The sequence below is a fragment of the Malania oleifera genome, chromosome 10, assembly GCF_029873635.1.
Source record: "Malania oleifera isolate guangnan ecotype guangnan chromosome 10, ASM2987363v1, whole genome shotgun sequence".
Lineage (NCBI taxonomy): Eukaryota > Viridiplantae > Streptophyta > Magnoliopsida > Santalales > Ximeniaceae > Malania > Malania oleifera.
In genome coordinates, this window is record NC_080426.1 from 28,174,657 (window position 1) to 28,227,180 (window position 52,524).

The 52,524-nt window shown below is 37.6% G+C and overlaps 1 protein-coding gene across 1 annotated transcript; it reads left to right on the forward strand.

The window, feature by feature from the left end:
- The first annotated feature begins 2,096 nt into the window (after positions 1–2,096).
- LOC131166340 (serrate RNA effector molecule-like) lies at positions 2,097–49,734 on the forward strand. The gene is made up of 12 exons (XM_058124801.1): positions 2,097–2,648; positions 14,872–14,972; positions 29,779–29,836; positions 34,453–34,527; positions 35,488–35,562; positions 35,655–35,702; positions 35,895–35,963; positions 36,046–36,843; positions 36,929–36,977; positions 47,756–48,036; positions 48,175–48,357; positions 49,307–49,734. The coding sequence occupies exons 1-12, from the start codon at positions 2,236–2,238 to the stop codon at positions 49,365–49,367; spliced, it is 2,211 nt and encodes a 736-aa protein (XP_057980784.1). The 5' UTR covers positions 2,097–2,235; the 3' UTR covers positions 49,368–49,734.
- Positions 49,735–52,524: the final 2,790 nt, after the last annotated feature.

The window sequence follows — 52,524 nt, forward strand, 5'->3', positions numbered from 1 at the left end:
CGAGTGCACTAGTAGCTTCTGATGTGGCAGTAGCCGAATATCGTACTAAGGCAAGGGAACCTACTTATATGGGCAGGTAGATTTCTTTATCTTTAGGGTCTTTGCTAGTAAATTATTATTGAATTGTGTGAGTACGAGATCAAATTAACACTCGAGGGCTTATCGAGTAAGGTGAGTGTCCTGGTATGCTTTATTAGTGACCTTAAGGTTACCTAAATATCAGAGCATAGGGGCACTACTTGTATGGTCGGGTAATCATCTCTATCCTTGAGTAATCTCGTAGGTTAAATCTTTTGCATGTGATTGATTAGGTTCATAGAATGATTTTAGAAATTATGTTAATGATTTTCAAATGTTAAATAATATGTTATTATATAGACTCATGTTGGTCACACACTGTTTTAATATATTATTTCTTTCCTTACTAAGATGTGTCTCACCCGAATATGATTATTTATCTTTTTCAAGATTTCCTCGGGATCAAGCTTTAAGAGTTCAAGGTTTTTATAGTATTATTGGGAAATAAAAAAAAAAAAATATATATTTCTATATTAATTTTGGGGAATGTAAATATTTATGTTTTATGTCTTTATGTTTAAAGTCAGTTATGAAATGAATGATTGTGAAGATACTGGAATGTGTGGAGAGGTATGTATTTATGGTAATGCAGGTGTTGGATGGATAGTAAAGATGTTATATAGGGATAGTAAACTCTCGTATTATTGATTATGGTTTTTTATATTATATAGAGATTAAGTTTATGTTTTCCGCTGTGTATATCATGGATTATAGATTATTATAGATTTTATCAGGTATAACGCACCGAACCCAGGTTTAAGAGTTCGAGGCGTTACAAAAGAGGTTAGGCTATCTTGGGTGTTGTCTTAAAGGTGCGATCAATTTAATGTTACGTTGCTTGGAGGAGATTATTCTATGAATTTGAATACGAAACTTGTTTTAGTCATCTGTGGGGCATTAACGCATTACCTTTTAAAGCAAGCACTAGTTATAAAAGGCACAACATTAACGAGTAATATAATATCTACTTCACTGCAGAGACCTATTTGGTAGTATACATTTATGTAATTTATCCAATCACTAAACCTAACTTGATTCTTATTGCAATTATGTTTCCACACTATAAATTATTGACTTGCTAGCCCAACACATTCATTTTTCCTTATTCTTTTAAGCTACAAACCACAACAAAAAAGATTAATTTATTAATTATTTTCGCATTATATCATTCTCACACATGATAAATTATCATGTTAAGAACAACCATAGACACACATCCTAATTCACTAGTAGGATTGTGATTAGATTCTTTAGTCCATTATCAAATATATATATTGCAATAAAAACATTTATAAAACATTCGTCAACCTTTTACTTTCCCTACCTAGTTAGGTTAACTGCCATTATCTTTGATAGTCGCTCACTGTCACATTTCCTCAAATTTGTTTACATCTTATCGTTTGATTTTGATGTATACTATGTATTTTATCACATATTACACACAAAGAGGATACTATATTAAGGCTTCACAATAATCTCCTTGTGTATTGTTATCCAATATCACCTTTGCACATATTTGCAACCTGTTAGTGCATTCACGTCTTACATATTATTAGGTGAGACATTGCATGTTCCATCATTTCCTTTTTTAGAACTCATATTGTTATTTAAATTTTAAACGTGCCAAAAAAAAAGAAAACAAAATTCATACTAAAAATTCATGATATAATTCTTATATAGATAATTGTAGAAATAAACAAAAATACAGTATTATAGTTCAAATTTTTTTTTGAGCCATTAAGACTTATTTTGTACTAGATAACCATATACAATGTGCATGAATATTCAAAAGATTTTCATATATAAATTAAAGTATTACTATTTTAGTTATAAACTTTGTTATAATGACGTATAATTAATTTATTTTAAAAACATAAAATTTATTTTAAATAGATTAAATTAACTTTAATCTCCACTGTTTGTTAAATACTTTCCTATATAAAATTAAATAATTTAAAAATATTAAATCAAACTATTCATCTACATGTAATAAATATAGACAATTTAAGAATAAAAAAGAAAAAGAAAGGAGCATAGATACACTCTCGCCGAAATGATAGAAAAGCTCTGAAGGTTGGATAGAGAAGCCGAAAGCTGCGAAACTCCAGTTCATAATCAATTCCTCAATCTCCCTATATTGCTTTCGATTCTAAATCCATGGCCGAGGTCGTGGATTTGCCCGCTGAATCCATAGACCAGGCACCACCTGAAAATGCCCCCGTTGCGGAGGAGGCACCACCGCCTCCGCCTCCTCCGCCGCCGGCTCCAGTCCCGTTGAGGAGAAGGGATAGAGATTCGAGGGATAGGAGAGACGACAGGGACAGGGATTTAGACCGTCCTCTCGGTCGCCACCGCGGTGGCGATTACTACGACCGTAACGCATCACCACCGCCGAGAGACCGGGAGAGAGATTACAAGCGCCGCCGCAGTCCCAGCTCTCCTCTTTACCGTGACCGCCGCTATTCGCCTCCCCGGCGCTCCCCTCCGCCTTTTAAGCGCTCGAGGAGAGACGATGGAGGTTTCGACCGGCGTGGGAGTCCCAGGGGTGGGTTTGGATCGGAAGATAGAAGGTGAGTGGTGGCTCCATTGATTTTGAAATTATTATGCTTGAAAGGTCATATGATCTGATTTATGTTGCACTGTTATTTATAACTACAAGTTATGTTGCTATAGAAAATCGTGATGCGCATTCTTTTACCCAATTTCTATCAGTTTGCGGAGAGGAAGAAAACAAGTAAACTACTACCCGACGCATCAGAGTTGTATTTTACAAATAAACAAGAGTTTCTATTAGCTCGTGAAAGAAACTAGACGACCTTAAGCTCATACTCGTCGAGAATATATATTGTGCTCGCTATTCATAATAAACTTTTCCCCCGTGCATCATCAAAGAGTGGAGTTTTTGTGCAGGGTTTTTGTTTCTACTGTGCATCTTTTGAACTCGTTTTGGTTAGAGAAAAATGAAGAAAAGGAGAGAACAAACTCCTAGGAGTGAAGACAAGAAAAGAGAGACCCGTTTCCCTTCTTTCCGCTGGTTCACTGGGAGAGTGGAAAAAAGTTAGGGAAAGAAAACAAAAGTCTCTATTATTTAAAATAGTGCCACCTAGGACCATGGAAGGGCTGAGAGGTGGGGTAGGGCCACAGGAGGGCAGTTGCCCTTTCAAGCCTTGCCAAACTCCAGCATTATTTTTTTGGGATTTCCCATAATTTGACCACTTTCTCATAAAATAGAATTATAGCTGTCATTCCACCAATTTCTACCTTTTCATAGCGAAAGAAGATGAATTCATTAGAATAAGAAGAACATACAGAAAGCAGAATAAGAAATCCTCATCAACAGAAAGAAGAAAAAATAAAAAACAAAACAATAGATTAAGAAACAGAAATCAGACTAACAAAGACCAAGAACGACTATTGCCCTTAAGGAAGGACAGCAATTTGCCAATAACATCAACAAGGAAGACAACTCTTCCACCTTCCTATCATTAAGAGTTTTATGGAAATGGAAATCTTTGGAAAATAAATATCCTTCAAAGTCAAAAAGGAGGAAATAGCCTTTATGCCCCGAACTCAAGTGGTAAAGATGAATTCGACAAAGCGACATTGCCCACTCATATGTCTTTCCCAAAAATGAATTCAAATTTTAAGAGCCTTACCTAAAACAAACTCCTTACCTAAAACAAATTAACATAAAAAATAAAGAGAGGGTAAATATGAGAAATGCATATCTATGGGCATTTTGGAGAACATCTAATTCCTAAATTAGCATCCTATCCATTCACATGCAATCCAAATTCACTTTTAATTTTTACTTTTGGGGAAACTTTTGATGGGATATATATCTCGCTCATGCAAGGAAAAAATCCTGCATGGCTAGGACCATTTTTGTACAATTGTTTAAGGGTGTTTCTGTCCGTTTAAGTAGGTTTGCGATATCTCTTCAGAAACCAAATATCTTGGATTTGAGGAGAAAAAATGGTCATTTTCCTGATTTTTTTCTTCTCTCCACTTTTCTGGACTTCTTTTCTCTTCCGTTTTATGTGAACCAAATGATAGAAGTGGAGAGAAGTCCATTTTTTCTTCCTCTTCTCTCAACTTCTCTGCAACCCAGCGGAGGCTTACATCTAAGTAGAGCTTCATAGTAGGATGTATCATGGTCCAGTTATTGGAGTTGTGGCTGGTATCTTCTTGTAAGACTAAATTGTTCCTTTGAACTTGATGGAATGGATAAATTGAAGCTGTCAATATTAAATGAAACCCATCGTTGGTTTGTGATTGTAGCAGATACAATGCAACTGGGGGCAATTCTCATCACTTTTGAGCTTCTAGTTATTCAGCTGCTTTCCTTTTTGTTGGTCTTACTCTTCTATGGGATGAGTTTGGCCCATGAACTAAATTTTGTTACTCAATCGAACTATATTTGATCTATTCTTCGTGAAATTTTTCAATGTTAACCTTCTTTTTTGGTTGCGAGTGTGGTGATGAGAGATAACTTTCAATTGTATTATTTGACATCAAATGCCTTCATGATTTTGTGCTCATCTGTGAGGGTGAGAGGAAGAGGATGATATGCATTATTGTTTCTTACCATGTCTTTGTTTATTTCCTTTTTCTTTTTAATAATATTTCCTTTGTTAGCCTGTGCTTGTTTTTGTCAAATCCTTGCCGTGCACAGTCCAAGCAACATGGTTTACAAATCTCTTGAACTGCTTACGTGCTCATTTTGGTGGTATCTCACATGTATTCATTTGGTCCATCTGGATGTGTAGTTACCAAGGAACTGTGTGTGTGGTTGGTGTGGGTGGCCATGATTTAAAGTATCAGCTGAAATTAAGATATATTGGTTTCCCCTGCCCATCTGTTTTAGCTGAGTTTTTTGCTCTTATTTGTGAGCTTCATGCTGATGTTTGGACAAAGTATTGCTATGAAAACTGCACAATATGAGCTAGCTGCTGATGCTCACTGTAGACATGTTGAATTAAATGGGGGTGATTGTGTGATGGTATGTATTTGTTATGAATGGTACCCAAGTGTTCTTTTAAGAAGTTACATGCCCGTGCTTCTTGTCCTTTGCGCACTATTTGTTGTGTGGCTCTAATGCTTTTGTACTTGAACTAACATCCTATATGAGCATTGGTCCTATTTTCAATGTTGAGGACTTGACTGCTTATTGAGGCACTTGTGCATGCATAGGCCTCCAAATTGGGTAGAAATGATCCATCCAAATACCCGCTTCTCATCCTACATCAATTCCCTCCTCCTGATAAAACTCGAGGGGACAATATCAAGGAGCCCATCATCATGAATAAAATCATCTCGTTTCATAAGAAAGGAACTAGTGGTATGCTTCAACACAGTGAGTGGGAGAATTTGTGATGGCATTGGCATCAACTTATACTTATTGTTGTCAATGGAGAGGTAATAAGAATTCTCATATCCATAATGCTTCAACTTCTTATCAAATAATCATGGTTGGCCCAAAAGGATATGACAAATTTTGAGAGGGAGGATATGACAAATCTTGAAGGTAAGTAAGCAATGGTCATGGAACGGTATTATTCGCTCAAGCAATTCTGTATGGTTTGTGATGAGGCTTAACTTCCAAATTAAACTTCTTCACAGCTTCTCTAGAAACTACATTTGTGCTTTTGGCATATCACCTGAGTTTGAAGATGTTGATCTCTATCCAATCTTCTTTTTCTTCGACCTTGTGGGGAAAGAGAGCATATGTTGAAGCATAGGTTTTACATTGCCATCATCATCTAAATCATTTGGGATTTCTGTTTTAGCTTCAACTACTTGAATGTCATCATCACCATCATTTTCTTTTTCTGCAACAGCCATGACTTGGTTAGGACTTAGGACATTATGCAGCTCGGTGCCCAAAACCTTGACATTTAAAGCATTTAAGTGATGGTTGGTTCTTAGAAGTTGTTTTGGAATGCTTAGGAGTCTTCCAAGGGGTATTAGTCTGAATTCCTTTACCCAATTGCTCAACTATCTTCGTACAACACCAGTAGCGTTCTTCTCAAATCAAAGGCCTGATGTAGCTATAGGAGGATTACGTTGCATATCCTTCTCAATTTGAGTGGCAACTTGTTCTGCATCCCTGACTGTAGTGAGATGGCATGTAAGTTTGAAGCAATAGCTGGCTTCAACTTTTTTCTATACAAAGCTATCATCTCATCCTCTTTCCATTCTATGTCGGCACGAGTAGTGAAATGATAGAATCTACCAGTGTACTCTGCAAATGTTGTTTCTTCTTGCTTCAAATCAAAGAGTTGGAAATGAACATGCTGCTGTTAATTTGGAGGCACAAACTGCTTCTGCATGGCTCACTTCATCTCATCCCATGTAATCTCACCAAATTTCCTTCTTCTAAAGGTCTTTTGTTGTTTAATCCACGAAATTCGAGCAGTTCCCTTCAATTTTGATTCTGACAAGTACAATTTTCTAGCCTCATTCATGTCATACAATCAGAAATAGTAGTCCAAAGAATACATTAATTGTCAAATTCATTAGGAGAACCATCAAATCTGAGACTTGTAGTTTAATTCCTTCACTCAAATGATTATTTTGGCCGTCACACAACTCAAAAGCATGGTTTAAAGACTGGTCTGGTGATTAAACTAGTGAAGTGACTGGGTCGGTCAGACTGATTGTACCGGTGGGTCAATGCGGTAGTTGAACAGGTGTCATTAGCATAATGTCAAATATGCTATGTAGTAAGTAAAACTAATTATATAGATATTTTATACAATTTATTTTAATTATTAAAACATAAATTTGTAAAAATAATTTAGAGGTTCTTGAAATAAAATGTTCATTATTAGTCCATAATTATATAAGACACACAACAAACAATTTAATAAAACTAAAAATATTAAAATATATACTACCAAGAGTATGTAATTTTGTGCAATAAATTAGAAATATAAATTTAATATTAACTGTTATACAAAAAATTTAATTAAGTGTCAAGTATAACTATGAAATTTAAAATCTTATGACACTGTTCACATAAAGAATTTTAATTAACATGCAATTAAATTAAATAATGCACAATTGCATTAAGTTCCAAATATCCAAGATTGATGAGAATATGTATTGCTTTGTACAATATTTCATGCCCATGTATCAAGATTTTTCCCAAAGTGCCTGGCCCTACCTACTCCACACATTTCACACATCTCAAATCATGGACACATTTCCCTGCAAGACTCTGGAAACATAAAAAAATCAGGCGGCTGATGTCATGCATAGAAAGTAAAAAGTAATAAAAAATTAATTTAAATCAAAATGATATATTAAAATAAGAGTTAAAGATGATAAGGTTTAGGTTTCAGAAGAAGCCTGCGCCATGCCACTGTCTGTCGCCATGGAAGGAGGAGAAAGAGACCTGCACTTTTGGCCGTGGGTAGGTGGCTGCACTGCGAACAGTGCAGCCTTACCATCAAGTGTCTACTATGGGAGGGAGGAGGAGAGAGCGAACTGCTAGAGATTGTGAAATCACAAAATACAAATGTAAGTTTTCTCAGTTTTTGATTTTATTTAAAATTTTATTCATACTTGTTTCTTTTTTTTTTTTTCCTAAAATTTTTAAAATTTTAAATCAGGCCCAGATTTGACCCCGGTTTGGGCCGGTTTGTACTGGATCATGCTGGGCCGGCTGGTTCTGTACCCGATCACTTCATTTCTGGTTTCCATGATACACCCGGGCTGGACAAGTGGCCAGTTTCAGTCGAACCTGATTGGACCTGCTGGTCCGGTCCGGGTTTTGAAACCATGCTTAAAAGTATGAGGGACGACAGCTATTTCACCATCTTGTTTGGTAGGAAATTCCATGGGCCTTTTACCTAAGGCTGCAACTTTGGTTGTTAGCCCATTCAAAGCATAGGTAATAGTCCCCATGGCATTTTTCATGTTTTGTACCCTACTAGATTCCACCTTTTAGACAATTCAACATTGGTCACCATGATGCAATGCAATTATATGATGCAACTCACAAACTTCACTCTTAATTATTTAAGAACAATCTTCAAGTCACCTTTAATCTTGAGTATCATGTGGAAATGAAACAAATTCACTTAGAGAACTCACAAACGCAGTGGTTAAACCTGATTTCCAATGCTCACATCAGTAATTCTTGCTTCTCGTAGCAATTTATTTCTGGAACCAAACTATCATGCTGCAAATCAAGATCTCAGGAGAGAACACCAATTTCTTAGGAGATAGGAAATTGTAGAAGACAGTGAGAGACTTCCTCATGCGTGTTGCCAGGGCGTGGGGGCACGTGAGTCGCCAGTGGTGAGATTCCAGCAATGAAACTCCAAGGTGAGAGATCAAGGGGTGAGGATTGCACTGGTAGTGGTTGTGTGGTGAGAAAGGATCAGGAAGTTAGGTGTTCAAAGGGCTGTCGGCTGGTCAACCTTCTGCTGACGTGTGGGAATTTTCTGGTCATCGGCAATGAAATTGTAGGGGAAGGGGAGTGAGACTGTTTTGTCATTGAGGGTGTGGTTGGTGTTGCAGGATGGTTGCTGGAAAGTGGTGTTTGAAAATTTGGAGACATTACTGGAATTTTGGAATTGTTTAGAAACTGCTTTTTGGTGGTTTTTTTTTTTTTATTAAACTGAAATTTCAGATCAGAGATGATGAGATGAGGGGCTTAACAAAGAGGGAGAGTGATTAATGGAGAGAATCCGGAAGAGGAAAAAACATGGTAGAAGAGAAGGGAAAAGGGCAAGATGGGGGGATTGAAATGGAAGAGATTAGAAGAAATTGAAGAGAGGAAGGGAAGGTAGGAGAGAGGAGATAGGGGGGAACTCACGATTCAATTCAAATTCAACATCAACTACCTACAAACATGACTTTCACACACTATTTATAGTAGAGTATCTAACACATGAAATTAAACTCATATCCCTAGAATACACAAATATTACAAACAAAACCCCAACATACATAATTGTAGTACTTCAAATGCAACATCAACTACCTACAGCATGGCTTTCAAACACTATTCATAATAAAGCTTCTAAACACATGAAATGACACACATATCCCTAGAAGCTAGAATACACAAATATTACAAACAAACCCCCGACGTACATAACCATAATGCAAGCAAACTACACACACATACTTAAACAACTAACTAAGCACATATGGGTTTCAGACCCAATAAACCGTTGACTCTGTTCTTTGACATAGGCCTCCAACTTGGGTGGAAATGATCCATCCAAATACTTGCTTCTTGTCACGTGGTGGCAAAATTTAGGCCTTTAGAGGGATGGAGGCATTATGCACGGAACCATAGTTTTGCCGTCCACCAGGATGAAGGCAAACGTAAGAACATGCTCATTATGTTAAATGTTCATCGTCTTTTATTTTTATGTGGCTCTATCTCTCTCAACTGCAGTTCATATGCTTGTGCTAATTGTGAAAGCCGATGGGTCACATCCATGTTAGGCTGTTCGCTAACCCTTCTCTTTAGTCTCTCTCTCTCTCTCTCTCTCTCTCTCTGGATACATAGAGGATATGGATATGGAGAAAAAAATGAGTATGGGGAGATTATCTTAGACTTTGCTATGTCATATGATTTTATTACAATGAATAATTGCTTTAAGAAGAGAGAAGAACACTTATTAACCTTTAAAAGTGGACAAAATAGAAGTCAAATAGATTTTTTTTTTCTAACTAGTATGGTAGATCGTTTATCATGCAAGGATTGTAAAGTTATTTTAGGTAAAAGCCTAACAACACAACATAGAGTCTTAGTGTTAGAAATATGTATTAAAAAATTTAAAGAAAAAGGATAAAATAAACTAGTGTAAGAGAACTAGGTGATGGAACCTAAAGGGAGAAAATATAATAAAATTTAAAGATAAAATGATCAAAGATGGGGATTGGACTATAGAGGATGGGATAGATACAAATACTTTTTGGAGTAGATTAGCTAGCTCTATTAAAAAGATAACAAAAGAGATTTTAGGTGAATCAAGGGGAAGATATGCGAATAGCAAAGAAAGTTGGTGGTGGGATAAAATGTCTAAAAAACCATAAAGACAAAAAGAATTTGGTATAAAAACGTGGCCAAAATATAGAAACATGGATAACTTTGAAATGTATAAAAGTTGAGAAAAATGCAAAAAAAAGGCCGTTAGTGAAGCTAAACACAGATCATTTAATAGTTTGTATGATAGATTAGATACAAAATAAGGGGAAAGAGATATATTTAAACTTGCTAAAGTTAGAGAAAGGATGAGTAAGGACTTAGGAAATGTAAAATGTATAAAAAGTGAGGATGATATTGTCTTGGTTAAGGACGATGACATAAAAGATAGATGGCGAAGTTACTTGAAGTTGTTAATGAAAACCAAATGGAAGACTTAAACTTAGAATTGACAAATGAGGAAAATACTAAAAATATGAGATTTATTCTCAAAATTAGAGTTAATGAAGTTAAATTTGTATTAAAAAAGATGAAAAATGGAAAAGCTATAGGACAGGATAACATACCAATTGAAGTTTAGAAATGTTTAGGTGATAACAAAATTTTATGGTTAACTAATTTCTTTAATACAATTATAAAAGTAAGAAAATGCCAGATGAATGGAGGAAAAACACTTTAATACCTATCAATGTTTTAAAAGGCGTAGGCGTAAGGCGAGGCGTTTTAGCCCTCAAAAGATAAGCCTTAAGGCGTTGGGGCGTAAGCCTTTTGGGAATTTGTTTTTTAAGATAAAAATTTGTTAAATAAATTATATATATTTAAAATAAAGTAAAAATTAAGAAAATAAAAAATATAATGTAAAAAAAGAAAAACTAGATGTACTTTGCAAAATACTTGTTGGCCATTTAAAAATTGCTGACTTGAATACAAGATGACTCACTCTAAAAATGAGCAGCGCAAAGGCTATCCCAAGTACAGGAGTTCTGTTGTGTAATAATTAGGCCAAAAATGCCAGATTGTCTCCTCAGGGAATGCAGATTAATTTCAAACTCGCGTAAAACAAAAAGAAGAAAATAAGAAAACAAATTTACTGAACACACTTAAGATTCGTATTTCTGGATTTTTGAGAGTTTGCGACTGAATTAAAATAATGCAAAACATAAACTAAGAACATATCACGCATAAAATAAATGACAAGAAAAGAATAACGATAATTAAACACTGGCAAGTAAACGAAAAAAACTCAATAACTAGACTCAAAGACATTAATAAACTAACTCAACACAATAATAATTAAACTTCAATCCAACAATAGATTCAAACAAAGGTAAACTAAACTCAAACTTCAATAACGGAGTAAACTAAATCTAACGATAGTTTAACCAAAAATGAATTCACACCTTAATAACTTAAATGAAAAATAGATCCAACAATATCTTGAATAAAAATAAACTGAACTTCAAAATAACACAACCAAAATTTAATTCCAACAATACTTTAAATAAAAACAAATTGAGCTTAACGATAATAATAACTCAACCCAAAATGTAATTCCAACAAGATATTTAAATTGACATTAAAGCAAAATAATCAAAAGCAAAGTTTCAACATGATATTTAAATAACATTAAGTGTAATAAAGCAACTAAATAAAAGCAATGGAAAAATAGAGAGAGAGAGAGAGTAAACAAAAAATTATGTAAGAAAAAAAGGCTTCAACAATGAAATAGCTTAATACTTTGATTAACTTAAACAAAGAATTTAATTTCAACAATAACATGAAATGAAAACAACTAAACTCAATAATGGAAATAACTTAAGCAACTATTAAAATTAAACAAGGCAGGGGAGAGAGAGGGATGAGAAGTGAGAGAGATGGAATGGCCGTGGAGTTGAGAGGAGGAGAGGTCTCCCCTGTGCGGCGCACTCCCCCCAAGCTCCTCTTGAAAAAACACCCAAAAGCCCTAAAAAACAACCCCTAAAACCCTAGCCTCTCTTTTCCATTAATGCCCCCAAAAGCAACCCCCTCAAAAGCACATAGGCCCAGCACACGTTCCCGCTCCGCGTGTTGTCTGCATGGGTCATCTTGTCACATGTAGGCTCTAATAATAAATCCACATTAACACGGCTCTAGCTCCTTTTCATTGCTTCCAAAACACTACAAGCCCAGCTCACCTCTCCTTTCTTTGTGTGTAATTTGGCAGCCCCAAGGCTGTATCCCCACGTAGATGCATTCTCCGCATGGGCCTACATGCATGGCCCATGCACGTACTCCACCCCCCAAAAGGCCTTCTTTTTTTCTTGAATTAAAAGCCCTCAATTCGGCCAGCTCACAGCCCACTAAGCCTCACGCACGCACACGTCTTTTGCATGCATGGCACGCGGCCCAGCTTCCCAATGATTCACACAGCTTGCTTTGTTTTTCATTCTATGTTACCCAGGAGAATTGGCCTCCATGAAACTTATTGTTTGCCGTAGCCGTATGGAAGTTTTTGAATATAACTGAATCTTGCCATCAAGAGACCCAACCACAATGGAACCGCCCCTGTCTCAATATCGAGCTGATGAAGTCCTTTCACGTGGTCTTGTCACATGCGCTCGGCTCACAGCTCCATTTGATGCACACAACGTCTCCAAATTTTTGAAAATTATCCTGCGATAATTAAACATGAATATACATAAGTTTACGACAAAAATAGGATAATTATCTTAGAATAATCGAATGAGCTCAATGTTAAAATACAGGACATAATCAGGAATTTAAGTCAAATTGTAATATTTAATTAACAATTTTCAACGCCTAATTACGCAACTTTGATGCGTAATCACGTGACATAAATCATGACAAGAGATAGCTATATCATTACAAAGTTCAACCTATTTTCATGACTGAAGATACAAGTCTAGTTATTTTGGAAAGTTTGAGGTTCAAGGGTTTTAGAATTAAACTCATATTATGACATTCCTTTTGTACAAACATGTAATTAAATTTTTTAACCAATTCTAACTTGAGAATCACACACCCAGAATGCGTAAGCCTCAACTAAAAAGGCGCAAAAGGCGTGCTTTTTGCTAAAATGCATTAGCCTTAGCATGTAATGCGTTAGCCTTTTTGGAATTTGGTATTTTAGATTGAGCCTCAAGGCGAGCCTCGATTGAGCCTTTTAAAACACTGATACCTATATACAAAAATAAAGGAGATATTCAAAATTGTAATAATTATCCTGGAATTAAACTTCTGAGTCATATGATGAAATTGTGGGAAAGGGTAGTTGAACAAAGATTAAGGTTACAAACGAATGTCTTAGAAAATCAATTTGGTTTTATGCCTAGGAGATCTACCAAAGATGCTATATATCTTTTAAGAAGATTAATGGAAAAGTTTAGGGAAAAGAAGAGGGGCTTGCATATGGAATTTATTGACTTAGAGAAAACATATGTTAGGGTACCTACGGAAGTTCTATGGTGGGTTTTAGAAAAAATAGGTGAATGTAGTAGGCATACTGATATCATTGAGGATGTGTACGACAGAGTAATGACTAGTGTAAGGACTATAGATGGAGAACTAGAGAATTTCCAATCACCATAGGTGTACATAAAGGATCTGCTTTGAGCCCTTATCTTTTTGCTTTAGTGATGGACCAACTGACTAAGAGCATTCAAAATGAGGCTCCATGGTGTATGTTGTTTGCAGATGATATTGTATTGATTGATGAAACTAGGGACAGAGTAGAGGATAAGTTAGAATTATGGAGAGAAGTTTTGGAATCTAGAGGCTTTAGGATAAGTAGAAATAAGGCAAAATAAAGGAAATGTAATTTCAATAATGGTAGGAGGAATATTGGAGACAGTTAAACTTGATGATGAAGAAATAAATAACACTTTTAGATTTCGATACCTTAGATCTATTATGTAAGCTGAAGGAGAAACTCAAGATGATGTAATGCATAAAGTTAAAGCAAGTTGGGTAAAATGGAGAAGTGCTTTAAGTGTGCTTTGTGATTGTAGAATACCCTTAAAATTAAAAGGGAAGTTTTATAGGATGACCATAAGACTAACTATGCTATATGGATCAAAATGTTGGGTGACGAAAAAATAGAATATCCAAAAAGTAAAAGTTGCCGAGATGAGAATGCTTAGATGGATGAGTGGTATAACACTGAAAGATAAATTAAGGAATGAACATATTTGCGGTAAGCTAGGTGTAGCTCCTATAGAAGATAAGGGAGAGACGACTTAGATGGTTTGGGCACTTGCAACATAGACCACATAGTGCGCTAATGAGGAAAAGTGAGTTAGTGACTGTGGGGTATAGTAGAAGGGGTAGGGGTATACCTAAAATAACTTAGAATGAGATAGTGAGTAAGGATTTAGTAGCCCTGAATTTGTCAAAAGAAATGGTCCATGATCGCATAAATTGGCGAAAAAGAATTCATATAGCCGATCCCACCTAGTGGGACTTAAGACTTGGTTTTGTTGTTGTGTTATCTTTTTCTCTCTCTCTCGCATGTGCGCGCGTGCACATACACTGATGCACATGCATGCACACATGCAGACATATAGATAACATATTCCATTTGGTATGCTTGTCTAAGGTTAAGATGGGTTTATTGATTTTGTTATCTCTATTTGAGTACATGTTTATGTTTGTATTTGCGTGTAAATGCTGCCTTGTGAATGAGTTAATGATGCATAATAATCTCTCTCTCTCTCTCTCTCTCTATATATATATATATATATATATCACTCGTAATATTAGTTTATGTCAATTGGCAGTAAGGAATGGGTGCACTTCTAGCATAATTTGTTTGGTTTCCTGAAACTAATGCTAAGATGGTCCAGGTTCGGCTTTGATTATGGCGGTGGATTTGAACGTGGGGTGGGAGGAAGACCTGGTCGTTTTATGAATCGTTCATTGGGTGGATATCAAAATGGACCTCCTGGTATTGCTTGCTATTTTTACATACTTTTTGGTTGCTTGCTGGTTGTGCTTATGTAATTTCTATTTCCATTGATGATGTTGTTAGTTTTGGAACTTTAGCCATCCATGTTTTGGGTCAAAAACTTGCAATGCTTTCTGTCAAGTAACCATCATGTGTTCCAGAAGTGTTTGGATAATTCTTATATGAAGAATCAAGCTCATTAGTTATACATACATATATATATATATATATATATATATTGATTTTGAAACAAAGAGTATTATTAATGGAGAAAGAATGTACAAGATTTAATAAATCCTCCTAAGCAAACAAAAGAACAATGTTTTTTTTTTTTTGATGAGTAATAAGTTTATTAATATAAAAAATGAACACCAAGTACACAAGGAGTGTACATGGGGTAAACAAATCAAAAACAGAAATTACAAGAATCTAGTAAATCAAAAACAGAAGAAAATGATTGGTTTCGCAAAGCAGCCAACCAATCCATCAAAGTTGTAAAGAAAAATAGCTTCAGGTCCGAAATGGATCTTTCCTTATCTTCAAAACACCTACTATTTCTCTCCCTCCAAAGACACCACAATAAACAATGAGGAACTATCAAACCAAGGACCATGAAGTCAAGTATTGAATCTTATCCCAAACCAAGGACCATGAAGTCATCTTTCCCTTGAAAATATGAGTGTTCCTTTCCATCCAAACAACCCATGACGCAGCACCCACATATTAAAAGGGCTATCTGTCTTTACTTGTTCTGAACCCTGAAAAAGAAATGGCCAACATATCCTCCACTGACCCCTGACAAGCCAAATTTTCCCCAGTAACTTCTAACTGTTCCAAATGCTCCGGGAGAAAGAACAATGCAAAAACTAATAGGCAGATTCTGAACCATCAAAACAAAGAACATTCACATTCATGGATAAAGCCTTAGAAGCTTCCTTCTCTGCAACAGATCATATTTTTTTTGATAATAATTATCTGCAACAAATTGTTAGTGTTAACTCTATTAAGAAAAACCAACCAAATAAATGTCTTAATTTGAGACGGAAAATTGACCTTCCAATTACTATGATATAGAGAAAAAGACAAATTTTCCTGTATAAAAAATTCCAAGGAAAATTTCCTGAAGACTCTAACTGCCACTTTTTCGTCACATACTTCCTATCGGAAGGATAGCAACCCTCCAACAATCAACAAAGAAACAAGGTCAACCACCTCTCTATCATTCAGAGTTTACAGAAATGGAAATCCCAAGAAAAATTTCTCCCCATCAGAAATCAAAAAAGAAGAAGCAGTCCATTCTCTAATGAAGAAACATGATATGTTATGGGGAAACAAGACAAAAAGAGTTGAGTCTTCTACTCATGGATCTTCCTAGAAGCGAATGCAAAGCCCACTACCCACCTAAAGCTGGCATTGGATATAAAATGTGGATAAGCTGAGGCATGCATCTCCAAAGACCCTGAAAAGAAGATATAAACGCCATATAATATGCCACCAATTTTTTTATTGTAAGCCCAACCCTTTTGACTACTTTATGCTAAAGGGAGTTCTCCTCTAAAGTAAACCTCCATAACCATAACCATAACCATTTACTCATCAAGGCAATGTTTTAAGATTCCAAATTCCCAGACTCAACCCTCCCTTTTAGACCTACAAACCACCTCCCGCCTAACCAAATGAAAAAAAGCAGAATGCTAGAAAGAGGACACAGAACCATCTAAAGAAAAGAGAGCACCTTCCCACCCATCTAGACGCTTAGTGACTTTCTCTGTGACAGCATCCTTGAATTACCACCCAAAGGAACCTGTAAATATGTCAAAAGCTAATCTAAAGTAGCAGACCCACTAAAGAAGTTAGCTGCAAAGCCCAAACTAATACCAGCTACCACTGTTCGCTAAATTAACTTTTAACCTTGATGCACACTCAAAAAGCTATAAAATGGTAAGCATATTTTAAAAAGGCTCCCTGTGATATTCCAAGAAAAAAGTGGTGATTTCAGTGAATAGAGACACTATGACCCTCTCATTACACACCTCAATACCTCTCACAAGCCCTCTATCAGTCACCCCATCTATCATTATACTCAAATAGTCAACAACCATGACAAACAAAAATAAGGACAAGGAATCTCCTAGCTTAACACCCTTCAAAATCTTTAACCATGAGTTAGACTTCCCCCATTAATTGTAAATTTGTAATAGAGAATGAAGCATTAGATTGGCAACCTCTTATCCAAGTTCTCCACCTTTATCCAACGTTTTTCCTCTTCAAAACCTTATCGAAACTGAGGTTTAAAAATAAGCAACTAAAATTTAAGGTTTCAGAAAAGTATGCATTTTCTCACATCCCTTCGTGCACCTTTTTCTTCTTCTCATAGGTCCTAGGAGAAACAACCACCTTCAAATCCTTCCCTAAAAGGATTGACTAGCTTAAAATCCATCCCCTCAAGGAGTTCTTGTAGATCTTGCTCCCTAAAGAGTTGATGGCTAAAATTTCCTTCTTATGACATTCCCCTCTTTGGCACAAGTTATTATCTGTAATTTTCAGCATATTGGGAATAGGTAGAATACCTTTTTGAGAATCTAAGCCTTCTCTGTTTTCCATGTTCGATTCGGTCTCAGCCTAATCCACATTAATTTCGGAGTCGGGCACATTAGAGGCAGCAGGACTACGTTCCAACTGAGAAATAAAGGTCCCTCATCAAATTGCATTTTCTAATTGGTTTTATGCCTTCTTTAAATGGCGAACACCAACCTGTGCTGCTTCAGAGGAGCTTCTAGGTTCATCATCACTCACTAGTCACTTCTTCTTGCCCAAACAAAACACCATCTCCCACAGATAATATGCCTTCAGCAGACCTCTCAATAATTTTCTAAGGAGAAAAACACTCACCCTCATCAACTATCCCATTTTCTGCCATCAATTGATCCAGTAAGAGACCCTTACTGTTCTCACTTAAGACTCTCCAGCTCATCAGTTGAAACATCCTCATTTTTTTTTGGATCAATGAGCATAAATTTATATTAGCAAGGCATCAAGGGGATGCCATCCTGTGGTACAAAACATCAACCACTCTGTATGGTGTCGTAAACATCAAGGATTACATTAAAATCATTAAGAAATTGTCCACTAAGCCAGCTGGAAACAACAGCAATCGACTGATCTTGTATCCACATCATCCAAAATTTCCTTAGGACTAGCAGCAACAGCCTGTTCTCCCCCCATTTCTTGAATATCTTGAATAATTTTCTGATTAATTTCTAGATTTACCTCCTGCTGTTCTGCATCAATTCATCTCAGTTATGCTTCTGTAAAGAACTAGAAACAGCACACTCCGACAATTACCCGACCCATTCTGAGATAAATTAACCACCCCCCCTGGAACAAAAAAAAAAAGAAAAAAAAAAAAACTGCCCAAAGTCCTAACATTAGAAAATCCGACTCATCTGCATCTTTACTTCCTAACCCACTAACTTCCTTCAAGCCTATTCTTATATTCTTTGGCTCAGGCCCATTCCTCCCTTTCTCAGCCCAGATCTTATGATTATTTATCTTGGGCTTACCCAACTCCCTCAATTCATGTTTTGCAGCCTGAGAAGTGTGCCGAAAACTGGATGGCTCGAATCTCCTAAATTTTAAATTTCCACAGTATCCTCCCCTTATAATCTGAACGATTTCCCTGGTTCTTCTCCTGGGAAACCACTAGGTTCATTAGCACCTTCTCTGGAGGTCTTGAAAACCTTCGCCGGAGCTTGACCGGGTGCGTCAGCATAAAACAGATTAGGGATGAGCAAATGGTCGGTTCAGCCAAATTCGGTTAATTAACCGAATTAACTGAAATATTTGGTTAACAATTTCCTCTAACCGAACCGACTGAATTCAGTGTTATCACCGAACCATACCGACCGAACTACCTTTTCGGGTAATTTGGTTAACCAAATTTAACTGAAATAATTTAAAACTAATTATAAAAAACAGAATATAGTTGCAAATTTTTTACCAATTCCAGCTTAATTAAGCAGCTCACCTATTAATGTTATTGATAAAAGGGATATTTTGCTATTCAACTGTAAGAGGCAGAATTTGGACGGTTACCCACCACCTTAATTTGATGAAACTCCCCGTAAAATCTCAATATAACCTCCTAATTCTCAAGGAAAAAAAGCCATATTGAAACCATTAGAGCTAGGCAACTTATCTCTAATCAATGTAAAAATAGAACACCCAACTAGTCCTAAAAATAGAACACCCAACTAGTCCTCACATACTAATCCTGAAATTCTTCCTAAAACAATCCTGAAATACTTCCTAAAAAAAACAGAATGACAGACCAAACATGAAATTTAGTCGTCTGCTTGGCTTTGAGCATATAAATATAAATTATATAATAAATCTATATTCCTAGAATCCTAGTTCAAGCATTGTCAGCATAAATCCATAAAATTCCCTCGACTCTTGAGGGTCTAGAATCCATAGTCCATTAGTCCATACTCTGCTCGACTCTCGAAGGTGCAGAGTCTATACTGTGCTCGACTCTTGAGAGTTCAAAGTCCTTACTATTATATTACGTACAGACCAAACATGAAATTTAAACTATTTATGCAAAAAAAAAAAAAAAAAAGCATGAAATACAAGTTGTTTCTGAAAAATTAAAACAAAAACTGGGGCTTTATACATCAGCTACCACTTCATGGTTTCTTATATCACAAATTCCCACTCTTCAGCTCCTGTGCTGTGTAACCTGTAAATATATGAAAATGGCAAACCATTAAAATTCTAAGTTTTCAACAATAAGCCAAAACAACAAATTATATATTGTCAATAATGATAATTGATAGCATATAATTTCTATGAAAAAACTCTTAAGCATAATCTCAATACGAAACTAACCCTTTGCCTTTCTTTGATTGGCTTATTCACCAATTGTCGATCCAATGCAGCCTTTGACAACTCTAAAAAATTGTATAGAAGCACTTGTAAGTTGTAATAATTTATCATTCAATGAACAAATGAAAATTTTTGACAGTATATAAATATAATATTACCTTTTTCTAGATTTTCAAGGTCTTCTAAGTCTTCTTCAACCTTAATTGGAGTAGATGAACCCCGGATCCAATCTTGCGTATATAAGAGCTTGCACAATTTTAGGAGTCAAAGAACTCCTAAAGGCATCGAGAACACGCGCCCCCCCCCCCCCGGCCCGGGTGCTAAAAGCAGACTCTGAAACAATTGTAGAGATGGGTATTGCTAAAATGTCACGAACCATATGTGAAAGGACAGGAAACCTTGTATTTAACCTCCACCACTCCAAAATATCAAAGCCCTCCACATACTTTTGACAATCCTCCCCCAAATACCTATCCAAGTCTAATTTGCTATCTCCACCTCCAATTTGAGTCTTGTACTTTTGATACAAATCTTTGAACTTTTGTTGTGCTTCCCCTTGACCAGTGGAGCTAGTGGAGCTTGAAGTTTCACGTATGTTTGATTCTTCATTTTTAGATTGTGACAACCTCTTATACTCAGCAAACAGTTCAAATGTTGTATCTTGAACCTTTTTCCCCATCAATAAACCTTTGTCACCTTCATACATTGTAGAAAAAAGCATATTGCACAAATCCCAACTTACGTCTAGGGTCAAGAACAGATGCAAATCAACATATTCATTTTGTCAATATTTCCCCAGTTTTTGTTGTATTTTTCCTTGATTTTCATACTCATTAAACTCAACTCCAAGTCATCACTACTTTCTCACTCTTTTAGAAGACAATCAATCCCACTAATTTCATCAAAATAGGTATTACTTGTGACATACAAAGAACTTGAAACTTGTACAGTGAGCTTATAGAAGTGTTTCAAAAACATCACAAACTTTTTGACTTTTTCCCAATCAAATCTACTTGGTGTGCCATCGCTAGCCTCAAGCTCAATTCTAAAAAGAGGATCTTCATCTTTAAATCTATCAAAAGCCAATTCATATCTTTGAGCTATGTATAGCATCAGATAAGTGAAATTCCATTGAGTGCTAACATCTAGGCATAACATCTTTTTGCATTCTACTTTTTCTATTTCTGCACAACGCTTGAAATTTTTCAACCTAGTTGGTGAATGCCTAACATATCTGATTGCATCTCTGACACGAGCAACTGAATCCCCCATTTCTTTCAAACCATCTTGCACAACTAGGTTAATTATATATGCAATGCATCTCATGTGAATGAATTTACCCTCTAGAATGTCTTTTCTCCAATTTGAAACTTTTCTTTTTATGTAGGCAATTGCACCGTCATTTGAATGTGCATTATCTATTGTCACAGTAAACACATTATCAACTCCCTAGTCAAGCAAACACCTCTCAATGGCCATACCTATCTCCTCACCTCTATGACTAAAAATTGGACAAAAGTTAAGGATCTTTTTGTTTAATTTCCAATCATTATCTATAAAGTGTGCAGTCAAACACATATAATTGACCTTTTGCAAGGTAGTCCACATATAAGTTGTGAAACTAACCCTTTGAGAGGAGGTTTTCAAAAACTTTGTCAACTTTAACCTCTCTTCTATATAAAGGTCATAACAATCCCTAGAAATTGTCCATCTTGATGGAATTCGAAAACAAGGGCATACAACTTTCATAAGATGTTTGAACCCCATATTCTCGACAAATTTAAAAGGCAATTCATCAACAGTAAGCATATAAAATAATGCCCTTCGAATTGCTTCTTGGTCAAATTTCCAATTTGTAAGAGTTGCCTCTGAGCCCCCTACATTTTTTGAGGCTAGTTGATAATTTAGTTGTGTCTTTCTGTTTCTTCAAAATATGGATTTTGTGGACATCTAACCATATGATATCTAAGCGTGCCTGTACCATTCTTTTTAGGATCAACACAGTAATCAATATGACAATAATGACACTTACCCTTAGTTTCACCGGACTCGGTCACAAATTTAGTGAAGTGATCCCACACTTCAGATCTTGGTCTCATTCTCTTCCTCATTTTTTGATTAGATTCAATAGGATTATTATTACCACTCTCACTTGTCATACTGGGATTTGAAGGTTGATGTTGGGAAGCCCCTTGCGTCATTTTTGCATCCTCCAAGTCCAACACCTCCACCTCCATAGGCAAGTCATTGCTTGTTTTCCCTTTAATATCTGGAAAAAAAAAGAAGGTAAAAGCGCAATCATAAAGTGAGTAAAGTCCATCATATAGGCATAGGGTTATGAATTGCAACTTGTGACAATAGTTATGAACGATGCAACATAATAAAAATTATGAATTTTTAGTGGTGTGAGTTTTTATTTCATGAAACGGGATATAATAACATTAATCAACCCCATTTTCACTAGCAATAATCAAAGCCAAAACAACGAAAATATTACCACAATATGAATGAACAATTATCAAACACAAGCTGCTAGCTTAGCCATTTGTGTTGGCTAAGAAGTCCTCGGTCTTTTACATTACAAAATTTATTGCTGATGTAGATTCCGGTCATTGACCAGATTATAGCTCAAACTTCAGGCTCAAAAGAATATCCAGGAGACTATCAAACCAAGCATTTAAAATCAAACCAGTTTAATTTAAAAGAACGATGGTTTAAATCTCTCTGCGGACTGCAGATCATAGATGCAGTTGTATACGTACGTCAGTGCTGAATCACCACTCAAAACACATTAATCTTCAATATTAAAATTTTGGCAAACAGGGAATAATAGAAATATCAAAGCAAGGCCCCCAAATAAGAACAAATCCTTCGTACTAACAATATCATAGCAGACAGCACCAACACAGGATCAGTTCCAAGAACAACAAAGAAATGAACCAGCAGATCTAAGAACTGAGCCACCAAATTTCCACAAAAGCTATATCTCGTCAATTTACCATAATCTAAGTAAACACATTTCAAAAGAAGAGCACCATTATGGCATTGTCCACCGGAAGCTCATGGATGCCATACAATCTAACCAAGAAAAGCTGATTGGACATGAAGTATGAAGTAGAGAAATTTACAAGCAGAATAAGAACTAAAAACAAACTGAAAAATAAAAATAAAAACAAGAACCATACGTTTCTGGTACAGAGCTTAGAGAGAGAGAGAGATTTCAAGCAACAAAGACGAAGGTACCTGAGTCACTGAGTGGCCGAGTATATCGATTTGCGACACACCCCTGCTGCGAAGTCTCATCGTCGCCAAGCGAGCAAGAGCCAAACTGCTGAAGTCTGCGAGACTCAAGAGGGAACTCAGGGAAGAGGGATTCGGGACGGGAACTGGGAAGGGAAGATCTGAAGAGGCCAAGACTCAAGAGGGAACTCAGGGAAGAGGGATTTGCTATCGGGACGGGAACTGGGAAGAGGCTCAGGCGAAGAGGCGAAGAGGGAGAAGTGGAGAAGGAGAACCTAAAGGCCAGATTCCACTGGACAGTGGACACGAACACAAACAGAACCCTAGCCCTAGCAGCGGCTGGCCTTTCCACCTTTAACGTATAATATATTAATATTACTAATTTATATTTAATTTTTAATTAATTAGTAATTCGGGTAATTTGGTTAACCAAATTAAAATTCCCCATACTTGAACTGAAAACCAAATACCTGAAATGATCCAAATCCGTAACCGAACTGAACCGAACCTATTCCTTAACCGAACTGAACCGAACCAACTGAAATCGATCGGTTAATTCGGGTAATCTTGAATTATGCTCACCCCTAAAACAGATGTTGCAAGATCAGCCTTGATTTCTCAATTCTCAAAGCTTCCAATATTCGTTGAGCTACAATCCTGACAAAAGAAGCTCTGCCGTTGATTTTTCCTCTCCTCTCTTCTATGATTCAAAACATTTGTAAAAAATTTCCCGGAAGTTCTACCAACCCACTGCTTCTCTTCCTTCTGTTTTTGTCACTGAATTAATCACGCCGCTTTCCTTCACTTTTTCCAGGCACAAGAAGTGACTCTCATTGTTAAACAGTGATCCAACACTGAATAAACTTCCTCCATGCCTTAACATTGTTCTCCCTGGACCCTTGTCTAGTTGACAATGTCCAGACCAGAACTCATCCCCCTTTCTGTTTGTCAGCCGTTGAAGTTTCTTTACATCTAGAAACAGGTACAAAGTGAGTCTCCCTGCAAACTTCGTTAGACAAACAAAACCATCTCTCAAAAGAATCCAGATTAAAAATCTTCCTTTCAGCTTTAAAGTAATTGTAAAGACCCATATTATATTAGTCAAAACGAAAGGCTCGCATAACTTCCTACCTCACGATCACAACCCAGAATAATCCTGAACAATATTGGTTTATGATCTTCCATGAAAAGGCTATTCTCAGCCATACCTCCCTTAGTACTGGAGTAAATCCATTGAAAATCTGAACGGGAGACAATGTCTTGAAGGAACAGTAGCAAAACCTGCTCTTTAACTAAATTTTCTATTTGATTATCTCTACTCTTCAAATGGTTGACATTAAACAGAGCATCTTCAGAGGTCCATTCAGAGACTTCATCCTTGCTTCATGCTCTCCATATAAGAAACAATAACTTAAGTCCACTGTATTGTCAGATGGTACCTCACATTATGTCCTATCTGGTGAATAACCCAAAAAACCCTCATCTATCCCTTGTTCTGCCATCAACTGATCCAGCAATAAACTCATCTTAGACTTACATAAACTCTCCAAATCATCTTCAGATGCATACAAGCTTTCCTTTCCAACCTCATCCTCTTTTAATGAAATATCTTTGTGCTGCTCATTTATTTGTTTCTTAGAACCATGCAGAGAAAATAATAGAGACAAAGAGGCTTTTTGGACAGGAATACTGTAAATTATTAGGTTGCCCAATTTTTTCCCTGTGAATCCATCACCACTCCTGTGGGTATCATCTTCAACAATCCCTAATGTTCTTTTCTACAGCATTCAGATCTTTAGCACATATCTGCTGTTCTGTTTTTGCAAGAGAGTGGTGCCTTGCCCTTCTCATTCTCCTGTCAATTGGGTTTCTTTAATCCCAGTAACTCCATCTTGAGTTTTTCAAACCACAGCCCAATTTTACTCCTCCCCTTTTCCATAGAAATCGGCCCATACTAGTCTACCACAGCTCCATTCTTAATTGCACCAAGTCCAATAGAGAAGCCCATTACAGTAAAAACCAGGTCTTAACCTCCCAACTGCTTTAAAATTAAAATCCCCACCCCCTCCCCTTCCCACCATTTTGCCCTGCACTTGAAGAGGATCCCAGATTATTTGCAACCTGGTAATGGTGATTGCAAACCACCCCCTCATCGGCAACTATGGTGTTGTTCATTGGAGCTGATCGAAGAGCTTCAGCGTAGGAAGTATCTGGCCTTCTCAGCACCATGGCACTCCTACTTTCATCATCCTTTGCGGATATGTGGACCCTCATTCGGCCCAACAAGACATCATACCTTCAGCCTTCAAATTTCTCTCTTCTTGATTAGCACCCAGGAGAGCTTCCACCATCCATCTGCTTCAGAACCCACTGGAAAGCAAACAGAGCTGCCTGAACCTCCATCTCTATACCTTTTCAATCACAAAAACTTCCCAACATGTTCCCAAGCATCTTTAGATGAAGAAAGCTGGGAAGTAAACCCCCAAAATTCTTATCTAACCCTCAAAGCCCTGACCAAAAGTCCAAATCTGAGTCAAAAACCACTTAAATTCTTCGTTTTTCAGCACCAAAAAAGACAATCAGCTACCTACAAGCTTGGTAATGAATCAAGTCATTCTTGAATCTATCAAAGTTAGAAACTTTTCTTTCCATCTTGAAAGAATCAGAAAAGCCCATAAAAACTCAGCTTGTGGAGAGTCGTGGATAAGAAGTCTGAATTGGTTAAAAGAAAATTTGGTTGATGAAATCAGGTAGGATTGGAGGAGAAAACAAGGTAGAAAGATGAAATTTTGAGGAAATTCGTAGGCAGGGAAAAACCCATTGGGCGTTGGAAAACTGTTGGAACAATGTTGGAGCAACACTGTGCATGCAGCTTTGCTATCAGAGCAGTGTTGTGTTGCCACGTCATCGAGCAAGGGTCTATTAAGTCCCCAAATTAATACCAACCATCCTACTCTTCCCTGAATTTAACTTTTAATCCAGACACACTCAAATTTGTAGAACTATTTTTTTTGTTAGGAAAAATTTGTAAATCATTAAGAACCTGTAAAAGAGAGACTCTATGATCCTCTAAGAAAAAAATAATTTCATTGGTAAACTAAAGATGAGACACTATGACCCTCTCCCTGCCCGCTCCAATATATCTCATAAGCCCTTTATTGACCCCCTCATCTATCATTCTACTCAAACGATCAACTACCAAGAAAAACAAGAAAGGGGACAATGGATCCCCTTGCTTAACTCTACACAGAGCCTTAAACCAGGATTTAAACTCCCCATTTATAATAATAAAGAAGCATTGGACAAACAACCCCTTGTCCAAGTCCTCCACCTCTATATGCATATTAATACATGCAACATCTATGTATGTCCTCCTTTCCCCCTCCAATCTCAAATGCGTGTTTTTGGTTTTGCTTGGGGAATCTGTCTTGAAATTGAGTCCTTTGGAAACTTTGCTATTTCAATATTAAGTGTGTATGCATGAGATAAGGAATCCAGTTGGCAATTAAAAGAAAATTGTTTATTTACGTGTGATTGATTGATTCAGCTAACAATTGGCTGCTTAAATATGTTTGACCTTCGAGCATGAGGAATAAAATATTACAAAGTTGTGTTAAACATTTTTGCTTCTCTATTATAGCCGTGGGAGGTGGAATAAATCCTAGGATTTTTTTTTCGGAATGTTTGCACCTTGGTTCTTGATGGCACATTTGATTATTTCTTGTTCTCCGTTTTTCTGTGAGCCTTTTGGTATCTTGTCTGCAAAGCTTCATTTCAGTAGTCCCATTTAATCTATTTCTCACTTAAAAACCACTCACATGAATTGACTTCTAACAACAACGAGACATTTTTTTCTCCGATGCTCTCTCTCTCTCTCTCTCTCTCTCTCTCTCTACTGCTCCTTGGCATCAAGCTGCCATAGAATATGAAAGGAGTGGATTGCTAAATGCATTCAGACCAAAGGGAAAACCTTTGATCTGAGACTGGATAAAGTGGGTAAGGGATATTTTCTGTTTGTTCTCAAGCATAATCGGGGTGAGGCTTTCTGTGGAAGTGGTGATATGGTTCTCCAATGGTCTGGGCTCTGGATTTGAATTTTGCTGGCTGGGAAGGGGTTTTTGAAGCACTATAATTGGTAGGGTGAGGTATTGGTTAATTTGGTTGGTGATTTGACCAACAAAAACTTGGGAAGTTCTTGGAGATAGGGCTGGGATGGAAGGAAGATGTTTTTTCAGTGTTTGTTCCCGGATGATAATGGATGGGGAAAATTCATGGAAGAATTATCTGCGGCGGTTTGGGTTTTCCCATTTGAAAAGACTGGTGTTTGTGAAGATTTACAGAGGGAGGCCGTTCTTGGAGCTAGGTAGTTTCAGTGAAGAACGGTATATATGATATATGTGGTTGTGTGATGCAGACAAAGGAGCAACACACAATGCAGCAAATACAGCAACAGGCAAAGCAACAGATGCTGGTGCTGTCGCAGTTTGATCGTCCATTGTCTGCAGGACATCACTATGGCTCTGATGGCAGAGCCGGCTAGGGTTTTGTTTGAGGGGATGGGAGTGGACTGGGGCGCCCAATCATCAATTTGGACTTTGGGGCAACTGAGTTAACGGGCTACAAGTCCAAATGTTTTTAATGGTAATCTGGTCCAATTTCTAGCCCAATGGAAGTTGCATAAAAACCAGTGGCCTCTTGAAGCTCATAACAGTTCAGATCTTATTGGGCTTTTTGGCCAGGTCAATATTCTATTTATAACGAAGAAAATAACGAGCCCACTATGGAGTTTAGAAATGGATTGTATATGCCTGGTACAGCCAACTCTCATATGATGGCCCTTCCCCTTCGGCAGAACAGGTTTAACTCCTTATTGCAGGAAAGGGATTCCAAGCCTTCCACTGCTCAACACAAGGGGATTGGGAGGGTGAATCCAGCAGGGCCGCCTCCATCTAGGGACAGCAGCAACTCTATTCGGAAGAAAACTGGTTATTTTGTAATATTGGTTCCAGAGGATTTGCTGCCAGGATAATGGCTTGATTGAGAAACTACCCTCAGCGTTAGCTGACGGAGGAACATGCACTAAGGTTCAGAAAGCTGGTATGGATAATGTACAAAGGTTGGCTGCTGATGAGGGGGATAATTCTTCTGGTAAGGGAAGGAATTTTGAGAAGGTTTATGTTCACCAGGTGGAGCAGCAAGATAATTCTTCTTGGAATTCCATAAAAAAATGTAATCAACAACGCTGAAAGTCTCTGTGTTGTGAATTCCCAGAATTTTCAGAAGGGAGATACAAAATAGGGGAGTGGCAAGGGCAAGGAAAAGGAGAAATGTGGTGATGTGTTGGATAATGGTAGTGATGATATTAGCGAATTTGCAGATGTGGATGGCCTGCTTTGAATGAGATTCAAGATCAGTGTGGTTTCTGAATCATCGGATTTACTTGGGGATTTATCCTATGTGGCACCATCTGTGATGGAAGGTTTAGAGGGCACTTTTATAATTGAGGAGGTGGTTTGGGGAAGTGGCAACACTGTAGAAAAGGATTTTGCCCACTCCAGCTGTTGAGGTTGATTGTAAGGACTTAAAAGCTCAACAATTGATGGATGTGATGGATTTGCGGTTTCCCAGTCCTGGAGGTAAAGAAGTTCACTTGGATTGAGATAAGAAGAAACTAAAAAGGGGCAGCATGAATTAGCAAACTTGAAGTGTTCGGTGAACTATGAGGACAAGGGTTTAAAGCGAGGTTTCTTATTAGTTATATGTATATATATATATATATATATATTATTATTTTTAAAATTTTATTATTTGTTTTTGGGGGTTGGTAGCCATCTTTTAAGTTGTAACCCCCTTTTTCTCTTAACATATCTTCTATTTAAAAAAAATAAAAAAAATGTAATTCCATTTATCATTTGCCTTCATCATTGATCTCTTTTGTATTCTTTCTTCACTTAATTCAAGGATCTTGGTATCAGAAATGCCATAGATATTTACATATTGGCCATTTGAAAATATTCTCCCCTTAAGAGAGCTTGTAGAATTTTTTATATTTATATATTTATGCTAAATTTGAAATCTTCTTATTTTACTATAAAAAAAAAAAAATTGTGCTAATTCATTTTTTTCCATGTTCTCTCCCTCCCTCCCTCTCTCTCTCTCCCACACGCATGCTCTTGTTCCTTTCCCCCAAGTGCATTCACTAAACAATAACCTCTCGTTAGTGTTTTTTTTTTTCTCTTTTTTTTATAAAAATTCTATCCCTTTGTTTGCACCTCAATATATTGTAACCCTAAATTGCAAGTCTAATCAATCACTTGCATTTGTGCTTTGTATCTTTTATTGCCTTTTTCCTGTTTGTGGCCTTGTGAATATGATAATGAGGTTTTTTTTTCCCCCGCTGTCATGATATCTCTCCTCTTTTCAAATGGTTGTCAGCTCGACGGCTTGAGTAATACCTGCTTCCTTTTTCTTTTTTTTTCCCCCTCTTTTGGCGTTGTTCATGGCTGAACAATAATCCTACAGTACATATTTTCTTCTTTGATTTATGCTTGAGAATCCCAGCTTAATCGTAAGGTGTTCTGTTCTTGCTCATTATCTTTTGCAATTTTGCTTTTGACTTAAATTTGTAACACAATATGACATTATGGATTTGCTCTTGCTCTCTCTTTCTCTGTGGCAGAATTGGAATCCAGTCGCGGTGGTTATACTGATTCATCAGATACGGGAAATACACAAAGGTTTGCTGTCTAGCATGCCTAATGTCTCAATTTGTTTGAAAAATTCTATCATCTGAGGTTTTTCTTGTGTTATTCTTACCAAGGTCCCATGCATCTTGTGTTGTTAAGCATGGAAGCTGTCTTGTGTATCTCACTGCCAAGGTTCAGATCTTGAATCAGTTAGATAAGAAGCATGTGTTAGGAAGAGGAGCAATCCTTTTCTTATTTTGTGCATTATTGTAACTATTCACTTATGCACACTACTACGTTTATTGACCTTAATCTGAGTTAAGAATATTACCTTGCAATTTGTGTTTCAAAGGGCACCAAAACTGAGGGAAAATTAGATAATAGATAAAAGGAAATTATATATATATATATATATATATATATATTTATATATATATGTTGATAAACAAGGAAATTTCATTAAAAGAAAAATACATATACGAAACAGAGGATAAGTTCTTCTCATGAAATTGAAAAGAAATGGTAAAGAATAAATAAAAGGAAAACCAAAATATGAATTATATCAAGATAGCCTTCCAATCATTTTGTTACCATAATGTGCTCTTAATCTCTATGTGGTTTTCACATTTATGTTTAGTTTTATTTAGGGGCATTTTATTCTAATATTTAAAAAAATTACAAGTTTTTATATTTATTTTAATGAGACTTGTGGTTTCACAGCAGGAAAAATGTTTTTTGGTTCAATATACCTAGGTGTTGATGTTGTCCAAATGTAAGGGATTAGGTTGGTGTCTTGTTAAAATTGGAGTGCTGATCTTTCTCATTGAAGCTAAGATTCATAAAGGTTTTGGAATGGTTGAGTTTAGGGGACTGAAGGTCCAATTTTATTCTATGAAAAGAAAAGAGACATGCAAGAAGAACAAAATATACAAAGGTACTACAGCCCAAACTTGCCTAGAAAGAAAGAGCGCAAGAGCAACACGCCAACACCTCTCAATCTGCGAGGAAAAGAAAAAACAAAACTCTGCATCATGCCACATGAGATGGAACCTCTCACATTCTGAGCAAGCATGGAGTCTACAACTCTCCAAGGAATAACTCCATATTGGCCTAATATTTGATGAAACATTATGCCTGTGAGAGTTTGGAGATGGCTGGAGAAGCTTGCTGAATAGAACCAGAGGAAGTGCTTGGAACCTGCGAGCTTGACTCAGTTGGCATGGGGGCTGAACAGAGGCTGCCTCAGCTCTTTGTATGGCATTTACGTTGGGTTCTGTGTGGGAAATTGATTGAGGAGCGAATAAAAATGGATGGGAGAATTCAAAATGGGAAAACTAATATAAGATTCAATTCACAGCATGCGTGGGATTTCATTTCATTTCATACATATTTACTCTATACAAACAGCAGGAGGCCTTATTTATAGGCCACTAAGTCTATTAAAGGGGGATGGCCAACTTTGGCATTTATGATGCGTGGCAATTGCCAGTTCATGCCAGCCAGCATCCATGCATGTCTTAAGCTTCCAGCAGAGACTCAAGGAGCATCCTGACTATTCTCATCGACATTTAAATAAGCATCCTGTTCCCTTCTGCTTCAGCATAGTAGACCCATTCTCTGAGAAGGAACACCCTGTCCAGAAAAGTAGATTTCCCTGCTGTAGTTGGTAAGGCAGTTTGCAAAAGAGCCTATGATAGAGCAGAAGTCCAAATGCCATCTTGAGACCTCCTCTGGGGAAATGTCTCATCTAAGCTTCTTAGCCATCAATGCGGTGAAGGTGAAATATAAAATAAATCTTTCTGAGAAAGAATCCTTGTTTATGGGATTTAGACATGTGTGGACAAAGATGTGGTGTTTCAAATGTTGATTTAGAGATGCCTCTCGGGATCAGGATCAAGAGTTTTGCCCCTCACGTAGAGTTGAGAGGAAACCAAAACCTACTGCCTGACTTGCTAACAGTCTAAAGAACAGGTCAACCGCTTCTCATGATACGTACAGAGATATATACAGTGGAAAGTAAACCTGAAAAAAGAATCAAAATAGAGTAAAGAAAAGGCAAAGTTTGGAACCCTCCCACTTGCTACCAACGACTCAAGCTCCTATCGTGAGTGATCTACGGCCAATCTTGCTACTTAGATAAGTACAGTAAGTTGTAGGACAGTTGAGATTAGAAACAGCTGGTGGAAGGTTTGATGCTTAACATAGGGCTAATGATAACTCCACTAATCAAACTCACCTAATAACAGGAAAAATGCTGGCACACGCTACTTTCCGAACCTCTGTGTCTAGAGGTCCTGCCGAAAAAGACTGCAGCGGATCTAATTCTAAAAAAGTTCCCTCATGCTTATTTTTCTTGCTTAAAAGAAGATATTATTATGATATAATAAGGTGTTGGAAGTTAGTGTAACAAAAGAAGAGAAAAGAGAAAGACACATCTGCATTTTACACCATTTTTCTACTCCATTCCGCTTCTACAAAATTCTACAGCCATCTCTGTTTTTTCTTTTTTTTCTTTGGATAGAAAAAGAAATTCATTAGATAAAGAAAGAATGTACAATCAGGAGAGAATACATCTCCTTTACAAAATTTGAGAATCCCCAGAAAACAAAACAAAAAGGAAAACACAAAAAAACAGCAAGCTCAAGTCAGCACGCCCTTGGAAAGGGACTTCCAATCCTGCTGAACATCTGTCAAACACATCCCCTTAAAAATGTTCCATTGCCCACACACCACAAAGAAGCCATAAGAAGCACTTTTTAGAAAAAAAATTTATTTTAAAATTACAAATCACTTTTAACACCCCCTCGTAATTTGTAATTTTGACATGATCTCTGAATTGTTCTGCCATCACTGTGTTGATAAATGAATATACCAGCTGATCTTTAGTGTGTACAAACTGTAGATGAATTTCTCCTCTTTGGATGAGTGCCTGGATGAAGTGATGCTGGAACTCAGTGTGTTTGGTCCTGCTTTGGAACATTGGATTCTTCATCATAGCAATTGCAGACATGTTGTCACAGTAAATAGTTGTAGGAGCATCTTCAATTTGTTGCAGGTCCTATAGTAATCTTCTTAGCCATGTTGCTTCGCATGCTGCGTCTGTTGCAGAAATATATTCTGCTTCCTACTGATGAAAGTGCCTATGTTCTTTGCTTTTTGCATACCCATGAAATTATTTTTGATCCTAGACAAAATAAGTAGCCGGAGGTGCCCTTTGGTCATCAATCTAACCTGTGCAGTTGCTGTCAGTGTATCCCACATATTTGTTCTCTTTTTCCTTGACTATATGATGCCGAATTTCCTGGTTCCTTGAAGATAACGTAAAATTCTTTTAGCTGCTGTTTAGTGTAGTTTGCTGGGTTGATGCTTAAGTCTTGAAAAATTAAGCTGACTGGGTAAACAATATCTGGCCTTGTGTTGGTTAAATATATTAAGGAACCAACCGAGCTTGGATATGTTATTTCATCAACCTTTGGTGTTTCATCATTCAACCGTAGCTTCTCATCATTGACAGTGGCGTTGAAATTGGCTTGCAATTATGCATTTGAAATTTCTTCAATAAGTCTTCGAGATGTTTTTCCAGAGAGAGCCTTTTTGATTGCCGGACTTGAATTCCAAGAAAATATTTCATGAGGCCCAAATCTTTTAAAATTTCATTGGTGCTATTTGTCAGTGGCTTAGCAGATGGGAGCAGCATGTAGGTATGATATCTGGGGATTTTCACATCCCTTCTTCTGGCCCACTTGGTGTTTCCTCCTAAGCATTATACCTTTGTCAACAGACCATGCTGTGGTAGGTGGGGGAGGGGGAGAAGTCATCTCAAATAGCTGCATCCCCAAATCTAGTCACAAAGAGCCCACTTGATAAATGAAATATCCACAAAATGCTTCTCCCATATTTTGCTCCTGGCTTTTTGCCAAGGAACTGGAGATGGAAGCATGTGTTCTTGGACCCAATCATAGGCTAATTCCCCCATATTTAGCCACTACAACATAGGTGGTATAACCATCTCCTTTCTATTACAAACAATTTGCTTGAACTTTGAACTACTGGTAACTTTACTTCTTTTTTTTTTTACCTTGGGTTGGAGGCGGTGGGGTGGGGACCAAAAGAAAGGAAGGAAGAAAAAGGAAAGAAGGAAACAAGTAACTCTACTACCGTATCCAGCACATAATCTACTTGTAAAGTTGAGAGTAGCTGACTGTTCCCCCTTCCCCCATTACTCTGGTGGTATGTGTCAGTGTCTTAGCGGGAGAGAGCATACAGGGATGATGCGATTTTCACATCCCTGTTTTTTCCTCCTGCCCACCAGGTGCTTTTTTTAAGCATCATACCTTTTATCAACTGACCGTGCTGATTATAATTGGCGTGGACTACAACAATACTTCAATGTTTGAACTAGTAGTGCTGTTGCCCCCAACTGAGCTTTTGGAATCTGCCTAACCCATATGAGGACAAATTGTGAAGAATAATTTTTATAGTTGAACCCGTGTAATTGGGATGAAGACTTCTCCAAGTTAGAATCTGTGCAATAAATTGTTATTTATGGTTTATACTTTGTTTTCTATTATTTGATATATATTATACACACGCACTCATTATTTTTCTTGTTTTTGTATGTATCTATTCTTTGATGCATTATTATGACACAAAATAAATTGTTTTAGAGAAGGGTTGATGTCCTATAAGCTGTTCATTCAAGAGCTCGAAGATGACATATTGCCAGCTGAAGCTGAACGCAGGTAACTGCCAAGCGAAAGTATTTTCCAATTATGTCATATTTGAACTTTGCTAATTTTTTGTTGTTTGTATGTGATCACACATCATTGGCCCTCCTAATCATTGTTACAATAAGCATTATTAAATATAAGAGAATATTAGTACTGATAAAAAATTTATCTTTAAGGGTTGTACTTCATTGAATAAATAAAAAAAAAAATTATTTTGCATTGCTTTATATCTTATGTATACCATTAACCAAGGAAATTCTAGTCCTAAACGTAGCATCCAAAAATCATATAGGTTGTGTTTGGGAGTGCGGATTTCAAGCCTTGGATTTAGATTTGCGTGATAAGGCTTAGTACAATGCATTTTTATCAAAATCCACAAAAATCCAGATCCAAGGCCTGAATTTCAAGCTCCCAACCATGGGAATAACTCAAATAAGGCCATTTTTTTTTCCTGGAAGCTCCTTGAATTTCTTTGGATTAATGATCTCAAATTCTCAGTTACTATATTTGAGCTTTTCATGATTCATTATTCTTTTTTTGGTATCTTATCTTGAAAAAATGTCATGATTTGATCATTAAATTTCAATTTTAGATTCCAAGTTTGCCTCTTAAAAGTTGTTTGGTGGCTTAAAGTCTCTTTTAGTGGGTTTCCCTTTTTATTTTTGTGAGTTATAACACTGCATTAAAGTGCAATTTATATTATATTTTATATTTTTAATCAAATTAAGCATTTTAATAAGTAATATTAGCGGAGACAAGTTTTCAAAAAAAAAGGTAGGTATTAAGAATTATTAAATTTTAATTATTAGCTGTGAGACTTTTGATTTCTGAAAATATTATTAATTAATAGGAATTACTACATTATAATTATATAATTATTTATTGGTGGGGGGCCTACTCTATTTGTGTGCGTGTGTGTAGCATTTTTCTTAATTTGACACATCAATGAATGGTCTAACACTTTGATTTTAGGTATCAAGAATATAGGTCAGAATACATTTCTACTCAAAAACGCACCTTCTTTGATGCTCATAAGGATGAGGAGTGGTAATGCATCACTTTCTTTTTGGTGGTGGTTGTTGTTTACTTGCTGCATACTCTTTTGTTTTTCCTTTTCCTAATTTGACTTGTGGATAAAGGTTGAGGGACAAGTATCATCCAACAAATTTACTAGCAGTCATTGAAAGGTGAGCTCTACTTTGTCATTTTACATTTTTACTAGTTTAAAAATGGAAAGATATCACATGACTGACCATGGAAACTGTTTGGCTCATGTTATTTTTAAATTTAATGGAAGCATTGTGAAAAATAGTTTTGTTGTGAATATATATTGGTCTATCTAATTTTTCTTGTTGTCTACCTCATATGTTACCTTTTAGGAGGAATGAACATGCTCGACAGGCGGCAAAGGATTTTTTGCTTGATTTGCAGAGTGGAACATTGGACCTGTATGATCTCTCCTGTAATCTTATCTTCACTCCATAGATTGCACATGTGGTTATAATGGATTTTTTAAATTTTATGATGCAGAGGTCCCAGCATCAATGCCTCATCATCAAACAAATCAGGGCAAGCAAGTGATCCAAACTCGGATGATGAAGTAGACCCTGGAGGCAAACGCAGGAGACATGGTAGGATATCAGTTAAAGCAAGTGATGATTCTGCTGCTCCTAAGGCTCAACCAATTAGCTCTGAGCCTAGACGAATACAAGCTGATATCGAACAAGCACTAACTCTTGTGCGGAAGCTTGATTCAGAAAAGGGGATTGAAGATAATATTTTATGCAGCATTGATAACAAAATGGATACTGATAAGTCTAGTGGATCCATGGCTCCAATTATAATAATACGTGGTTTGACATCTGTTAAGGGCTTGGAGGGCATTGAACTACTGGACACACTTATCACTTATCTTTGGCGCATCCATGGTGTAGATTATTATGGCATGATTGAAACTAATGAGGCCAAGGGTCTTCGGCATGTAAGGGCAGAAGGAAAAAGTTATGAAGAGACGAGTAAAGCTGACGGTGACTGGGAAAAAAAACTCGACACATTTTGGCAAGAAAGATTGGTGGGTCAAGATCCCTTGGAAATAAGGACTGCTAAGGAGAAGATTGATGCAGCAGCTGTTGAAGTTTTGGATCCATATGTTCGTAAAATAAGAGATGAGAAGTATGGGTGGAAGTATGGTTGTGGAGCCAAGGGCTGTACCAAGCTCTTCCATGCAGCTGAATTTGTGCATAAACATCTGAAGCTGAAACACCCTGAACTTGTGATGGAGTTGACTTTGAAAGTGCGTGAGGATCTCTATTTCCAGAATTACATGAAGTAAGTTTTGACAACAGTGTTTTTTCTGAACTGTTAGTGGCGGCGTTATAATTCTACAGTAATGATGGCTTTGTTACTGTTGCAGTGATTCAGATGCTCCTGGTGGGACGCCTGTTATGCAGCAACCGCTGCTGGTATGCTCCTTTCAGACTTTCACTAATGAAGCCACATAAGCTTTGATCATCAGTTTGGAATGCATGATATTTGGTAGAATGTTCTGTATTACTCTAGGCGTTTGCTGTTCACCTCTATTTCATTAATTATGTGCATGTTTAATAGTCTTACTCTTATCCCATTTTTGCTTCACAATAAATGCTGGTAATATGTTCCTTGTCCTATTCATCCCAAATATTTTGTTTATTGGGAGGCTTAAAAAAACAAACAAAACCTATAGCTGACTTTGAAAATCTATTATTTTCATCAAATGATGGATTTGGAACTAAAATTATTTGATGGATATTTGATTATGCATCGTATTTGGGAGAACGCAGACTATATTATTTATGGGAATTTGTCATTATGTTCAATTTATTAATTATGTGCTATGATTAAATATCTTGCTTAGTCTTTTAACTCTTTGCGCACACAACCAATCCCAGGCCCAAAAAAGAGGTTTCTGTTTGGTCCTAGCCTAAACATGTCAAATCTCTATGATATAGATGGTTGATCCTTATTGTGGATGTTGCAATAGGGCTCACCAAAGAAATATTTTAATTCTTCTTTATTTTTCATTTCTTCTCGATAAAGCCCCTTGGAAAAGCTGTTTTTGGGAAAGGTAAGGCTCAATTGTATTGACAGCAGGGAAAAAAAGTACAAAAACTTGTAATTAGATGCAAGAAGGATAGCAGAAATGAGGAATATAATGATTTGCAAATTAGCAAAACAAATTCTTATAAGTTCTTGGGCCATGACATTTAGTCTTCACATCCAGGCAGATTTGGTTTGCAATGATCTCTGGGTGGGGAATACTACTCTCAAACAATAGGCAGTTCCTTGCTTTCCAAATATGGTAGATGGAGGAGACCCAAGTGAGCTTTTGGAGTAGTTCTCTTGGGGAGTAAGGCAGGAGAGGCTGTTCAAGTTTATTTTTCCCAGTTTGGATGAGGCTTTGGTATCAGGAGGTGCTGGGTACTAAGTGAATATATTTGCAGAGAAGTGGGACATTCAAAGAAGGGATGCTTTCTACATTCAAAGTTGAAGCCACAAAATTTGCAGCAAGTGTCATTACCAAGACCTGAAGATTTGAGCCTGTTCAAGGCTTTTAAGTGTTCAAGGATGGCCATCCAAGCAATGAAAGATCGCTTTGGGACATGATGTTTATTTCAAAGGATGCTGGTCCAGCTAACAGTGGTAGCTTTCTCTCTAATTGTTTCCCAAGATGAATGAGAGGAGAACTTGCCCGCATGGTTGGGAGTTCAATAGGCATGATCATCCTCTGTTGTTGTTGTGCAAAACAAGTAGCAGCGATGAAAAGACAGACTTTGGTGGAGGGTTTTCTACACAGTATCAATTGTTGATGAGAGTGCTCCACATTTTCTTTAGGAGAGATGTGCAGTTCTGAATGAAAGTGAGGTCCATGTTGCTTTCGGAGGGAACTATGAGGATGCCAATAAGAAGGAGATGGATTTTCCATTGCCTAATCTGTATTTGATGAGAGGGTTGGCTTTGTTTCTTGCCTTCAGAATTCTGTTCCAGGACCAGGTATTCTATTCTGTGATCATTAAGGACCAAAGTTTATCATTTTTTATTTTTTCGGAGTGAATCCAAATGACCCAAAGAAAAGTCTTTGAGGTGCAGAATGTACCATAAAAGCTTGATCGCTGTGACATCACTCCAATCCAATCTTTGAGAAGTTTAAGGTTCAGGCGTCCTTTATCGAGGTTTGCAGATATTTTTCCACTTGAATTTGCATCCATATGTATTCCAGACATTGCCTTTCCATAGAAAAACTTTAAGCTTTCTCACAATTCCAATGGTAACTGCTTTTGGCTGGAGATGGCTGCAATCTAGTAGCTATGAATGCCTTGAAGAACTGTTTTGATCAACTGGATCCTTCCTGTGAAGGAGAGGTTCTTATGAGTCCATATGTGAATTCTGCTTGATCTTTTAATGAGGGGTTCACAATCTGTCTTTCTTGGTGTGGAGAGGGGCAGGCCCAGATATTTCACTGGAAAGTCTCCCATTTTGAATCCCTGAATTTTGGAAATTTTAGATATATGGCCTAAGGAGACACCAAAAGTATATTTCAGATTTATCCAGGTTGCATCTGAGGCCTGAGAGATGGTAGAAAGTGTCAAGGACACTTGATAAGCAAGGTTACCTTTCTGGGCTGTAAATTGGAGGAGGCAAGTGAGAACTTCCATAACCAAAACAAAAATATAGGGAGAGATGGGATCTGCCTGCCTGATACATCTTTGCCCTTTGAAAAAACCCTTGACTGATTAAGTGGTGGTGATGCATTCCTGTATCGAACCAAGGAAGGGCTCTGGAGTATCAATGGCTCTTAATAGGAGAATAAAACATTTCCAGTTAAGAGAGTCAAAAGCCTTCATTAGATCCACTTTTACAGCCTGTCTTGGAGTTTGGAGGTTAAGGTGGTTATTGTGAAGGAGTTCTTGGGCCATGAATGCATCTCCCTTTTACAAAAGTAGTTTCGTTAAGGATTACAAAGGAGGCGGTGGAAGCTTGATGTCTGTTGGCTAAGCGCTTTATACATTTGTGTATGAGATTGCAACAGACAATTGGTCTGAAGTCTTTTCCAGAGCTAGGATTTTTTTTATTATTTTGGGGATGAGAACCAAGAAGATTGTGTTTCTGAGCTCAAGAAGTTTTGTATCTTTAAAAGACAGTGCAGCTTCAGTAACATCTTTGCCCACAATGTGCCAACAAGATTCAAAGAATTTAGCATTATAGCCATCTGCCATTGTGCCTTTTCATCTGAGAATGAGAAGATGGCTGATTTGATTTTTTTTTTTCTAATATAGAATAAAAGAAGATAAATTAAGAAAGAGAATGTACAATCAAAGCAAAGATACTAACTCCTCTAAAAGAAAAAGAAAAACAAAAACAAAAGCAAGGAACAAACAGAAAATAATAAAAATAATAAAAATGAAAATAAAAAGCTGAAAACCTATCCAAGGATGCCCCTCTTTAATCCCTTCCCATCATAGTTCACTGAACACTTCAAATTCGCTAATTCCCTAATTTCCCTATGATCCTTCTTCGCCTTAGATTTTCCATCAATCCAAATTTCATTCCTCCATGATCAGACAATATGAGACCCAACCTATCCAACAAATTCGGAGTTTGAATGTCTTTCTCAGCAGACTCTTGAATTGGAGTCTCTACAATTCTGTCTTTTACCTTCAGTTCCTCTTTAGTAGCATCATCGTCAGAAATATTAATTTCATCAAAATTTTCTAGAGGAGGTGGCATATAAGATAAATCCCCAAGACAATCGTTAGAAGTGTCAGAAAAAAACCCTTGCTGCTCCTGAATTTGATCCAAAAGTAAACCCTTGTCACATTCAAATTCATTACTACCTACACTATCATTCTCTGAAACATTTCCACAGCTCTTCTTTAGAACACTTTTAGAATCTATCTTTAACATTTTTTTTTTGTCACCAGATGAATCCCAATTATCTTCAAATACTTCTCCTTTCAAAACCCAACTGCACTTCCTTACAGAGAGCGTAAACCTTTTGACAACTCAGATTATCTTAAATTCTTAATTGACTCCCTTATCATCTGAATTCCCTTCTGTACCAACAATAAAATCTTGATTTTCAACTCCACAAGAACTAAAATTCTTTGAAGAAGATTCCCCAAATTCAGTCCTGGAACCTTGCCTACTATCATTCTTCTCCAGAATAGGAGATGGACCACTCTCTAGAAAATCAGTAGGATTTTTAGCAGGCCACCTATCTTATTCCGCCTCCTTTTCTTTTTTATTTTCAGAACAATTGCTTCTCTCCTCTTGACCACCATAGATCTTGTTAGAAGATGTTTTAAGTGCTGAATTGCACATATTTCCGTTTTGTTAATAAAAGAAGGTAAATTAGATTGAGAAAAAGAAGTTACAACCTAAGGGGACAGGAGGTCCACCTGAAATAATAAAAGCAGAAACAGAACAAAAAGTAATAATAATGAAAATAAAAATTAAAAAATAAAGCAAAAATAAAAATGAAAATTAATTGAAAAGTGCTCCTAACCAAGAAAAACCCTTTTCAATCCCTTTCCATCATAATTTACCATGCACTTTAAATTTGCAAGCTCCCTCTGAAAGTGCACTTCAATTCCACAAGCATCACACAATTTTAAATCCAATCTTCACTGTCTACTTAACCCCATCAAAGTGCTCTTCAATTCCACAAGCATCACACAATTTTAAATTCAATTTATCCATTATATCTTGGGCTTCTAAACCCATATTGTTCCAAAATCTTATCCAACAGCAAACCACCATCGCAGTCAAACTCGCTGATGTCATCACTATTGTTATCTGAAATATCTCCCCATTTCTTAGCCTCTTTCCTTTGCTAACTCCATCACTTGCTATATCCTTCATCTTAGCAAGTGTATCTTCCACCAATGCTCAACTCTCGTCCGGAATCTCTCCTTATAATCTTTGGCCTTCTCTCCCCAGAATGCTCTCTTTTTGCTTCATAATTTCTTCATTTCCGTACCCATTGTTGCAGCCCTTCGATGAGCATACACCTTAGGGCCCTTAGATTTTCAAAATTAAATCCTGAAACACCAGATTTCGTACCCAATCCAGCTTCTTCTTTTTTATAACTGTCAACACCAGCCTCTATTCCTTCTGCAATACCAGAATCAACAACCAATCTGGCACATATTATTATCCACATTTTCTTCGCAAACTGATATTAAAACCAAATTAAAATCACCCTGATCACACTCTGAATGTTGATCCATTCTATGCTTATTTTGGAGAGCGGAAGAGAGATTTTGTTTTTCGTTAACATCTTGCTGAATACTCACCTCCCCCGTATGTAAATTTTGGCTAGGAAAGCGGGCTTGTTCGGAATTGCAAGGGAAGGGCCCAATCACCCATATTCTTGCCCTGGGCCTTTTTAGATACAAGGCCTATCTATGAAAGCCCCTTTTTATAAGAACTTTTGAATCCAGAGAAAGGCCCATATCATTCTTGTCAAAACACTGGGCCTGTTCTAGTAAATGGCCCAACTTTGTTAAAAAAGAAGCACCATCTCACAAACCTGGCCCAGATCCAGGATGAGTACCAGACTGCCAGGCCCAGACTTCGTAGCCTTGTTGTTCCCCATCGCAGCCCTAGCCGCCTCTGCAAGATTAGCAGCAACCACCGGCACCCCAGTTTCCTGCACCTTATGGAGGTTCACCTCCGATCAAGCGGCATCAGTTGCAGAACACCTAAGACACAATTTTTCTGATTGTGGACTACTTGAACGGCCTTCACCTATCTTTACTTCCATCACCACCTTGCTCCATGATCTGGTAACTGAAGTGCTTGCAATGCTTGCTTCTTCAAAGTCGTGACATTTGCAAAGCTTCGCCAACCAATTCCTTTTACACCTCCAAGAATGAACACCGCAAAATTCTTACCTTTCCCTCACAACTCTAATTCCAAAAACTTCCCTACCTTCATCCACCTAATCACCATCCAGCAATGGAGGTTTCCCTTGTGAACGCTTCTGTAGCCCTTTCCAACGGAAAATGGTTGACAGACCATTGGCAAGCCAGGAAACTGCCTCCTTTGTGAATTTAACCGACCTATTGCGAGAAACGTTATTCTCAAGCACGCACGGTAAAGGAGTCTCCCCCTACTTGTCCAGTCTCAGATCGAAGGATTTTCCTTCAATCTGCACGGAACACTTTAACATCACCTTCTGCTAATCCAATCATGGTTGTGTTTGGGTGAGAGTGAGAGAGTTGTTACACAAGGGAATAAGAGACCCATCCTTCTGCTAATCGTACACATCTTCCTTCTTTTCTGAGGAGAGATTAATTCACACAGCTTCGCAAGTTTTCATAAGGTCTTTTTGACTGGAAACCTGACTAAGCATTTGGGCTTGCCCTTCTGTTTGGCCCAGCTGCAATTTACCCTGCTGAATTTTCTCCTCTCTAATTTGGCCCAGTATAGAATCAAAATACTGCTACTGGGCCTCCTTAACCAACAGGCCCATCAGAAATTTTAAAAGGCCTTTATTGCTTTCAAACAGCCGACCCATGTCTGGAGTAAATTGTCAAAGACCCAGGCCAGCCCACCAACCCTCATCATCCCATTGTTCATGCAGAACACCCTAGCTGCCTTGGGTCTGACCTCCTCTGCCAGAACCTTCTTTAGTGATGTCGATTGATCATGCAGAACTGTCTGCAGGGTCTCCTCTTGCATCCTCCTGTTACACTGAACACGCATCACCTCCAACACATCCTTAGGGATCGAGCGAAGTCCATCATTAGGAACCGAGTAAGCACCAACTTTAGGAATCGAAGGAGCTCCATCAGCATAAGATTTTCCTGATACTATCAATTCCATCAATGCCCAACAAACAAGAGCTCGCCAAAACATCGAACTCCTTATGGGACAAAGATAGAATATCTTTTGCCTCTCCATCCTTGCCCTAATTCCAGGAATTTCCCTGTCCTCATCACATGAATTACCATCCAATAAAAAAAACACCACTCATGCTTTACAAACACCCTTGCTTAAATTTCCTGCAAGAGATATGAATGCCTGTGAGAACCATTTTTCTGCAGCTGAAGAAAATCAAACCCACCAATTGCGTTGTCAATTCTTCTCCAGAACGAGCAAAGCTCCAACCTTCCTTACTTTATCCAATCTCAGATTGAAGGATTTCCATTCAATCTGGACTGAACGAATCCCCATCATCAATTACTAACAGAATCTCAATCAAGAGAGTGAGGAGAGTGAGTCAAGGTCCTCCGCCCGTGAGAGAGAGAACCATCACATGTCTTCAGATTAAACACTGCTAAAGTAGCGGCTAGGACACATGATGAGCCTTTGAGACTAGATTTAGCTTGATGATCCCTCTTGAAATTTAGGATTTCCTCTAAGTAATTTGAGTTTGCGGGCATAACTCCTTTGTCTTACTGTCCAAGTAGGCCCGAATATATAGTAATTAATCAGCTCCTTTGCAATCTCTTCTTGAGAATCAATTAGGTTGCCATCAGAGTTTCTAAGGGAGGTAATCGGGGGTTTCAGTGCTCTATCTTTTACCACGATGGAGAAGAATTTATTATTTCTATCTCCATGACTTCTTGCTTTCTGCTTAAGGATTTCCTCCTCTGTTCTTAGCAAGTTTTGCAGCTCTTCCACCAAGAGGTTGACAGTAGAGGGTGAAGAGTTGAGAGAGAGCGTGTCTGTTTGAGCTTTTTCAGGATTATCCCTGGCTGCTACAGTTCTAGTCTATCATAGCAAAGTTCTTGTGGTGAAGAAGCTTCAAGATTGCTTTTAGGTTTTTCTGTTTCTGGCAGAGGATATGCACTGGTGAGCCATTAATAAGGACATTCCCTGATTCCTCCAGAGTCTTGAGGAAGTCGTGATGTTTAGTCCAACAGTTGAGGAATCTGAATGGAGGACTGCAGTGAATGTCTTGAGAACTTAACAATTTTGACAACTGCTGAGCAGTGGTCTGAAATTCTGGGGGGTTGGAGTTCCACTGATTTTAAAAAGGGGGGGGGGGGGGGTCATAACATTGATAGTTAACCGATACTCTATCAAGTTTCCTTTCCATGAAATTAGTTTCTTTTTTATTAGACCAAGTGAAGAGGGGGCCCATAAGGGTTAAGTCTTCAAGACCATTTGTGTGGAGAAAATTCTTTAGGTCATTCATGTCTGTGATTCCATATTCAGAGAAGGGACCGTTACTTTCTTCGACGCTCCTGACAGCTTTAAAATTACCCATCACAAGCCAAGGGGAATCAAAAGGGACAATTGTTGAGAGGTGATTCCAAATCCTTCTCCTTTCAAAGAATTTGTTGGAGGCATGAATTAAGGAAATCCCACACTCAGAAAAAGGGGCTTGGATAAGGAGGGTGATTGCTTACTCATGCGTGAGAACTTCCAGCAGTTTGAAGAAGCTAGGATTAAATCCAACCCAAATTCTACCAACTGATAAGGCTTTATCATAGCTGTGAAGGAAGGCCCAATCCTTCTGAATATTTTTGGTCACTTTAGCAAACCTGCAAGGTTTAATTCTGGTTTCATAAATGCCAATAAACTGAATCCTATTAGTCTTGATGAAGTACTTAAGCTCTTTTTGCTCAATAGGGTCATTAAGGCCCCTAATATTCCAGCTTGCAACACTAATCGTGGAGGTTGGGGGTGTTGGGTTCTTTAGGCCTAACCTGTAACTTGTGTGTCTTCCTTTTCTTTTGATTTCTTTTCCTCCTTGGGTTTTCAGGTCAGGAGCTGAGGGAGCTGCTGAGGAGGACTCTGCCAGATCAGTACAGGGGGAGGCAGGCTCTTTGGGTGAGTGAGTCTGAGTTGTTTTCTGTATGGATGGTGAGTTGTTGGGTTCAATAGAGTTTGATAATGTTTTGAGGTTCTCCTCACAAATGGGATTTTTACCTTTGGGGTTTGAGGAAGCAGGTCCCTGAGAGTTCAAGACTGATGTATCATTCTCCACATTGTAGTGTGCAACAGCAGGGTCTGCTTCAGGTTGTGATGGTTAGATGTTGGGGGGTTCAATGGAGTTTGATAATGTTTTGAGGTTCTCCTCACAAATGGGATTTTTACCTTTGGGTTTGGGGAAGCTGGTCCCTGAGAGTTTAAGACTGATGTATCATTCTCCACATTGTAGTGTGCAACTGCATGGTCTGCTTCAGGTTGTTTGGTGTTTTTCCGATGGTGTCTGAATCCATTATTTCTTTGATTTGCAGTTCTTTTTTGTGTGTTCAATGATCGAGCAGTTCTTGCTCATTGGGGGCTTCCAGGATTACTTGACATCAAATGTAATGATGTCTCCATTTGGGGTTTTAACTTCCACAAAGTGTGGATGCTCAGCATAAAGGTCAGTTTCTACTCAAATTCTGGCACAAGTGAGGTTTTGCATTTGTTTCATGTAGGAACCCAAGTGTGGAGGCTTGCCAATGGAGCTTGCAATGTAAGAGAGACCCTTTCTTGTCCAATAGACCGAGGGAATGTTGAAGAATTTCACCCAGATGGGAACCTTCCCCAGTTTGACATAAGAAAGACTTTTTCTTGTCCAATAGTCTGAGGGAATGTTGAAGAATTACACCCAGATGGGAACCTTATCGAGTTTGACAGATCTAAGTTTCGTGACTGAATCTTATTCAGGAAGGAAGATGGGATTTGTGCCAATGAACCAGGGACCATTCTCAAGCACCCAACTCATATCAAGCTCACTGCAGAATTTGAACATGAAGTCCCCAGAGGCAAGAGTAAAGATTTCAGTGGCTCCAATTTTTTTCCATGTCTTCTCTAAGGAGGATTTGAAGAAGGTAATGGATGGAGGTTTACCCAGAAATCGACCAATGAGGGAGTTGCACCATTTCTCATTACCTAGATTTAAAATTTCCTGAGGGGGGTAGACCGAACCATCAAGACTTGATGGTTTGAAGAAATCCATATCCGAAGGTTGGCTTTTGGAACAAGGATTTTCAGTTCAGAGGAGTATTCGAACTGTAGGAGGGTTTTAGCTCAGAAGAGCTCGATTTAGGATTAGTAAACAACGGTTTGGGAAGGGGGTGATTTGAGTGTTGGGATGCATAATAGGGCGGTAAGAGGATGCCAGAGCTAGTGAAGGAAAGACCTAGGGCAAAAATTCAGAAAGGGCAGCTGGTGACTCTGCATATTTGTTCATAGGTGCTAACATATGCCAAGAGAGAAACAATCCCTCAACAGTGGGTGGATTTTGAAAAATATGTATCTTGGGAATCTTTCTTTTTATTAAAAATCAATATTATTATTGTTCTTATTATTACAATGATGATGATGCAAATTTAGGCTAAAATGATTAGGATTTCTCTCCCAGTAAATTAGGTTAAATTTTGAGATATATCCACAACTTTTTTTGATTAAAAAAAAAAAGAAAAAGAAATTGTATTAAGGTAGGAGAAGAAATTACAATCTAAAAGAGAGGACAAGAAATCTTGTAGAAAAAATAATAAAAAGAACAGCAAAACATAAAAGAAATAGAAGAACTAGATAAGAAAGCCCCTTTTTAAGCCATTCCTGTTATAATTCACCAAACAATGCAGGTTAGCTAGTTCCTGCTGAGGCTTCATTTTTAACGAACTTCATTTCCTCTAGAATCAGACAACCGCAGACCCAGCTTATCTGGAATTTGTTGAGCTTCTATGCCCTTCGATTAATCTCCTCCACAGGAATAGGTAGAATCCTGTCCATACACTTGTGCTTCATCCCATTCCATCATCGTCAAAATATAGGAGCATCCTCCAGACCTTCATAAATCCCCTAGTAAATCAGATGAATTATACGTGATATGTGTAATTACATGCTTGCATATTTGTAGCGATGTTATGTTGGTCATGTATTTGTAATTTGAAAGCCTTCAATTATTGTTTAATTAACTCCTTTTTCATAAGAGCACTTTCATTTGGACTGCATTGTGTGCTGTCGTGGAATTATGTTGGATATATAATGTTCTAATATAGCTTGATTTGCATTCTAACAGTTTCACACTTTTTTTTTTTTTTTTGGGGGGGAGAGGGAATCTCATCCATTTCTTGATCTATATGTGATTTATACACTATTTTTGATACATTTCTTAAATCTTTCTATATCCTTGCTAAACCAAATGATGCACGAAGACAAATTTTGGTAGCTTAGATAAATAACAAGAGTTCCATCTTATATGCTGTCTCTTTTACTTATCTTGTGCTTTATATGTGTACAATTTTTACAGAAAGACAAAGGCCAGAGGCGTAGGCCAGGTTTAGAAAATCGATTGAGGGATGATCGTGGTAACCGTAGAGATCGGATTGACAGAATGAACGATGGTGAAAGGTTTGACAGATCTGAAAACTCTCCTTCTCATGATCGACTGTCCAAAGCTGGTGGTCTGGAAGCGGAAAATCCTGACGAGTCAATGTATGATGCTTTTGGTGGGCAAGGTTTGGGTGCTGTTCCCCCTTTTGCGTCAGACGTGGCCCCTCCGCCAGTATTAATGCCTGTACCTGGTGCTGGGTATGTTGCCATTTCATACCTTTTGTTGCATTGATTTGGAAAGGAACATATTTAGTATTTCTTTCATTTCAGTGAAGTTTATGCAGTTTAATCATTGCAGGCCTCTTATCTCTTTTTTTAATAAAAAAATTATTGCAGGCCCCTGGGACCTTTTGTTCCTGCTCCCCCTGAAGTTGCAATGCGAATGCTAAGGGAGCAGGGAGGGACACCTTCGTATGAAAGCAATGGGAGAAAAATGCGCTCTGGTCCTGTGATTGGTGGACCCTCACCAATTCTTACTGCACCTCCTGGTTTGAGACAGGATCCTCGACGGCTACGTAGGTTAGTGTAGTTTTGTTTTGTTGAATTTAATGCTGACTGGTTTCCTCTATGAAGAAGATAAGTGATAACTGTTAGTGTATATATTTTATTTTCAGCCTCTGGGTCTAAGTGCGTACATTTAATATTCTTGTCAATACATGTTCTCCAGTTGCTTTGCTGATCATTTTCTTGCTCTGCTTGGATGGAAGTCATTTTTTTATGTTATTTTGTATTTGTGCCTAAATTGAGCTCAGAGGATATCAAGTAGGCATCTGTTAGACCCAAGAGACTGAATAAACTTCCCTGCCAACAGAATGATTCCTCAGATCATGGACTAAAATTCTTAAGTTTCATTTCAGTCGATTGCTTTTAGATCCTTTCTTGTCCATATTTTATGAATATTATGCTTGTTGTTTGCCTTTTTTACATTTACTGTTTCCATCCCTGTACAGATGTACCTGCAAGTAAGTTCTGATAAATCAGCTTTAAATCAGCCTAATGATCTATGAAGTTCTCCAATTGCAAAATCAGCTTGGCTGGTGCAGAACTTTCTGCTATATGGAATTCATATGATTCTTCTTGGCTATTAGTAATTGTTTCTAAGGGCAACAGCTTTTTATTACTGGATTTTGTGTTAGCTCATTTAGATGTCCATATGTATTTTAACGGTTGCTCCACAGGTTTTTGGGCCTTGCTCAACAACTTGAAATCAGGATCACCCAAATTTTCTTGACAGTTTTGCACCTATCACACCAACTTGCTTTACTTGTTTGAGATCTAGTGTGATTTTCTTGCACTTATTAGTTGGCAGCTGGGACTTTTCCATAATTATTTAACTGTATGAGGTATTCATTGAACATGTTAGAACTTTGTAGTTTACTTCCATAGAGCTAAGCATACATATAGAACATTCTTATTATTTTCCCGCAGTTGTGACGTTACCGCTGACTCTGCTTCAATGTGGGTGCAGTTATCAAGATCTGGATGCCCCAGAAGATGAAGTCACTGTGATAGACTATCGGAGTCTGTAGTTAGTCTGCTGATACAATCACCAGATAGGCATTTACATGGATGAGGCTGGCTCTTCTTTTTCTTGGTAGGCTGATAACAGCTAGTGGGATTCTAAAATCTTGTGTAAAGCAACCACATTTTGTGCAAATATTGTTAGGGGTCTAGGGCTCCGGTGCCTTCCCTGAAAACGTTGTTTGCTATGGGCTTTTGAGCACAAAGGGAAAAAGGTTAGACGGGCAAGTGATTTCGTGGCCCATCAATGTCATGCTTCTTGTGTGTTGCAATCATTCTGGAGTCTTATTGTTCTGAAGTTTTCCTGGCAACAAACTTTTGAACTCACAAGCCAAATAATAGTTTGAAATTGAATCGATGTTACATTTTTCCCTATTGGTGCGTAGGAAAACCAAAGAAATGATTGGAATCAACGCTGCTCAGCAATTGCAGTATGTGAATACAAAGCAGGTGAATATTAGTTCTTTGTGGACAATGAAGAAAAAATGCCCAATTTAACTGCTCAATGTAAAATGGTTTGTTTTCACCCTTTGAAGCCCTTCAGCAGATGGACTGGCTGCTTGTGGCAAAATACTTAGTGGTTTCTTTCATAATTTCAAAGCTATCACTTGTGCAGCCAGCACCTTTTGGTGCGAGTGGACCATCTAATTAGTGTTCCGCATAGCTCCTAGCAATGATGCCTGGTGTAACTCTTGCGGACTCCAAACAATGCTAGATGCAACTGGAATTAAAGCTCGCTACACTGATCCTAGAAGAAGCTGGCTGTTGCCTGAGCCAACAACGGTGACCTTGGAGGCATTCGGGCAAGCATTTTTGCACTGTTACCTTTTTAATTTGGTCGAGCAACTTGATCATGAAAGTGATGACAGTGAGGTTGAGCAAGCTTTACTCTCGTGCTTTCTCCTCACTTCCCCCTAAATTCTTGGAAAAAAACCAATCTGAGGAGCTGCTAGATGACAAGAGGGACACCCTTTGATCAGCCCTTCAATCCTTGAAATGTCATGAATAGTCTCTTCAATCCATTAATTAGCAAGCGACAGGTATACAAAATCAAAACAACCATTCCTAAAGTGTAAGGAGAAACACCATAACGAGATGACATAGAGGTGGGGCAAGTACTGCAAGCAATTTTCAAAGCGAGACCAAGAAGTAGAACTCTCTACTAGGATTGATATAAGAATGGTAATTCAAGAATGAAAGTCCTTTGGATAAACTATATAGCTTGGTACAAGGGTTTAATCTCTCTCAATCTCTCTCTCTCTCTCTCTCTCTCTCTCTCTCTCTCTCTCTCTCTCACACACACACACACACATACACACACACACTCAGAATGCACACATTATAGAATGCTAATCCTTCCTTCCTACTTTCTCTTAATAATTTGTGCGAAAGATCTCCCTCCCTCAATTCTTCCTCCAGCCTCCTATTTATAAGCCAATTGGCGTTAGGAACCTCCCTCTTGCAGAGCATAGGAACTAGGTTGCATGGAAATTAAGGTGCTTGCAAAAGGGGGAAAGGCATGCCATGACTTCATGGGAAATGTCAACATAGGGCTGATTGTTATTGAACTGAAGACCCACAATTGGGTCTTTTGACTGCCCGCCCTCAGCCCAAATTGGGCTTTTACTTTAAAGAAAGGTCCACAATGGGCCTTAATTTTTCCAAAATTAGCCCCTTAGTAGACTGTTACTTTAAAACAAAGCATGTAGTGGGCCTTAAATCGCCAAAAAGCTCAAATTGGGCTGCAATAAATGCAATGGACCTACAACGGGCCCAAATCATTAAAAAAAAAAAAAAAACCAAATTAAGTTGTCATCTTGCATAAAGACCCCTAATGGGACTCAAATCACAAAAGTGGCCCAAATTGGGCCTAAAATGCTTTGACATTTTTGAAGCTGACTTGGAAATACTTTGTGCATGTTGGCGAACACAGATGAAGGAGGCCCAATGCCAGTAGCCCAAGGATGAAGACTAATTTTTTTTATTGTTGTTTTCCTTTTTCTGTTTGATGTTGTACTTATCATGCAAATGGATGAATGTAAACAAGCACCTTGTACAAAATGCCAAGTAAATAAATATTTATTTCAAGAGCAATGAGGCTGAGTGAGTCAAAATGAGAGGGTTTGATTTGGCCAAGAACTTAGAAGGCATCTAAAACTAAAAGCTTAAAATAAAACTAAAACTAAATAAAAATAAAGAACAACTTTGAAAATCCCATAGTTTTACTATATAATAGTAGGACAAAATGAGGTGTCTACTACTGTCATTCTTTTAATTTTTGTTACTTAGAATGATAAGAAAGGGCAAGCCTACACATACCCTCTCATGGTTGATTCATCCATGAGGTTCATTAACTCAAAAAGAATTCTTACCCTTGCTTTAAGTGGAGGCAAGCACTCCAAACAATTTCGAGAAGCGAGACGAGGAAATAGAACTCTCTACAAGAATTGATAATTCAATAATGGAAGTCCTTTAAATAAACTATATAGCTTGGCTCTCTGCCTCTCTCTCTCCCCCGCGCGTGCGCACACACACACAAAGAATGTGCATGCACACATTTTAGAATGTCAATCCTTCCCTCGTTCTTACTTTCTTTGAATAATTTGTACAAAGATCCCCCTCGATTCTTCCTTCAGCCCCTATTTATAAGCTAATTGGTGTTGGGAATCTCTCACTTGGGAATTAAGGTGCTTCCAGAAGGGGGAAATGCATAATATGACTTAATGGGGAAAAGACGACATAGTTTATGCACACTTGAAATTCATGTTGTCCCAAAGTTTAATTCTCCTCTTGACTTTATTTTATGTATTATCATTTTAACACCTTAAGTTAATAGTTGTTTATGAGGGGAAAAAAAATAGTAGAGCAATGATGATGACTGATGCTCTCATAACCACACACAGTTGCTCATTAGTTGTACTCATAGTAAGGCTTAATTGTTGTGATTATGGTTCTTCCTCACTTTTCTTGGATTGTAACATTCCTATATTCAAACTCTCAATGATGGGAATGGGATATTATTGATGAGTTAGATGCTTCATGAACCATATTCCACTTTAAGGCATTTCGTTGTACTTAAATCACCCTCGTGAAGAGGCGCATTCTGATACCATTGATGTTCAATAGCTTTGATAGTAATGAGGGATCTACAACTACCTCGTCCAT

Coding starts and splice junctions, on each gene's coding strand:
- LOC131166340 (XM_058124801.1), top strand. CDS start 2,236: ATGGCCGAGGTCGTGGATTTGCCCGCTGAATCCATAGACCAGGCACCA. Junction 29,837..34,452: donor GATACGGGAAATACACAAAG/GTTTGCTGTCTA, acceptor AAATTGTTTTAG/AGAAGGGTTGATGTCCTATA. Junction 48,037..48,174: donor ATGCCTGTACCTGGTGCTGG/GTATGTTGCCAT, acceptor AAATTATTGCAG/GCCCCTGGGACCTTTTGTTC.